This window comes from Felis catus, chromosome A1, assembly GCF_018350175.1.
Source record: "Felis catus isolate Fca126 chromosome A1, F.catus_Fca126_mat1.0, whole genome shotgun sequence".
Lineage (NCBI taxonomy): Eukaryota > Metazoa > Chordata > Mammalia > Carnivora > Felidae > Felis > Felis catus.
Window position 1 is genome coordinate 152,006,932 of NC_058368.1, and position 72,089 is coordinate 152,079,020.

At 36.2% G+C, this 72,089-nt stretch overlaps 1 long non-coding RNA gene across 2 annotated transcripts; it reads right to left on the bottom strand.

The window, feature by feature from the left end:
* Positions 1-16,202: 16,202 nt before the first annotated feature.
* LOC123379074 lies at positions 16,203-46,813 on the bottom strand. Of its 2 annotated transcripts, none has more exons than XR_006583067.1 (5): positions 42,611-46,813; positions 42,313-42,502; positions 34,117-34,236; positions 26,265-26,452; positions 16,203-19,962 (listed from the first exon to the last, which is right to left on the bottom strand). It is a non-coding gene; the product is annotated as an uncharacterized LOC123379074 (long non-coding RNA). The 2 variants fall into 2 exon arrangements; XR_006583066.1 differs by having other exon boundaries at positions 34,133-34,236; positions 42,611-46,803.
* Positions 46,814-72,089: the final 25,276 nt, after the last annotated feature.

Sequence of the window (72,089 nt, forward strand, 5' to 3'; positions counted from 1 at the left end):
TGGAACTCACAAACCAGGAGTTCCTGACCTGAGCAGAAGTCGGACACTTAACCGACTGAGCCACCCAGACGCCCCTAGGACATTGAGATTATCATTAAGAAACAATAAATATATTTCAGATTCAGAATATTTATGGTGAGAAAGGACTTTTTTTCTTGTTTTTTTTTCCTTTCTATAATTATATAATTATTTTAGGCTTACATACAATAAAGTGAAATCATAATTTTTCAAAACCCACTATGATTACTGTGCTTATTTCAAAGCATGCAGTACTTAATCAGTTCCAAGACTGAAAACATAATTGGTGCTCTCTTGATAACACAAGAACAAAAGTGAATTTTTTTAATCTCAGATTTTTTCACACTGACTCCTTACCAAGTGCTGCAGAACACACAAAACGTAAGCAACCTAGGCCTAAAATGGAAACTGTTATTTTAATTCCAGCTTCAATTTGGGAGTATGCTCTCACCTCAAACATTTCTTTCTGTTGAAGCTGACTTTGTCTACCTTATCTAAATTATCCTCCCCAGTTGTTCTCGGTCACATCAACCCAGGCTACCACCTTATAGTAGATAAAATTTGCAATCACCATTAGGGGAAAAAAAGAAAGTACGTGTTTATTATTTTGCCCTTTGTAGAATATAAGCAACAGAAGTCTGTCATGTTAACATCTGTACTTCAAGTATCCCATACCAGCTTGGTGTATAGTACATTTTAACAAATAGATGTTAAACGGGTAAGTTAATAAATTAGTGAGTAAGGGTTTGTGGCCCAGCTTTTGCAACCTGCCATTGTTCTCAAAGTAGCAACAGTTGAGTCTCTAATGAATACTCTGTGAAGATAAGGATCAGCTTTTGCCATGAGGCACGTCTGAGAACACCTGGGCAATAAGGGCAGTGTGCATCAGTCATTAAACACACAGCAGAGCTTGGCTCTTAAATACTGCAGCGTCACATCACAAAGCTTCTTACTGGTTGAAGCAGAAGTACATGTCATCACAGCATCTAAAATAGCAACCAGGGTTGCAAGCCAAAGGGACGTCTTTACATGCTCAGAATATAAAAGAACTGCTAATCGCGAATCTCTCTACTCTGTTTTATCCTTGTACAGAAAAGAAAGTATAAAGGTTAACAATAAGCCTGACTCATCTTGAGGAAACGCTCAAGGAAGAGCTGAAGGACTAATTAAAGTGAATTTAATATCATTTGATTCTCTATCCATGTGAACCAACTTTCCTATAATATTTCCATAGCCTAGGTGATAGAGAATTCATCATCTGAGATGAACAAAACAGGAAAGTGAAGGAAAACACAAGCTTGGAGAGAAGATCTAAGAAAGATTTGCGGAAAGCCAATAGTGCCAAATCATCAGGAGACATCCAAGAAAGCCATTATCCACGATGATCTCTTTTTGCTTGGATCCTCAACAGCTCCCTCCTTAATTACTTTAGGGTCTATGTCATATTAGGGACACTCGTTTGTCTTATTTTTGCCATGATTCTCTTGCCCCCAAAGGCAGTTCCGTGCCTTACCCCTGAAAGCGTGATCATCCTATGTTGCCTTGGGTGGGGTGCACACCACAAAGTTGCTGAGTTATGTTAAAACTCCTTTGCTATTTGATTTTACAGATAAATATAGAAATTACTGAATACAGAAAAATCATTGATTATAATAGCGCAAGCAATCCTTGAGGGCTTTCCCCTCTTGTCCATTTCCATAAGCAGCTAGGAACAACACATGATTAGGACACTTCAGAACTAGGCCTGCCTAGACTGGATGAGTGGACAAAGAGAACAAAAACTAATCCAAAATTTTATGTCCTATAGCACTTGTATGTTATGCGGCACTTGTAGTATAGAGAAAGCCAAGTGCTCACCAGTTGTAAGCATTTCACACTTGAAACCATTCTCAAACTATCACGTATGCTGTGTGAATTAGACTTAATGAAATGTACTTGTATGGGCCCATTGGAAATACTTATGTATTCAGCTAAAGAGTTAAAAGCTTCACAACAGAAATTTATTTGGCAAAGAAGGAATACATATATAATGGATATATATGTAGGTCTATTATATACACACATAATTCCTGTGGTACAGGAAAAACAATTAACAATTTTCCACTGCCACTTGCAAAACAGAATGAACTGAAGACAAGGAGAAAAGTGGTGGTTAAACATATTATGTGAAAGAATTACAAAAGCTAGACTGTAGTTTCCTTCATCAACTAGTCTACAGTAACTCACAGATTACTAACAACTTGTGCAAGTTTTACATGCTTAGTCCATCTGCTCTTCATTAAAAAAAAAAAAAACTTGTCACCATAGCAACTGCCACATGCCATGGTATTTATGCTGCATCTGATGTACAAAACATAGTTTGTGTAGGAAGGAGTGTGTGTATGTATATGATGTGGCAGCTGTCGTCTCTGCCATTTTGTTGCTGCTCTAGAATAAAACAAGTACTGGTTAGGAATACTCATTTTAGTAGTGATACTAGTGCTCATTTAACTAAATCCTCACACACAAAAAATCCTTATCTAATCATCACACTGGTCCGCTGACATGTTTTACTGAAAAGGGATTGTTTTGAATGGTTGTTTAAAGAGAAAACCCCATTTTTCGTCCTAAGTTTTTAAAACGGGCTTAACACAGCTTAAGTTCATTTTTTAAAAACAGCCAGTAACATTTTTTGTGTAAAATTACAATTTATATTAGCCCTACTAGATGATGCCATTTATTCTTAGTTATATACTCTCCAACAAATGTGCAAAAGATGTCTCAATCCCTTTATCGTCCCATAAATTTGTTTTGGAGTCAAATTACTAAAATTAGACATAAGACAGAGCTTGGAAATCATATTAGATGCTGCTGACATAATTCTCCACCCTTTTTTCCTCACTGACTTCTACCATAAAGATTGGACACACTAAATATTTGCTTATGTTTTGCAAAAGGTAAATGCTTAGAGTTCCAGCTTCCTTTGCAACAAGAGATGCACATGTGATAAAATTCCAGCCAGTAAGATCTAATTCCCTGGGGTGTATCTGGGCAAGCAGTGTTCTTGGGGGGAGGGGAGGGACTGAGACCCTGCTGGCACTACCCCCTCTTCTAACTACAATAGGAGTTTCGATGGCAATTTTGCAGCAAGCACACAGAATGAATGGGTAGCAGAAGCAGAAATCTATTTTGGCACGGTGGAAATGTTGTGCAAACTTCTCTGTCCCTACTTCCTCTTATTTACAATAATTAATACCATTGCTTAGGCCACTGTTAAGGATATTTTCTATTATTTACTGATGAATGCATTCTTACCTGGCACAGAATTTTTTATTCTGCAAAGAATGCTTTGTATAATTTTTTATTGATAAAACAGAACCTATTCTATTTTAGAGATTTTGTTTGCTGAAAAACCATATGGGTGAGAAAGACAGGACATACATTATGCCCTTGAGTCTTTCTTTGATAAAAAGCTAGGGTTTCAATAAAATGGATAAAATCTCAGGTTAAAAAACAGAAAGAACTGACTAAATCTAAACTTCTAACCAAATATCAACATTTTTAAATCAATTCTGACTAAAGAGGTTTCCTGAGATATTCATTTGGCATTTTAAACTCAAGGTCAATAAAAATTTTTAACATTTCAAGATAGCTCATTGGACGTCTGCAGCCTCACAAGGATCATTTCTTTTAAGAAACAGACTGATAGTATTTGCTTTTTAATGACTAGTTCAACCAGATCAAAGCTTCAGGCTCAATTTTCAAAATGTAACACACATGTTCTGAAAGAAGACTATAGACCATACACGCATTCAGGTGAAGCTTCAATGGCATACAAACCATCTTAGTGGAAAACAGCTTTTGGTTTTTTGCCTTTGATAAAGCTTAATATGCTGCGTTAAGCAATAAATTATAGTAGTAAGAGTTAAAATAGTCTTAATATGTTTATCAAGTATGAAAAAAAAAAACTTAATGAGCTAGCAGTAAGCTGGAAGCATCCAAAACAGGAAACTAAGCACCAACTATAGCTAATTCTCCTTGGAGATTCCTCTCTAATCTAGACTTAACCTCTGTTCCTCCGACCCTTCTCCTACACACACACACACACACACACACACACACACACACACACACACACACACACACACACACACACACACACACACCAGAAATCCTATGAGCTATAAGGAGATCCAGTTAAATCCAGAAATAATTTCTAATAAGGAAACTCCAAGTGAAAGAGCAACACAGAGAGCAGACAGAAAACAAATGGTTCACAGCCATAGCATACACATTGTTCATCTTTCATATATTCAAATTTCAAAGTATCTAGTTAATGACAAGATGTGTGGTCACATAGGGATTTCCAAGAGCCAAGAAATATTGCCCACTTGGAAAATTTGGTTTGTTCCTGGGATAGAATTGAAATAGAAATTGTATATATATAGAAATGAATAAATGTAATATAAATTTTAGTCTAAATGAGTTTACACATTTAGTTCATTTATCTATACATGAGTTATCTATTTATTCATTCAATAGTTACTGATCTCTCTAGGAAAAATACTTTAAGCCTTGCTTAGAATTATTTCTTTCCTAAAAAATCTGCCATCCATTTTTTTAAGATATAGTAAATAATTTTGAAAGCTAAGATCTTTAAACTCTGTCACACACTGTAGTGAAAATAGCTTTTTCCTTTTTTGAATCAATAGCTCCAAAAAGACTATAGCTAGTGAAGCATATTACTCTTCCCATTCAATACTTATACAATTTTATTGTAACCTAAATTTAAATGTTAAGGAATGGTATGAAACAGGACATAATTTGTCAAAGCATTCACCAACTTGTAATAGATTCACTGTTAAAACTTGCTGAAATGTTCTTTTGGATGTCCAAGCAAGAGCAAGCAGCATGTATACACAGAGTGTAAATACATTAGCCTAGTTTATAAAAAATCTCTATGTACACACAACTTACTACAGTATATACTGCCAGATGGAATTTCAGGTGCCTACATCATCATAGCTATTATTAAATTACGCTTTGTGATGATACCTCAGGTAGTCAGGACTGTTATGCAACAGGGAGTTAGGGAAACATCTTCAGTTTTTAAAGCTATTAAAATTTCTTGCAGGTGTGTTTGAGAGAAGCACAGCACAAATTCACTTGCACACTATGAGGATTAGAGACTATGCAGCCCACCCACAAGGGGCAATTAACACAAACAGTGTGAAGGAAGAAACAACCAGAGTTGCAAACTAAACAGAACTCACATTGTACGTGTATCCCCCAATCATACTGCAAAGCACAGATGTTTAATCTACAAAATAAATGATATTGGCAGTTTTGGGCTATGATATAATCCTACAGGGTCTACCTTTCTAAATACCTACTTTCTACTGATCTTGTTTTCCCCTTGTTCTCAAGATCGTGTTTTCTCTTTTCTCTGTGATGTGAGCCTATTAAAAATATAAAGTTTTACTCACCTACTTGTTGCAGCTAGCATAAGCCTCAATGCGCTACATCTGGAGTAGAATTTCCTTTGGCAGTCACTTCAGTTAAAGGCTTACAGGAGCATATTAATAAAAACCTTTCTAAGGCCCAAATCTAATGTTTATTAGAGGCTAGCTCTTACTTTAGATACTGTTAAGTTTAAAAACAACACTGTCAGTTACTTTACCAGCAGAAATGGGTTCACGTGTGGAAAATAAAAAATTATAACTCAGGACAAACTACAGCAAAACTACAGACAATTCTGCAGAACAAAGGAGAGGCACCGGTTCTTTTATAGAGGAAAAGGGGAAGTTGGGAAAACGATTATAAACAAAAAGGCCATTGGAGTAAACTAAGAGCTCTAAGTATAGCGGCTTCTCATTGGCTGAGTTGTGACTGTCTGTCATTGGCTGAGCTGTTGCCAGGAAAGCAGGAAAGCCCTGTTTTCTCCTGCTGGGATAATAAAGCAGTTTCCCCTGTAAGGTCCGTCTCTTTTTCTTGGATCCGCAATTAATGATAAGTGGTAGAGCATGAGAATTCCCCATCCTGAACCTCTCAATGTCATTTTAGTGAGGTTCTCTTTATTAATTTTTACATTGCAAATTAAAGTTAATCCCAATTAGCCCCAACACCAGTGCTCCAATGAAAAGCTGATTAGTAATGCTCAGTCTATCTGTTTTTATGAGAAAACTCAAAATCCTTATTCTTTCCTCACATTCTATAATGTCTCACGAGTCATTCCAGAAAAACAGCGTAGGGAATAGCGTTGACTGTCATACCACACCTGTCATTTAAGAAAGCTACGTTAATCAATAACACCTGAACAGTTCAATGACTAAGAGAGCAAAGAAATGGAAAAAAGATTAATAGGTCTTCCCCCAACATTAGACCCCTAAAATCAAAGAGGAGCTACAACCTATGATGATTTGAAAAGACTATTAATGCTTGAGTTAATATATAATTATCAAACCCTTTTATTTGTTTTTTCCCCCACATACAGCAGCCAGTTTCACTGACAATTTTCCTGCTCTGAGAATTTTTCACCTTTGATTAATGACACAATAAAAATTCCAGCTAGTTGCAATGAAAAGAAAAAGAGTCACTTGAACCAGTGGTGAGGTACCTTATAGAGCTAGGCTAAAAAAGGTTAATGTCATCATTACTTTGGTCTTTGGAGTACACGTATCCCTTGCTCACAGTATGTTAAGCAAGTTGGATAGTGAATTAACCCCTTCCAAACTCTAGGCACATTCAGAACTGTTCATTTGGAAAGAGAACTAATTAATATTTATAAATACAGCCCATTTTTTTTCTCAAAGGATTTCTAGACATTACAATGACACACAAATAGAATTAATCACATCCAATAGGATAATAGTAAAGAGAAACAACAACAACAACAAAACAAAACCCAAGCCCTGGGTCTACAAAACAAGTATAAACTAATTACCTAGGGGAAAAAAAAATTAGCTATTCTTTTTATAATCAGCCTGCCAGGAATGCCTCCTGAAAGTACTCATGCTTCATACAAAGAAAGGGACATTTTTACAGTGCCACAGATTTCATAGAGTTTTTTTTTTCTAAATCATCCATTGATATTGACCAATTGCACTGCATCATGGTGTTGCTCAGAAAAAAAAAATAATAATAATCTTTACAGCAGTGAAGAAAACTGGCTATTCATTTACGAAAGTTCACTGAGTCCCTACTTTGTGACATTCATTATTTTAGGTGCTTAGGATATATAAATACACAAAATGGAACCCCCCAAAAATGCCCTTGTGAAACATATATTATAGTGGGGGAAGTAAACAATTAAAAAGAAATATAACAAATAGGAAAAACTAGAGTGTTAGAACACACACTTAGAAAGTGTGAGGGGAGATAATATAAACTAGGTAACGGCAGTGGCGAATGGGTGGCTCAGTTGTTTAATCCCTGGACTCTTTTTCTTTTTGATGTTTATTTATTCTTGAGAGAGAGAAATAGGGGAGGAGCAGAGAGAGAGAGTAACACAGAATCCAAGGCAGGCTCCAGGCTCTGAGCTGTCAGCACAAAGTCCAACTCAGGATTGAAATCATGACTTGAGCCGAAGTTGGACACCCAACGGATTGAGCCACCCAGGTGTCCCTAAGCCTTGGATTCTTGACCTCAGGTAATGATTTCACGGTTTGTGAGGATGAGCCCTATGTCGGTCTCTACATTAACAGCATAGAACCTGCTTGGAATTCTCTCTCTTCCTCTCGCTCTACCCCTCTTCCACTGGTGCTGTCTCTCAAAATAAACTTAAAAGAATTTTTTTTTAAATAAAAGAACTAGGTAAGGGCAATTTTAATAGGAAAGCTATTTTAATAGGAAAAGTTAGGTTGCTATTTAAACGGGCTAGTTAAGAGGGCTTCCTCTTTGATGGTTAACATTAGCCTTTTACTCACCTACTCATAATCATTTTGATTAGTTAGGAAACTAATGTTAGTTGACTGCCTCTCCATTTGTTGACTGCCTCTCTATTTAGCCTGTAGGAATTCCATGGTCTATGAGCCACTGATTTGCAGACCAAAGTGATTCTAGCCTCATTGATCAGTAGATGAATTGTATCCATCTTGCCTTTGACAGTAAAGTGCAAGGTGAGGCTGTTCTCTAGCAAAGCAGAGGACTGCTTCTGCTGGCCTGAAGGATTCAGCGACATCTAGGGGTTCAAGGTTTCAAATATATCACTATCTTCTTTCCAATCAGATCGTTAAGTCCTGCCTCTCCTTCATCAGCATCCTGACTTTAGCATAAGATCCTCGCTGGAAGTGCATAAGGATGTACTTATAACTATTTGGGGGCCTGATTTACAGTATATTAAGCCCTCTAGATGCAGAAGAATTTCTTTAAATACTTCCACAGAAGTCTTCTGGGTTCATAGCTGACCTAAATCTAACTTTATCCTTTTTCAAGGCCTCTAAGTCAGTTGAAAAACTAGCTAACTCTACGTTGGTTATAATTGCCATGCCCCTTCATTGTTCAGGTGTTAGATCTGTTGCAAAAGCCAGCACTTTCTCCCTGCCAAACCTACCTGTGTGCCAGCTCACTGCAGTGATAATCTAGGGAATAGTGACAGTACAATACACAAAAAATTTTCCACAACCTACTTATTATCAATGATTGGGTTCTAATCACCTGCTGGCCAAGGGATGCAACACTAGAATCATGTCCTAAAAGTCTGTTTTCTAGAGCCAAGTCTGATGCAACTTCCTTAGTTAGGGCTTCCCTAAAATCAGACCCTGAGATAAGGGTTTATGTACCAAAAGTTGGAAGAAATCCCAGAAAGAAATGGAGGGGTGTGGAATGTGAGACACAGAAGGGAGAGAAGCCAATAAAAGAAACACAAATGAGTGGGGGCATTGCTGCAAGACAAATTGGGTCAACTTTATTGTGAATTCTCTAAGAACCCATGGGACATACTCCAGGATCATTGCCCCAGAGGATTGAGTGGTCAGGTCATTTTTCACCAAATTCTGTCCACATTGGTTGTGAGATACCCTTGGAGTATCTTTTCTCCAAGATACTTGGATACCTTTTCTGCACAAGGTATATTGTGGGTATTGTGGTGAAATAAGTTTCAGAGAGCTATAGAATCCCTTCAGGGAGAGAAGAGAGTTGTAAGCACTTATATTAAGTTATTAGCATGCACGCTGGACAGTCTACTATGCCAACAGATATCTTTAAGTGGGCCAGTGGATTATAGCTCAGGGCAACAAGAGCATCTGCAAAATGGTAGATACTCTAAAATTTAAACACGCACTCTTAACAAAATCGAGTGCTTTGCAGTCCTTTTCCTTTTCCCCAGGACAACACATTAAAGGACTTGGGAACATCTTAAATCCATTTATTCAACTGAAATTTATAATCAATCGCTGTTACTAATGATATTAAAACATAAATATATTAAAACCCATAAAAATTATTGTTGTTGTTGTTTTAACCAGCCAATATTCGTTAGGTTTATCTTCACATTTAGCATCTTTTTACCCACATCTCTGACTTCTCATCTGCGATTATGTTCCTTCTACTTAAAATATATTCTTTAGAATTTTCCTTAGCACAGCCTGATAGTAACTAATTCTTTTGTTGTGCCATTTTGCATTCATTTGCAACGGTGTGTGTACCACTGTGTATTAAATCCTAGTTTTAAAACTTGTTTTTTTCTAGTAGATTGTAAACATAACTCTTTTGTCTTCTGGTTTCCATTGTTGCACTCACGAAGTAAACTCTTTTTAACCACTGTTTATTTAAACACAGTCTCCTCTAACTGCTTTAAAATTTGTCTCTGGTTTTCTGGGGTGTCTCTATGTGTTTAAAAGAACATGTAAAAAAATTTTTTGCCCACTGGTGAGTCATAGGGCTTTTAAAATATGAAGATGTGTATCTTTCATCTATTCTAGAGTATTTTCTGATATTTTCTCATCAAATATCATCTATTCCAGTCTCTCTTTTCTCCCTTTCTGAGATTCAAATGAAAGTAATGTTAGATTTTCTCTCTGAATCTCCTAAGTTTATTTGTCCCTCATCTGTATTTTTCATCTTTATATTATTTATACTTCTTTCTGAAGACTTTCTTCTAATCTATTTCAAGTTAACTAATATCTCTTCCTCTGTGTCTAATTTTCTCTTATATCCATAAACTTAATTCTGAAATTATTTTATCAAAGTTTTTATTGTATAATTTTTCTTTTTTAATTACATATATGTTTTTATTAATATTTTGGTTTCTTTAGATTCACAGCAAAATTGAGGGGAATTCAGAGAGATTTCTGACATGCCCTACCTCTACTTGCATAGCTCCTACCATTATCAACATTTCCAACCCCAGTAGTGCATTTGTTACAAGAGTATACTTTAGGGTTCACTCTTGTTGTTGTACCTTCTATGGGTTCAAACAAATGTATAATGATATGTATCTATCATTATGATACCATATGGAGTATTGCCACAGCACTAAAAATCCTCTGTGCTCTGTTTATTCACCCTTCCTCTTGACCCACAGCCCATGGCAACTACTGATTTTTTATTGTCTCCATAGTTTTGCCTTTTCCAGAATGTCATATAGTTGGAATTATACAGTATGTAGTCTTATTAGGTTGGCTTCTTTCACTTACTACTATACCTTTAAGGTTCTTCTATGTCTTCTCATGCTTGATAGCTCATTTATTCTTAGTGCTAATACTTTTATCTTTTCTGTGTGTACCACAGTTTGCTATCCATTCACCTACCAAAGGGTATCTGGGTTACTTCCACATTTTGGCAATTACAAGTAAAGCTGATGTAAACAACTTTGTGTAGGTTTTTGTGTGGACATAAATTTTCAACTCCTTTGGGTAAATATCAAACATTGTGATTGTTAGATCATATGGTAAAAGTGTGGTTAGTCTTGTAAAAAAAAAAATTGTCGAACTCTCTTTCCAAAGTGGCTGTACCATTTTGCATTCCCACCAGCAGTGAAGTTCCTGTTGCTGCACTTCCTCACCAGCATTTAGTGTTTTCAATGTTTTAGATTTTGGCCATTTTACGTGTACACTGGTCTGTCCTATGTTATTTTTATAGTTTCTAGTTTCCTGCCAAATTATTCAATCTTACCTCTTATTATTTATTTATTTTAATGTTTATGTATTTTTGAGAGACACAGAGACAGAATGCGAGTGAGTTAGGGGCAGAGAGAGAGGAGACACAGAAGCCGAAGCATGCTCCAGGCTCCGAGCTGTCAGCACAGAGCCCGACGCGGGGCTCGAACTCACGAGCTGTGAGATCATGACCTGAGCCAAACTCAGACCTCAACCGACTGAGCCACCCGGGCGCCCCTTACCTCTTATTTTTTAAAACCCTAATTAGAGTAATTGTTTTATTGTCTGAGTCTGAGAGTTCCTAAATCCCATGTCTTTGTGCATCTGTTTCTACTGTATGTTGTTTCTGATGTTTGGTACTTGCTTTGATACTTTTAATTATATGATAGAAGCTTCATTTAGTAAATTATTTGGTAGATGATTTTGATATCTAAAATAATGGCATTGTCTTTCACACATTATCTGTGATAGCTTCTGGGAGTTGTTAGAGAGAACGGGGGTTTCTCTGATGCTAAATAATAAAATTCTGTCTGCAAGTCCCTATAACATCTGATTTCCTTCTGGTTCACACTTCCTTGGAAGCATAGTTCTTCATGAACCCAGTGCTAAACTGGAGGCTGGAGTCTCCATCCTCATCAGGATATGAGGATCATCCCAAATGAATGAGACCACGAAAATAACAAATTAGTTTTGCAGCTGCTCTTTCAGAATGGGAAAATAAGCTCAAAGCAAAAGAAATTTTGAGCAGCTTATTTCAGTTCCCCAAAATCTTGGCCTATTTCTCGTTGTTTTATTAGCTCTTTGCTACTTTCAAAAAGATGTCTTTTTAAAAACTTTGATCAGGTTCTTCAGTTTTTCTGACAGAGAGAACTGGTTTGAGTCAACTAGCTGTTACTGGAAGTAAAATTCTCAAAGTCATGTGTTTTTTATTTTGATTACAGAGCCTTTCATATGAATATTTTTACTAAGCCAATATCCCTTAATAAAAGAAAGATTAATACACTTCTAAAAATACCTTAAGAAAAACAAAGTGTTTCATGTATTTATGGCCACTATATGGCTGATGCTCAGACACAGCAGAAAAAAATAAACATCATACTACTTAAATAGAGAAAGAGTAATTTTTATGGAGAAATAATTGACAGGTAACACTGTATAAGTTTAAGATGTACAACATGCTGGTTTGAGACAGTTATATATTGCAATGTGACTACCACTACTATAGTATTAGCTAACATCTCCATCACATCACACAATTTCTTCTTTTCTATGCTGAGAACATTTAAAATATAGTCCTTTAGCAACTTTGGAGTATATAATACACAATTGTTGACTATAACCACAATGCTGTCCATTAGGTCTTCAGAACTTATTCATCTTCTAACTTCAAGTTTGTAGCTTTTGACCAACATCTCCCTAATTGTCCCAGCCCCCAGCCCCTGATAACCATAATTATACTTTCTCTTTCTGCAAGTTCAGCTTTTTTAGATTCCACATATAAGTAGCATCACATAGCATTTGTCTTTCTCTGTCTTACTTATCTCAGTTAATGTATTTCCCTCAAGTTCCATCTATGTTGTCACAAATGGCAGGATTTCCTCCTTTTTGTGGGTGGGTATATATGATATATTATTATATATCACACATATATGAGATACATATATCTCACATCTTCTTTTTTCATTTTTCCATCAACAGACACTTAGACTGTTTCTAGATCTTGGCTGTTGTGAATAATGCACAATGAAGATGGGGGTACAGATATATTTTTGATATCCTGTTTTCATTTCCTTTGCGTACGTACCCAGGAGTGAGATTGCTGGGTCATATGATAGTTCTATTTTTAATTTTCTTAGGAACCTCCACTACATTTCCATCATTAGTGCACAAAGTTTCCCTTTTCTCCACATCTTTGCCAACACTTGTTATCTCTTGTCTTCTTGATGATGGCCATTCTAACAGGTATGAGGTGATAACCACTGTCATTTTTATTTGCATTTACCTGATGATTAATGATGTTTATTTCATGTACCTCTTGACTATTGGGGAGTAATTACTAAATTTGTCTCCTGCCATTTCCCTCTGAAGTTGCGCTTTGTCAATTTTGGAACTAATCAAACACTCATTTGTAAATCCTAAATCTCTTGTTCAGCTGTGAAATGTATAATTATTCCACTGAATTGAATTCTGCTCCCTATAAAAGGCAGAATGAGCAGGGGCCTTAGGGAGAAGAAACCTAACAGATTATCCTTAGCTTTAAATATACAAAAACAGTCTTTGACTATTAGTAAATATGCAATGTCAGACTCATCTCAGAATATAGGGCTGTCTTCATTTTAAGCAGAAATTGTAGTCATTATTATTATTGCATTTATAGATCTCTGGATATTTGCAGCCAGGCAGAATGTGACTATCTGCATGGTAGGAATAGGGGATATATAAGGGCCAGCTCTGTGAGAAGTCATAATGAATTAAGACATGCCACAGAATTTGTCCTCAAATATTTTCTTTACTGATATTCCCTGGGTCATATTTTATTACTTCAAAGCAAGAGATTAGGGAGAAAAAGTCATAAGTATTATCTTCAAATTGTTAATGTGCTTTTGCCCCCATTAAGTATATTTACATAGACAACTTTATATGATTATCTAGAATGGTGCAAAGAACTGACCTGAAGCAAAAAGCTAAAGAAGTTTCACTTAGAGAGGACAACATGGCCAGGGCATGTTCAAAGATTAAAAAATAGGAGGTACAGTTGAACACAATAGACCAGAGAAAGAAAGCTCAGCATCACTCAGTCCCTCATTTCTTCATGACTTCTTCCACGTGAAAATGTATAAATGGGTAGAAAAGTAGCAATGATAAAGAAAATGTTCTGAACAAATACTAAAAGGCTAAGGTAGTAGAATCATTGGTGGTTTGCAAGGAATTAAAAGTGGACAGTAGAGAAGAAAGCAGGACAGTTTGATGGCAGAGGAAGAAAGCTTGATCAATGGTTTAATATATTTTGAGTCCTAATAATGAAGAATAACAATATCATTAACAACTATAGCAAAGTCAGTTTGGGGAAATAAAATAATGAGAAATGATTTGTTTTTGAAAATGTGAACTTTGTAGGACATGCATTGTGCAATGAATTAAGAAATAAAGATCTGTAGTTAAGACAAGAAGTCGGTGATATGTGTGTGGGAGACATACACATATACATAGAAAGTGAGAGTATATCACTTTAAGGGAACCATGTCAGGAGGACAGAAAACAGAGCTGAAGATGATGTAGTGGATGCTGACGAGACCCTGACCAAACCACATCTACTAGCTAGAGAACCCTTCTCCCTATTTCTGTAATTATTGCCTAAAGTCTTGGGTACAAAAGTCCAGCCCTTTGTCTCTAAAAGAAAACTCAAGGGGTGCAAATTGTGCTCTAGAGCATTCCATAGGATCAGACTGAAATTAGTCTCCAACTGAAGCCATATTAATGCTTAGCTTTTCTCCCCCTGCCTATCTTACTTTTCTCACTTCCCTTCTCCTGAGCGACCTTCCATTAAATCACTTGACCAATAAATTACATCTCAGATTTTGATGCCAGGGAACATGACCTAAGACAGATGCTTTGTGTGGGCAGACTAAAATCAACAAAAAGTGAAGCAAAAATTTTCAGAGAGATATGGCTATTTCTTGGAAATAGTGAGAGAGAGAGAGAGAGAGAGAGAGAGAGAGAGAGAGAGAGTCTTGATTGAGGGGAGAATGGTCATTGGTGTCAAAGGTGCTTATAAAGACAAAAACAAAAGTGAATTATAAATTTTAGGTGACACTTCTGACCTCTGAGGAGACAATATCAGTAGGGTAGTATAAATGCCTTTTCCCATGAAATTTTGATATAGAAAAGAATTTCTACATCAAATATAAAATTTGATATAGATAAGATTCTGGATTATCACTTGAGGAAATTGCAGGATCCAAATCTCTTTATTCAAATCCTATATGTAAAACAGAAAATCACATGAAAAACAAGAACAGAAAACACAACTTCTTTGGCTGGAGTGTGAGTAGAACAAATTCCATAACATGTATGCCTACTTCAGTAACCTCTCACTCTCCTTTCCTCCCCTGGCTTCGAGGAAGAGTAAGGAGTATTAGGGAGAAGTGTTAGGGAGGTAAGATTAATACAAAAAGTAAGAGGCATCAAAATTCTGAAAGGATTTATTTTGGACAATTATGCAGGGATCTGGGTGTCACTTAGCTTGGATGCTCTCAGAGATATAAGAGCTCAGTAAAGGCTCTGGGGATATCTGTAATTCTGCCTAAATTACCTCATCAAGCTAGGGTGTAAGGTTAACTTTAAGTTACCTTTGCTAAGGAGGAATATGAAAATCTAGGTAGAAATGGTGAATCCCATCTTTTGAAATAAAACCAAAGTAAAACAGTCAGATTATCTTTCAGTGAATATCTCAGATGGCAGTTGGAAACTATACTAAGTTCTTTATACCTTTCTTTTAAAAAAATTAATATTTATTTTTGAGAGAAAGGGACAGGGCATGAGCAGGAGAGGGGCAGAGAGAGAGGGAGACACAGAATCTGAAGCAGGCCCCAGGCTCTGAGCTGTCAGCACAGAGTTCAATGCAGGACTTGCACTCATGAGCTGTGAGATCATGACCTGAGCTGAAGTCGAACAGCCAATTGACTGAGCCACCTAGGTGCCCCTATACCTTTCTTACTTCTTGTTTCTTATAACCTATCTATGACCACACAGCCGAAATGAAAAGAACTGACATGCTTATGCTATAGGGACTTCAGAAAAGGGGCTGCTGACAGCAAGGTTTGGAGAAGAACCTCTATGATATATCACATATTGACAACTACCAAAGGAAAGGGATGTTGGGGCCAGGGACCCCAGATCCTGCCAAAAAGATGGTGTGCCACAAATCTAAACTGAAAGTGGAATACTGGGCTGACGCACTTGAAAGTCCCAACCTTTGCTAGAAGACTAATATAACAGGGCACACATGAGCTTATGAGGGCCTGGCTAGTCTCAATGACAGTAGGGAGATAAAAAACAGAGGGAGACAAAAAAAAAAAAAAAAAAAAAAAAAAAAAAAAAGCCAGAAGATTTGTTGGCCTTGATGAAAGGCAGATAGTGAGAAAGAAGATCAAGGGAGATTGAAAACCTTCATATCCTTGTGTAAGAAAATGTTTAATTTAAACACAGTTTGGTAATGAGCTTGTTTGTTTTGATACTATAGTTTTGACAATATCAATAACTATTTATAGCCAATATTCTTATGCGTCATATCTAGCTATTTTTCCTACATTCACATTTTTTGGAGGTTCTCATTGTATCTTTCTATAGAAAATGAAAAAAACATGAAGAAGGAAGTGCAAAGATGGAAAGCTTTTGAATCCTAAACTTATTTAAAGGAAATTCTATTAGTGAACATTTGGAACTATGGTGTTTGTTCCATGGTCACGCATTAAATCTGCTTAAACTCATGTGGAATTGGTTTAGAATGTATAGGGTCATTCCTCATGCTATAAAACTGGTAAGAATTTATCAACAAAACTGTAAATATTATCAACTGATTTGAATATAGAAGAGCACAGGCCTTAATAGTTCATGAGGAGTAGCATTTCCCTTGCACTGACTTCTTTCTTATAGAAAAAGAATTATTTTTGACTATAATAAAAACATCATCAGCTACATTTTATTTTTTATGCAACAGATGTTCTAAGGGCTCAGTGGATAGGAGTTACCCCTGTTCACCTCTTCACCACATCACCATTAGCCACTCCAAGACTTCCCTGGATAATGCAGTAGAGGGTCAAGGTCAGAGGCTTCTGAATTCATCATGAATTGATTCACTCTCCCAACTGAACACATCTCTCCTGCCTCTAGGACAGCATACTGGCAACAAGGAATCATTGCAACTGTGACTCCCCCTTTATGACCCAGGCTTGGGACTCAGCCCTGCCACAAAAGATGCAGGAGGGTGCCGTGAAGGTGAGATGAAGAAATCTTGATTTTTTTCCCCGAGAGCAAGAATGCAGATAAGGGGCAGGGATGAAATGCTTGAAATACAATTGGCGATACATCATCAGGAAGAAGACTAAAGTGAGTAAGCATAAGTTGATTAAAAAGGCTTTCATTAATAGACCCCACACATGATTTCTATTTGTAACTAATAAAAACATTATTTAATATTTAAAGTAAGTGACTGCATTCACATTTTATTTATCAGAAAAACTGCACTCTCTCCCTCCTGGATGCCTCTCAGTGATAAATTTTAAAATAACCAGTGTTCTTCCTCTGGTCTAAGGGGTCCATTATCCCTTAGTAGTATGGAATAATGTAGTATGATTATGATTGTATGATTCTGACCTATTTCCTAGGCTTCTTAAGTAAAGTCTTCACTGTATGCCAAAAGGATCAATAAAGTGACAGTGGTTGGTACTAAAAGAGTAGGCTTATGGCTATGAGAGCAAGAACTCCCTGATGAGATCATTGCTCTCCTACTCTCATAGATATATCCACTCCCCAGTGGATCATGGACTTGCTGGTTAAACCTAAGGGATATGAGAAAAGAGACTTGGAAATGTTATTTTTTAAGGGAACCTCATTTACACTTGATTTGTTTGTCAATTTGGGTGGAAATGAAGATAGTACACTCTTGTATTCCCTCCACTTCCTTATTCTGTATCCCAGATAAGAAATGAACAGGGCTGGCTTCATGAATTCACAGCCTGTATAGTTGCAAAGGGTTCGACACTTGGAAGGGCCTACATTTGACTTAATACTCTGTCACCATCTTGAAGTTCATAAAAAATTTTTGAACAAAGAGTTCTGCCTTTTCATTTTGTACTGGACCTCACAAACTATATGGTCAGCTATGGGAATGGAATTCTGGAAACTGTTAAATTTGGGAGGAGGAAACATGTGATGAGGAGCTCAAACCTTCCCCTCTCCTCCTCTCTTTGGGATCAGCCTACTTTCAGAGAGCATATGGTTAGATCAATTCTCCACTTGTAGGAAGCTAGTGGTAAAGAAAATATTCTTGTAGGCAAGATTGTGGTTTTCCAGGCTGTCTCTGACTGGGTGGATAGGTCTCTCTAATTCTGGGGCACATATTAGTCATATGCCTGAATCCTGTTTTCCATTAGTTCTATTACTATTGAAACAGATACTTTTATTTCTCTTTGACTGAACTCTTTGTGTAGCTTTCATTTGGTTTAGAACTCAGGTAGGTGACAGAATGGTAGAAACACCAATGAGAACTACATGCCTTTGGGAGAAAACATTTTCCATCTACTGAGAAGGTCGGCAGCCTTTCAGGAGTGAAGTATTTGGTAAGACTCTTATTCTTGATAGTTAAAAGATATAAGAGAATGGCAAATGTGGTTAGAAAAGAAATACACACAGATCCCTATGCTCAAAAATCTCTGCCCTACTGCTCAAATAGAGATTTGCTTAGATTAATGAATACCATCTTTTAAATATAAAATATACCTTGAAGGAGTAAGTTCATGAAATCCTCAGAATGTGGTCCTACTTAAATTTATATTCTTCTGAGATAAACCAACATGCTGAACTGGCAACTTTAAGTAGAAAAAAAACACATTTTTAAACAGTAAATGGGAAACACAGTGTTCCTGAGGATCAGGGAGAGGTTCTTCATAAGATTGGGAAGGAAAGATAATCAAAATGAGAAGACACCAAACCTTGGAGTTTTTCACAGTGTCCTAGTGATCTCAGCTCCCTACCCCAATCCCCCAAGTCCCTGAAAATCATCTTCTTTGAGAGCTTTTCTATCATTAAAACAGGTGGCCAACGCATGAACTACAGAAAAATCTATCAGCAAATTTCTAAACTAGCTGGCACCATCAATCACCATCCAGAGTAAGATGCACTAAAGACTTTAAGCATACCAAGTCTCTGTTTCCCTCCCTGGGCTGATGCATGTTCTTTGGTCAATTATAAGGGTAGGGTAAATAATCCAAAAAATAGACTACCAGGAAATCTTAGAATGACTAGAGGGTATGACAAGAGCCCACATTGTCCATACCCTAGCTTTGGCTGGGGCTTTCATCCAAGAAATGATGATCTGTGGCACTGATGAAACAATGTGGATAAGCAACCATATAATATTTGTTTATTTGTATTTATCTAATCAGTGGGAGAGGCAACAATTCAGCACTCCCCAGAAGTTCACATGTCACAGATTCAAACAATTTTACACATAAACCCTATTCGTTGACCCAATGTCATCAGTGTTTTCATCAAGAACCTTCACAAACTCTTTAGAGGAAGCCATAGCTTTAAATACTTTTGAATTCATTTACTCTAAATTTACTCCTCATAATGCTATTACCATAGAGTGGAGTCCTACTGATAAATTCACCTGGAGTAGGGCTCTTTGCAGCTCTGACCAAAGATTCAAGGCTACACGGTCACATGTCTTTTTGTTCTTGGTTAAAAGGATACAACCCATTAAGCACATCTAACAGTTCTCTTGCTTTCTCTTTCTCTACAAAACTCTTTTGTTCAAATTGGGTGAAACTGCCGTTTTTCCTGAGTAACAAGCTGATTCTCTTTATTCCTTTCCATTCTATGTATGTAACACATCCAAAAATCTTTGCTAATCGTATATACTACATTTTGTTTGCTTCTGTCATTTTATTAAAATAGGTTTACATAAAATGTAATAAGTCAAACCACTGACAAATATAAAGAAAAGTTATTTACCTCAAATTGTGCTTCTGTGAAACTGGTTGCTTGCTCTCTGGTTACCAACTTCAAAAATGTGGTGCCAAAATTAGCCAGACAAAACAAACAAAAGCCCCCTCTTTGCAACAAGGCTCATTTCCATCTGGTTGTGCTGCATATTATGAAAGTATACATTCTAATGTCAAAATTCACCTTAAAAGACCAAATGCTTTACAATCAGTTAAGTGGATGCTTCTGTATCAACACAATCCCTTTCCAGAATGTGGTCAAAAGTGGCCCATCATTCAGTTTTAGTGATACCCCACAGACTTCCTGGTATCCCCAAATCATCTTGGTGCTATCCCAGGTTCTTATATGACTATTAGTGAATGACACCAGTCGGAGGACAAGAGCACTCCCAGGGGAGAGAAGGTGGTCACTATGCATACAAAAGTGAGTAGAAACCACGAAGCTCTCTCAGGCTGCTTGCAATGGTTTGATGAGGGATACACTGAAGAGATCATGAGCCACATTTAACCGCTGTGAAAACCTCTTCCAACCTCATCGCTCCATATGGGAGTTAAAACTGATTTTAGGAAGTTAAGGAGATAGCAGGACATGCCTAAATGATTTATTAAAACAAAAGCCCTTATATTTCAGGGTCAAACAGGTCAAATTCCTCGTGTATTAGTTTTCCGTCACTGCATAACAAATTGCCACACAGGTAGTAGACTAAAACGTCAATAAATTTATTATCTAATAGTTTCTTTGGGTCAGAAGCCTGGCACATGTTAGCTGGATCCTTTACTCATGGTATCACAAGGCTTAAGGTAAAATTCTGGCCCCCTTTATTCTCATCTGGAGAATCAATTAGGGAAACTTCTGCATCCAAGCTCCCTTGGGTTGTTGGCAGAATTTGTTTCTGACTGAGGTCCCTATTTTCTTGTTAGATGACAGCCTGGAATTATCCTGAACAACTAGAAACCAAACTCAAGTCCTTGCCATGTGGCTTCCTTCACTGGGTACTCTGACTGGCTTATATCTGTGACCTATAAACTCTCTTTAAAAATATCACCTATTTAGGAGCACCTAGGTGGCTCAGTCTGTTAAGAATCCGACTTCAGCTCAGGTCATGATCTCCTGGTCAGTGAGTTCAAGCCCTGTATCAGGCTGTGTGCTGACAGCTCAGAGCCTGGAGCCTGCTTTGGATTCTGTATCCCTCTCTCTCTGCCCCTCCCCAGCTCATGCTCTGTTCTCTCTGTCTCTCAAAACTGAATAGACATTAAATTTTTTTTTTAATCTCACCTGTTATGATATTAGACTTAACCAAGACAATCCCCCCTTTGATTAACTCAAACGCAACTGGTTAGGGACCTTAATTACATTGGAAAATTATCTTCAACCTTTGCCATATAATGTAAACTAACCATGAGAGTGATACTTTTATGCGTAAAAGATATTTTCATTTATACATCAAAGGGAAGGGGATTCAGGACATGTACACCAGGGGCTTAGAAACTTAGGGCCATGTTACAATCTTGCCTACAGCATCTATACACCATTAGTCTGCTAGCATTTCAGGGTTTTTAACAACAAAAATAGTAAGCCTACCTCTGTTATCTGCAAACATGACTAAGTGGTGTGCTGTATAAATACCTAAGGTCTTTAAGTGTTGGATGTTTGAGAAAACAGCGATCATTATTTTTCCTTCTTATGGCTTCCTAGCCAATGTGAAAAGAAATAGACAAGAACTAAGCAGGATCAAAATCTAGTAAAACTACTAAAGGTGAAACTGATTGGAGAACATAGCAGTTTCTCCTTATCGCCTTTCTTGATTTAGACTTTGGTATTCCTAGTCTGTTATGGGGGAAACGTTAGAAAATGATGGACATGCTAAAGCAGACTCTGTTTGTCTCTTTTCCACACGAAAGAAACTGACCTGTCTTACTGATACCTAAAAGAGAAGAGACAAGAAAGAGATGGACCTGCCTAGGCACTGCCTGCACTTCAATGCAATGGGTCTACTCTCCAGTTAACAAGGCTCATCAGTCAGCATAGACTACATTATGATGCAGTAACGAGAAATCCCCCCAAATCTCAGTGGTTAACATACCAACAGATACTTCTTGTTCATGCTACAAGTCTAACACTGGTGAACAGGGGTTTTCTATTTATCAGTTGCTCATGGATTCAGGCTAATAGAAGCCTTTTCTTGACCTGTGCTTCTTCAAATCCCTGCAGCAACAATAGGAGGCAAGTGGTAAATCACCCACTGGCTCTTAACATTTACAGTGCAGAATAACACATGTAACTTCTGCTCAATTTTTATTGACCTAAGCAGGTTACATGGCCACAGAGGGAGGCAGGAAATGCAACCCTACCGTGTGCCTTAAAGGTGAGCGAACCAAAAATATTCGTGGACAGCATTAACAGCTACCACACACGGCTTAGTGAATGCCTCTCTTCTCCCACAGAAGACATTGGAACCAAAGAAGTCCCCAAAGGTATTGACTCCAATATGGTCCCCAGCAAGGGAGTAGAGTATGTGATCTCTGTTGGCAATGTGAAAAAAGAAATGTGACCATTTCCTCTTAATAGTAAGTACAGGCAACAGAAAACATTTGTGAAACAGCCCTGTAGTGCCACACCTCCCCTTCATGAAGATTGCTTCAGTGAGAAGCTAGCAAATGCAACTCTCTCCAGGCTGCCTTACAGGGAGCGGAGAGTGGTCGTAGCCCCACACGATGGGCTCCAAATAGGAAGAGGGAGAACTGTGCCTGCCACATTTTAGGAGGCTGCCTTCAAATTCAGGCTGCGTGTCTGGAGTCGCTGTGCCGAGCAGGATCTGTGAGCTGGCTCTGTGCTGGGTGAGAAGTGTAAAGCCTGGTGCCAGAATGCGAGTGCACATCAAAATCCTGGCACGGGTGCTCTTTAGAAACGGACAGAAGACCAACTAACATACGGCTCATTCTTCTCACGTCATAAATGGAAGGCATTAATCACTGGGAGGCCTCCCAGAAATGAAAGTTCATCTATTGGTTATGGGGTGTCAAAAGGCAAATGTGGAGTGTTTTAAATTTGCTTAGTTTTCCTGCAATATAAAATACAGGTTTCAAATGCTGGCTTTATCATCAAAACAGGCTCCTGGCCCTGCCAAAGCTAACATAAAGAACCCAGAACTCCACACAGGTTTCTCATTTATAGCATAATTTCCTCCAAAGACAGCTATTTTAAAATGTAGATTAACCCTTGATGTCTAAATTTTCCAAACTGAAACTTTGAAACAATGAAGTCCCATCTGCCAGCGCAGAAAAACCAAGTAGCAAAAGAGTTGTCTACAGTTCTCTGCAGTGAGGGACTGAGCCCACTGTCTGGCCAGCTGACTCTCCACATACCATCAGGTGCCACGGCCCACCCTTGGGAGGTCCTCCCCTGGAGAGGTAACTGTTGTGCTCCCAAGCTGTGACTTGTACTCCTCTAATAAAAGAAAGGAATGCATAATCTGTTTCTCTTCTCTGAGAAGATATTAAAGTGAATGTGTATCATTACCACCTAGGTGAAACAATTCCACCAAAGCAGCAACTCCTTAAAAGTGATCATCATCCATTCATCAGACGAGTCTTAAAGATGTAAATATGAACACATGCAAAACAATTACTTCATATTCTTCTCCAAAATGAAACTATGCATTTCTTGCCCCTATCTATTCTAATAACTTTGCTTAAGAAAGAAGTACAGTTTGGGGCGCCTGGGTGGCTCAGCCGGTTAAGCATCCGACTTCAGCTCAGGTCACGATCTCGCGATCTCACAGTCCGTGAGTTCGAGCCCCTTGTCGGGCTCCGGGCTCTGGGCTGATGGCTCAGAGCCTGGAGCCTGCTTCCAATTCTGTGTCTCCCTCTCTCTCTGCCCCTCCCCCGTTCATTCTCTGTATCTCTCTCTCTGTCTCAAAAATAAATAAACGTTAAAAAAAATTTAAAAAAAAAGAAAGAAGTACAGTTCAAAGGGCCACAAACTGGGGTGTATGGCTGATTCAGTTGGGAGAGCATGTGACTCTTGTCTGGGGTTGTGAGTTCAAGCTCCACAATGGGCATAGAGCCTCCAAAAAATGAATAAATAATAAAAAACAATTACAAAATACAGCAGCGCCTGGCTGGTTCAGTCGATTAAGTATCCAACTCTTGATTTTGGCTCAGGTCATGATCTCATGTTTCATGGGTTCGAGCCCCACATCAAGCTCCATCAAGCTCTGTGTTGAAGCCTTGAGCCTACTTCAGATTCTGTGCCTCCCTCTCTCTCTCTGTCCCTCCCCTGCTTGCGCTCTGTCTCAAAAATAAATAAACATTAAAAGATTTCTTAATACAAAATACAAAATGAATAAAGAGCTGCAAACTGGTGACCTGTGTGTGTTCATGTGTGTGTGTGTGTGTGTGTGTGTGTGTGTGTGTGCATGAACGGGTACACTTCCCTGCATAACGTCATTACAAATTAAATCTGAATGACTCCATGTGGGGTGTAAACTCTCAATTTTCCACACACCTCACCAGTTCTTATCATCTTAAGCTCTGATTTACTCTGATTTACCAGCTCTAATAATAACAGATATTTGAGTATGGGTGTTGTACTTGGTTTTTTTTAATTAGTCAAACATTTTATTTATTTAGTATGTTAATAAATTTTATTCTGTGAATCATACACGTTACATAAATGTAATTACAACATAAAATAATCTTATTAAATTAGTTGGTTTATTTCACCCTCATAATTTTAACAAATGGTATAATGATTTTTTTTATCATGATAAGTGTACTCTTAATCTCCATCGCTTTTTCACCCATCTCCCCACCTAACTCCCCTCTGATAACCATCTGTTTGTTCTCTGTAGTTAAAAGTCTGTTTCTTGAGGCACCTGGGTGACTCAGTTAAGTGTCCGACTTCAGCTCAGATCATGATCTCGCAGTTCATGAGTTTGAGCCCGGCATCGGGCTCGGTGCTGACAGCTCAGAGCCTGGAGCCTGCTTCGGATTCTGTGTCTCCCTCTCTCTGCCCCTCAACTCTCTTTCTCTTTTTCTCTCTCTCAAAAATAAACATTAACATTTTTTTAAAAAAGAGTCTGTGTCTTGGTTTGTCTCTCTCTTAGCATGCATGTGTGTATTCTACTCTAAAGGAACTTAAATAGAAGACAGCCATACATAAACATGTCCCAGAATTGCGTCTACCTTTGAGATCTTACTGAACTAAAGACAGAGTAAACACAACACTCCTAATGTAAAATTGCATGTAACTAGTCCTTACGTTCTTATTTGGACCATTCCCACAGCTTGAAATTTTGTCTATGAAATGGAATAACACTGTCTCAAAGTTTAGCACAACAGATATGAAGGATCTAAACCCAATGTCTGGCACATAATAGGCACTTTCGAAGCATCAGCAATGAGGGTGATGACACTTTGGCTGCAGAGTTAGTTTTAAGCAAAGTGCTGACAAAGACCTTAGGCTTTAGTGTCTGCAGACCTGGGCTCAAATCCCAGTTTCACCATTTATCAGTGTGTGGCCTCTTAGGGGCACACACTAGGATCAGGAGTGTGTGAGATGCCCCAAAGAAGAGGGGTAATTAGAAGAGATTTCACAGGTACAGGAAGAAATAGGAACACTGAGGAGGAACAGTCTCTAAGGTTTAAGATTTAAAGGAATGACATTATCAGAAATCTAGGTAATATAAAATGTTGAAAAAGAAATTTTGTTAAAACTGCCAGATTCTATTGCATAATAAATAAGATTATTGTCAACAGACCCGTGGAAGACGGAGGGCTTTAAACCTAGACTGTTTGTTGGTGTCACTCTCTGAATCTCTACCCTGATGGGTTACTGAAGTAACAATGGAGTAGTACAGGAACTTACGAATTCTAACCAAGGCTTGGGGCTCAGAGAGTTCGGTCTTAGGGTCCAAACACATAACTAAAGGACCTCACACAGGAGCCCCAAAGACTTCCCTTCCCTGAACCATGTCTGCAGAATCAGGTTTTCTCTGGAGAAATCATTTTCAACAGGCACAGAACATAATGAAAAGCTTCAAACTGATTAATAGCTAACAGAGTAATTGCTAGAAAACATCTTCTCTCCCTCAGCACTGAGTACTTGCTGGATAAAAAAATATTTTTAAAACAGAACATTTAAATGTGATCATTAATGAAATGTAAATATTAAATAAGATAAACATCTGTCATGGAATCGTCATTATTTATTCTCCATGCTACGAATTTATCCCTGCCCTTTATTTCTCTTCCAATTACTCATTTTACATTTTTTTTAAATGACTGTCTATCACTGGATTAAATGTAAGCCTTTAGAGAATAGAAGCTGCTGCCACATACCTTTCTTTACACACGCCTCTGTGAATACAATTTTTTGACCTTATTTGGCTTTCCAATCCAGTGAGAAGTAACTTATTTTAAATAAAGGAGGAAGTCAACTTACCCTTAAACCCAGAGGTTAATCTCCATGTAAGCCATCTGTGGCATATTTAATTGGTATGGGAAATTTTGCTGGGACAACTTTTGTTGGGGCTTCATACAATGCTCTTCAGAAAGCCCTCCTGGGTTTCATGAAATCTCTGTACTTCTTGCTCATAATAACATCTCTAGACAAGGGGTTGTGTTCATGTGCTGTGAATACAGGGTTTTCAGAGGTTAATACAGAAACACTGTATAAATTTCAGGGGAGGATTTCAGTTCCTAGAATAGGTCCACTTTTTGCCAAATTAAATAGGTTCCAAATAGTAATTTCATCTAAGTCCTTATTTGGCAAATGTTTACTGAGCACTTACCATGAGCAGTACAAGTAATATGTAGATACTAGATATTAACAACATAGGTCTTCAGGCAGAAGGAAATTAACATTTTTTTAAAGTTTATTTATTCATTTTGAGAAAGACAGAACAATCAGGGGAGGGGTAGAGAGGGAGAGAGAGAATCCCAGGCAGGCTCTGCACTGTCAGCATGAAGCTTGATGCGGGGCTCGAACTTAGGAAACATGAGATCATAACCTGAGCCCAAACCAAGAGTCGGAAGCTTTACAGACTGAGCCACTCAGGTGCCCTGGAAATTAACATTATCGAGTGTCAACTATACACTTTACCATTGGATTAAGCAGGTTTATACCAGCACAATAACATAGACAATACAAGGCTAAATATACATTTCACCTAGACTCTGTAGCAAGCTAATACATGGGATGAGTTCAAGGATTGGAAGTCATTTGTGGCTGACCACAGAGGGCTTCATGGAGCAGCTGCTGTTTCTACTTGGAAATCCTAAGATTATTTAGTTGATGTAATGGGAACCTACCCAAGGAGATAGAGATGGTATGAGCAGTCACTAGAATCTGAAAATCTAAATATGTTAGGGAAGGTGGATAGACTAAGCTCCCTAGAAAAAAAATAATCCACTGTTGGGGGAGGGGAGGTCATAGAGGTGAGGCTGGGAGCACACGGTGAGATCTTTAATACCAGGGTGAGGCTATTTATTAATTTAGGGGAGAGGTGGATGCTATAAAGGTTTGATAACTACATGTTTTAGGAAGATCAGTCTTTCAGAGATGCCTATGAGAGACGGCCTTAAGAAAAATTGAGGAACAGTGGGTCCTACTGGAAGACTAATACATAAAGGCACAAACGGTTAAAGGTTTCAGTAAGATACCACTTTTAAGTTTCAGTATCTGGGAGTATAGAGGCAAAATTAAAAGAATCAAAGCATCCGAAAAAAAAAAAAAAAAAAAAAAAAAAAACACGTTGAAAGGGCAGGGTGAATGCAGCTCTAGTAAGCTGAGCCGGAGATGACTTCAGTGTACCTAGCGAGAGAAGTGGTGCTTAACCAGGGCGTGTCCTACACACCCTTGAAATGAGGCAAGCTCCAGCCGATCATCTACAACATCGAGCGGTTTTACAAAATTCCACAACTACCACACACAGCAGCACTGATGGGTGATCTTCGGGCATGTTCCTTTGTCCAAGTTCAACTGTAAAAAGGAAATAAGTTGAACTTCAGTAATTCTTTTCATAAAATTATGAATATTGGCTACCGCCAGAGGAGAGCAGCAGTTAGTTTCATACTTTTCAGAAATGCATAAAAGAAATAAATAGAAAAACACAAGTCTTTCAGGTCTGCTTGATTTGTTATTGTTCAGGGAGAAAAAAAGCTGTAATTATTTCATCTAGTTAAAAGGGAGGAAATAGTCTAGGGCTATACTGAATAAACCAAATTTAAATGAACTGTCCAAATAAAAGGAAACACAATATTGTAAGTTAAATTTTTTTTTTTACTTCCCAGCCAAATATATATATATATATATATATATATATATATATATATATATACATATATATTTTTTTTTTAATTTCCCTATCCTTGCAGTTTACAAATACCCAGATGCCAAGCACAGAGGTGCCTTTCCCTCACTGGCTCCTCATCCTTCCCACACCCCATATCACCTTCATTCTGCCTCCTGCTTCCTCCTCCATGGGGAGCATAATCTGAACAGTGTTTAGGCTTATTGGTTGCAGTATAAATATTTAACATATCAGGTACAATTGTAGCCACATGTCTGTCACTAACTTCACGTGCAGTAAATGATTAAGTTACCGTTTGTTTAACCTCTGGATCTGGCTCATCATAAGGATTTCATAGTTTGAGCACTTTTAGACAACAAAAACAGGGAATAAACCTAATGATATGCATAGAAATCACTTGAATGCATTTATTTGTACAGTTTTCCATACAAATAGACAAATATGACAAATCCACAGAGATTAAACAAGAGAGAAAGATACTTTATTTGCAAGCACCTACCAACTGAAAAATTGGTTATGCCTATTTAGCTAAACAGACCTACAAAGTAAAGTCATTTTCTGAGCAACTAGAGTTTAGAAACTGCTATAACAACTTGAATATTTCAGTAGCCAATTTTGTGGTAGTAGGTATGAATTTTCTGCATAATAATGACAGTTCTCCAACTTTACCTTGTTGTAGATCTTCATTTTTACATGAAAACCGTGTGTAACACCCCAGACTGTCTGTTGCATTCTTTCCACTAAACATGCTCAAAAAGTAATTGATCAGATATCTTTAGCACTCCAAAGGAATGGAGAATGAAAAGTAATTTTACAAATATATTGATATTAGCAGGCTACAGGTGTTACAATTTTTTTCAGATGCCTTCCACCGAAATCTCTATCTGAAATTATCCACATTAGTTAATGATACCATCTTTTTTCTCTCACCCTATTTCATAAATATAAAATATAAATAATATCACAAATTCTCAGATATGTTTCATTACACCCATCTCCCCAGTTCTACTTTAATAAAGACTTTAATCAACTCATACATACAGTCTTCAACAGATCTTACTGTCATCAGACTCTTCCCCCTCTGGTTTTTCTTAAACCTATTTGCCAAACTAGTCATCTCAAAAATCCGTTTTATCACACATTTCCAGAACTTGAAATACTTTCCAGTACTGATTATAAGTAAATTCATAATCTCTGACAATCTTGTCCTATCTCTACAATTTTATCCTCCTGTATCATTTTACTTTCCATGACCTGCCAGCATGTGCCTTCAACTCAAGTTTGATGAGTCTCATTCATATTTTCTGCCTCTTCCCAACCAGTAATTCCTCCCATGCTTAAGCCCCATCTCAAATACAGTTTTCCCTGAAATGTTCACTGGCCTGACAAAATGCACAAAGTTTCCTCCCACTGTCCTTTACACTTATCCTACAATTTTGGATTCGGTCTTGTGTTATTTTGTGATTCTTAAATGGAATAGATTCTTTCATACACAAATTCACTTGCCTTAATAAATAATAGCATTTATACAATACATTGTATAAATAACTATTATACAATAGTTATATTGTATCTGGCACAACTCAAAACAGAGCTGTGATCATGCAGTGGTCGTTCAAACTATGAATTCAATAGCTTCACATCATATGTTATTAAATTTGATAATGATTTTCCCCATTTCCATTTCCCAATTCCCTATTTGAGTTGTTGGTACTGGTCATCTCATTTCCGTCCATTTGTTTTCTATATGTTAGTTTTTAATTCTTTTTTTTTAATGTCAGTATTACTTATTTATGCCATTCTTGTTTCCAGAAATTTCAAGGTGGCTTACAAGAACATATGTCAGTCCTTGTTGCACACATTAGAAGTAAACAAGAAAAAAAATTAAAGGAATATAAAATGCTAATTAAATTCAAATATAAATAAATAAGTTATTACAAAGTGCTTTAGTAAGCAGAGAAGCACCATATCAAATTTTTCAACTGGTTGAGATCTACATGTGTCTCCACATGTAAAGCTTACTTTATAAGCTTTAAAAATATCTTCCAATGTATGTGGTTCAGTAGTTAGTGTTTTGTCTTGTTTAGTTTTAATATTTTAATTTTTCTTGTTTTAATTTTAATAAAATCTATAACACAAAGAGTTTAAAAGAGTCATATAGTTCTACAGAGTTCATGATGAAAATAGCAGACCTACCCATCCCTCCTTGTGGCAACAATTCTAATCTCTTTATCTCTTTAACCGATCACATTGTTATTTATCACCAGGTCTCTAATATGCTTTTATTGGTACTTTTTAGGTGATTATTTTGCTATAACTCACTATATTTAAAAGTAACATGGTTTTTATTTTTGCTAATTTTTGAGTGAGTTTTAGGTATCATTTGTTTACTTACGTACTACATAAGGTGGGCATTTAGAGCTCTGTCCTCCTGCTCCCTTATCCCCTTCCCCAACTCAGAATCATTCCATCTATGTTCCATATTACCTTAGTTGTAACTTGGTGATTTTTCTGGAGTTTTCCCCAGGTTATCCTGTATTTCTTGTTTTATTGATTTGCTTGGTTGCTTTCAGCTCCAAACTCTTTATCAATTGCTAATTCTCCACTCTAGATATTCAGGTGCATCAGGTATTCTATCAATTTCATCCACTTAAACAGGAACTTTTCTTGGAGCCTCTGACCTTATTATTGTGAGCAGATTTCCCCATACAGGTATTGTACAGTTCTGACTCTGGGGCTTCCCTTCACTCCCCATCTGTATCAGTGGATCTGCTGCTCTGCAAATCTCATTCCGTCACATTTCTTGTGCTTCTCCTTTGATTAATGGCACACACTTTCCCCTATCTTATTAGATACAGAAATACATTATGTGAGAAAGTGAAGAGTTGAAAATATCCTTGATTTTCCCATCATGTATAGGTCGGCTAAATGTACACTTCTAATTGGAAATTACTTTTCTTCAGAATTTTGTTGAAGACAGATTTCTATTGCCTTTTATCTTTCAATGTTACTCTTGAAAAGTTTAGTTATTTTGATGATTTATAGTAGACCTAATTTTTTTTTCTCTTCTCCCTGGATTTATATACTTTTTTTTTTGTTTGTCCCCACAGCCATAAAATTTAGTGATGGCATGCTTTGGTATAACTTTGTTTTCTACCTTTCAATAGAAACTCAGGAGACGACTGCAATCTGGAAAAAAAAAATTCTTGGCTTATACCAAGAAAATAATTAATGTTTTACTTCTTTTTTAAAATTTTCTATGGAATTCTTATTTTTCAGATATTTGACCTATTGGACAGGTCCTCTAACTTTCTTATCTTTTCTCTCTTGTTTTTAGTCTTGTTGACGTTTTTTCTACTTTCTGAGATTTTCCTAAATTTATCTTCCCATGCTTTATTATTTTTTCTCTCAAATTTTCAATTTCAACTGCTCCTGTTTCTCTCTGTCCATTTTTGTTAATACCTTGTTCTTGTTTCATGGTTAAAATATTTCTTCTTTTTAAAACAGTTTTATTCTTCCTCATTTGTTTCCTCTCTCTCTTTTTCTGATGGTTTTGATGTAATTCCTGTACTACATATGAGAGACTAACATTGTAATCTTTGGTTGTCTGTCAATATTTTTTAGCTAATTACAGTATACCATTTCTGTTTCTCAGTTTCTAAATCCACTTCAAGAAAGGATGTACAAGGCTTCTGATATTTAAACTTCATTTTAAATATGCAGCAGAAAAGACAAAAATAACAATGTATATTACATAACTTTGTGATGATAAATTTGAGAGTCTAGTTGAAAAAAATTAAAGAGAAGTCAATAAAAGTAAGTCTTTTTAATAGTCAAAAGAAAACTTTCATTCGCTGCATTATTCTGGAAAACTTTTTACTGTAAAGGAGAAAAGACTTAAAGAGAAATCAGTTTTCTAGTCACCAAATAGTTTGCCAGATAAAATAGAAATTTTTGGCCCATAGAGTGCATGCAGAGCAAATGAGATTTGTACTTCTCTCCAAACGTTTCTGTAGGATTTTAGATTAAAGTTAGAAAAATGCAAACTTCATTTACAACTGAGTAATTATAAGAGTCTGTTAATATCTAGAATCTGCATATTTTAGGAGATAGGTAGACAGATAATAGGTAAATACATAGATAGGTAGATAAGTAAATACACAATTTTATTCCTAAAGGCAATTCACCACATCTCTAGCTATTAACCAACTAAGAAAGAAAAATAAGCAGATTAGTCATAGAAGCACTGTAGATAATTATTTTCAAATGACCTTCACATAAAGAGTGAGTTCTAGAATATAAAAAAGCTTAAACTCCTAAAAATTAATAATTATTTTAATAAAATAATTTAAGTAAAATTTATGCAAGTAAAATTACCAGATACTATATTTATAAGAAAATTTGAGAACAACTATTTTTTTTAATTTTTACTTGAGACTTAGATTTAAAAATCATCCTCAGGGTGCCTGGGTGGCTCATTAAAAATAAAAATATGGAGCACCTGGGTGGTTCAGTCGGTTAAGTGACCAACTTTGGCTCTGGTCATGATGTCACAGTTCGTGGGTTTGAGCCCCGGGTCGGGCTCTGTGCTGAACTCTTGCTTGGAGCCTGAAGCCTGCTTCAGATTCTGTGTCTCCTTCTCTCTCTGCCCCTCCCCCACTGTCTCACTCTGTTTCTCGAAAATAAATAAATGTAAAATAAATAAGTAAATAAATAGATATTAAAAGGTAAAAATCATTTTCAAGCATATAAAGAACCATAACAACACAACTCAAAACTGAACAAACTGAGTTATCAAAAAAAAAAATCACTAAACAATACCAAAAAAGAAAAGAAAAGAAAAGAAAAGAAAAGAAAAGAAAAGAAAAGAAAAGGAAAAACCAAAACAGCAATCCATGCAAAAGAAACAAAAGTAGAATGGTATGTCTTATCCACTAACACAAAGTTATTCTTGGAGCTTGTTCCTTATTTGATTTCTCTTTGAGTTGTAGGCACGGTAAATATGAAAAGACTGACAAATACGTTTTACTAAATCCCAAATATTTTACAGGTTTGAGCTGAAGAATTTTTAAACACTAAAGTGATGTTTATAAGAGGAAATAAGTAATATGTCTTGGATTCATTCAGTTGAATGTGGATTTATCTCCAAATGTTCAAAAAAAAACTGATGAAAATGAAAATAAGCTAAAGCCATTTAATGCCTCTGATTTGGATAAATAAAAAAGTTTTACTAAACACCTACACTTTGAATGTTATAACAAGACGTAACATGTACATAATTCTGAGATATGCATTCTTATATCAATGCATATGTCAATATATAACACTATGTTTTAAAATATACAAACTTCCAGCTCTCTCCTCTTTAGTTTTTCAAGCAATTTTAACTCAGAACTTGGTGACTCAGAAGAAAGGCATTGCTAAAATGGCAAAAGATCCCAGAAAAGTCTAAGCCTGTGATGAGGAGGTTTTCTCAGGTCTGAAAGGAGCAGCTTCAAATTCAGTCATCAGGCTGTGTCTTCAATGCCACAATCAATGTTGTTTTGTCTAAAAGAGTAGTAGGAATGCCATGAAAAGCATGGCCATGCTTCAGCAGATAAAGCTGAAGATAAGACACTTCTCTGAAATGAACTGTTTCCAACAAAACATATTTGGCTCATTTGATTGAAGGCTGGACATTATCATGGAAAGGGAGTCACATTAGAAAGTGAGAGAACTGAATTCTGGTCATATCTTGGTCACTAATTCTGGGACTAAAACATTGACCCTGTCTGTGCCAGTTTTCTAATTGTAATGAATTATGGTATATAGTGAAAACATATAATTGAATTATAGAAGAAACTCCTATCAAACAAGAATAAATTTCAATAGCATACTTCATGGTCCAAAGTATCATTACCAGAGGTAGTCATAGTAAGAGACATGGCAATGAGGAAAACTAGATAAAGGGAGAGGAATAAAGAGGAGGTACAGGAGACCCACCTGACAGTCAACTGACCTCATGGAGTGTGCAAAGGATGGAGACCATTTCTCAGTCCAACCGTCTGTACCATCAGCCATCTGACACTAGTAGGCACAATGTAATGGTTTTCTCCTCCAAGACTATAAAGGTGAAACTATCACTTAATCAACCATCTTCAATTTAGATATCTACTTAGACATAATTTATTTATTAAAAGATCTCTTTCTCAAGCTATTTGTTTGTAATAATGTTCCTCAAGGAGAAACATTTAGTTGAAACATTTCAAGATAAATCATGAAGGAAAGAAATGTTTTTACTTTGATTTTTCAAGTCTCTTTGCAGACACTGTTCATCTTCAACTTTACACAAAATTCAAAGTCATGACTTTTTATCATTTAAATCAAGGGTGCCCACTGTATTTTAATTGATCAGGAAGAAGACTAGAAGCTGTTAAAAATGAACCTTTGAAAGAGACATAAATAGCTTTACCAAAGGATATTCAATAAGCTCTTTCACAGATTGTTCACAATACCACACTAAACAAGAAGGTATTGTCATTGCAATATCTGCATGAGAATGCGTGGAATAATTCCACCAGATTTTACACCAGAATTCTAACAATTCTAGTCATGAGAGGTATTGTAAGTCATGGTTTCTGTACATGATACAATTTTATTTTTTGTTGCCTCTTTGTTTTGCAATGGAATTGGCTATGTGCCTGGTGCCTTTTATAAGAATACATTTCGAAGTAATATTTAAATAATTTAGCTTTATTATATGGTATTTACAGGAACAATAACAGATATTCATTTAAAACACCATTTAATGCCATATGCAGTTTCTAGTTCCTTCCCCTTTCCTTTAACGGTCAATGGAAAAATCACTGTAAAATTTGAGGCATTAATAAATTTACTAGATGCTTCTTTTCTCTTTCTCTAAGGTTAACTAACTTGTTTTTGAATTCAGCATTTGTTAGGTTCTTCAATTCCAAGATTAATTTTTTTGTTGCTCTAATGTAATGTTGCATATTCATTTGCAAAACAAAGACACATGGGCAAAAACTTCTGCAATATTGTCTGTCTAGGGACAGCTCTGAGGATTACAATATGCTCAGCTCTCATTTTTTTGAAACAACTTCGGGATGCAATCTTTAGTTGAATTTCAAAATGGATTCTAATTTTTACATGGATCCTTCTGGCAAGGAAATTCTGGGTACCTTAAGGAACTGAAATAAAAAATATAAGACATAGATTCTTGAAATCCCCCCTCCATCTAGATGAAAATGAGCATAGGAAAACATACTGTGATAATCCAAAACATTCATTATGAAAATCATGTAAGATTTGAAACTCTCTCTGCAAGCTGCATTTGATTACAAACTTCTCTTGGGACTATGCCTAGGTATTCTTGGGCTTGTGACCAGACTACATTGCTTAGCCTACCAACCATCACTGAACATACTTTAATATCACTTAACTCCACAAGACCTACACTGTGGAAAAGTCCACATTGGACACACTTTCTACACAGCCCTGATTTTTTCCCCAAAATTTCATGTTAAACTTAGTAGCAATGGTAAAATGCTCACCACCCATATCTTCTGTAACATTGCTGTTCTTTTTAGATTTCTGAAACCAAACTTCTTTTTCCATTGGTACTCCATTAATATTCAATCTCTTCTTGCTCTGTACCTATAGTTATCTGATGGCAACGCTAGCTTTATTCACACTGCAAAAGGAAACACCCTGCATCTCATCCGGTAAGAACAGTAAAGAAGTGGCCTGGGATGAAAGGGAGGCTGCTGAAGGAAAGATGCAGGCAAAGGGAGGAAGGAGTAGGGTCATACAGAATATAGTTATTTGAATTACACTATATTGAGTCTTATGACTATGTATATTCATCAGTAATATATATTCAAAAAAATATCTATATCAAAGTACTTTTTCTTGGTCTGGAGCATGCAACTAGTCCTAAAGGAAAGTTGTAAAGAGGCCTTTCTATGGCAAGGATCAAGGAAGGAGAAATTTTAGATTAATATTCCTATAAAACAATACTTGCATATAACTTAATGCCTTTGTTTCAAACTTTAGTTCCTCTTTAATTCTTAGGGAGTGATGATAAATTCTTAACTTTAACATGTGGAATCTTCCCTAGTTTGACTCTAAACTACCTTTCCAGTTAACTCTACCTGTCATGACAGCTAGACAATTCTACAACTTTGTTTTAATATCTTTTGTCTCTTCATCCTCCTTCTAAAAATCCTTCCCTGGCTTCTTTACTTAAGCAAACCCCACTAATATTTTAAGATATAGTTAAATTTCTTCTTTGATGCTTTTCTGACTTCCTCAACTGTATTTATGAACTTTCTTCAGTGACCTCACCTTCTTCTGACATTATACTTCTTCTTTATACTACTTATTTATTCATTCAATAGATGCTTATTCAGTTCCTACTGATATAAAGGTACAAACTTGTACAAAAGGCAAAGGTATAGACCTCCAAGATTATAAGCTAGAAGCATAAGACAAAGTCATACACAACTATAATTCAGAACATAAATGGCATAGGTAAACTGTATACAGGGCGCTATGGAATGTCAGAGAAGGAAAACTACATTTAGATGGAGGCCATACATATAATTTTAGCAGACATACTTAAAGTATTTCCTGAGTTCATTGTTCCTTGATGTACTTTTAATGTAGCGTACTATGGAATTGTATTTTCACCTTGCTTGCACTCCATCTCTGGTTTATAAGTTATTTTCAGATATGGAGACTTTTTCAGTTAGTTTACTTCTGGCTATAAGTAATAAGAAATCCTTATTCAATCAGCTTGAACAATAAAAAGTTTATTTAATACTTTAGGAAACCCAGACATAACATCTTTTCAGCATTAGTTAAGAGATCATTAAGATCAGGTACAAGGCAATAATATCCTTTCTCACTATTCCTTTTCAACATTCTACTGGGAGTTCTAGCTAAGGCAATAACACAAAAAAGGAAATGAAAGGATTGAGACAGAAGACACAGAACTCTTTGTTTGTAGGAGAAATGATCATCTATGTAAAAAGTCTAAGAGAATCAATAAGAAAACTCCTGAAGTAATAAGAGATTATGACAAAATTGCAGGAAAAAAGGTTAATATGAAAAAGTCAATCATTTGTCTATAAACTAGCAATGAACAAGTGAAAATTGAAGGCAAAAAGAAAAAAAACAGTATCATTTGCATTAGCACCCAAACAATGAAACACTTGGTTATAAATCTTACAGAACATGCACAAGATCTATAGAAGGAAAACTACAAAACTGTGATGAAGGCAATCAAAGAAAAACTAAATAAATGGAGAGATACTCCATGTTCATGGATGGGAGGACTAAACATTGTCAAAATGCTAGTCCTTGCCAATTAGATCTATAGATTCAATGCATTCCCAATCAAAATACCAACAAGTTATTTTGTGGGTATCAAGAAACTAATTCTAAAGTTTATAAGGAGAGGCAAAAGACCCAGAATAGCCAATACATTATTGAAGGAGAAGAAAAAAATTGGGAGACCAGACACTGTCTGACTTCAGAACTTACTATAAAACTACAGTAATCAAGACAGTGTGGTATCAGTGAGAGAACAGACAAATAGATCAATATACCAAAAACAGACCTACATAAATATAGTCAACTGACCTTTAACAAAGGAGTAAAAGGCAATACAATAGAAAAAAACAGATAATGCTTTCAACATATAATGCTAAGTAGACATCCTCTTGCAAATAAAAAAAAAAAATGAATCTGGACACAGACCTTATACCTTTCACACAATTAACTCAAAATGGATCACAAACCTAAATCCATCAATACAAAACTATCAAACTCCTAGAAAATAACATGGAAAATTCAGATGATCTTGGGTTTGATGATGACTTTTTTAGAATAAACATCAAAGGCACAATGCATGAAAGAAAGAATTGATAATGTGGACCATATTAAAATTTAAAACTTCTGCTCTGAGGAAGATAGCATCAAGAGAATAAGAGGACCCATAGAATATGATAAAATGTTAGAAAAAGATACATCTCATAAAAGACTATCATCCAAAATATGCAAAGAACTCCTAAAACTCAACAATAAGAAAACTAACAACCTGATTTAAAAAACTGCCCAAAGACCTTAGAAGTCACCTCACCAAAGAATAAAAATAACCAGAGAACACATACAAACAGCCAACAGATACATAAAAAGATTCTCAACATCACTAATCATCACAGAAATGCAAATTAAAACTACAATGCAATGTCACCTCACAGCTGTTAGAATGGCTATTGTTAAAAAGACAAGAAAAAACAAATGTTGGTGAGGTTGTAGAGAAAAGGGGAACCCTTGTGCACCATTGATGGGAATGTAAATTGGAACAGCTATTATGCAAAACAGTATGGAGTTTCCTCCAAAAATTAAAAATAAAACTATCATATAATCCAGCAATTTCACTTCAGTATTTATCCAAAGAAAGCAAAAACACTAATTTGAAAAGATATATGCACCCCCATGTTCATTGCAGCATTATTTACAGTAGCCAAGCTATGGAAAAACCTTAAGTGTCCATCAATGGATGAACAGATAAAGAATACATATATATATATATATATATATATATATATATATATATATATATAACACACACACACACAACGAGAGAGAGAGAAAGAGACAGAGACAGAGAGACAGAGATAGAGAAAGATGGACCTTGTGGGCATTAAGCTAAGTGGAATAAGTCAAGATACAAAAAGACGAATACAATAGGATTTCACTTATATGTGGTATCTGAAAAATAAAACAAAGAACAAACAAAAAAGCACAAACAGACCCATAAATACAGAGAGCAAACTGATGGTTGCCAGAGAGAAGGAGGGGTGAAGTGATGGAAAAATGGGTGAAAGGGAGCAAGAGGTATAGGTTGCCAATTATGGAATGAATAAGTCATAGGGATGAGAGATACAGCATAGGGAATATAGTCAATGATATTGTAATAGCGTAGTATGGTGACAGATGGTAACTATACTTGTGGTGAACATAGCATAATATATAGAGTTGTTGAATCCACTATGTTATATGCCTGAAACTAATGTAATATTGTGTGTCAACTGTACTTCAATAAAAAAAGATATATGAATTACAGCTATGAATATGAAAAGATGCTCTACATCATATGTCATCAGGGAAATGCAAGTTAAAAAAATACGAAATACCACTACACACCTACTTGAATGTCCAAAATCCAAAGCACTGACAACACCGAAAGCTGGTGAGGTTGTGAGCATTAGGAACTCTCATTCATTGCTGGGGAGCAGGAGAGGGATGCAACTTAGTACAGCCACTTTGGAAGACAGCTTGGTGGTTTCTTAAAAAAAAAACTAAACCTAACCTTAACATAGGATCCACCAGTCATGCTCCTTAGTATTTACCCAAAGAGGCTGAAACATGTTTGCACAAAAACGTGTACGAGGATATTTACAGCTACTTTATTCATAATTGCCAAAACTTGGCAGCAACCAAGATGTCCTAAATTAGACGAATGGATAAATAAACTATTATACCTTTAGATAATTGAATATTATTCAGCGCTAAAAAGAAATGAACTATCAAGCCAGGAATAAACATGAGGGAACCTTCCATGAATACTACTAAGTGAAAGAAGCCATTCTAAAGAATTTTTATCTGCTTGATTTCAACCATATGACCTAGAAAAGGCAAAACTATGGAGACAATAAAAAGCTCAGTGGTTGTTAGAGGGTAAGGGCCAGGAAAGGATAAATAGGGCACAAAGTATTCTTAGGAGAGTGAAAATATTCTCTATGATACTATAATAATAAATACACATTATTATACATTTCTGCAAACACATAGAATGTAACACACCAAGATGAAGCTCAATGTAAACTGTGGCTTTAGGATTATTATGATGTACCAACGTACATTCATCAATTGTGACAAATGAACCACCTTGGTAGGGAGTTGTTGACAATGGAAGAGGCTATGTTCGTGTGCGCCGACAGCTGTGTAGGAAATCTCTGTACCTTCCCCTCAATCGTGAACCCAGAACTGCTCTAAAAAAATAAAGTCATTTTAAAAAGGCATTCACAAATTTTTTTAAGTTAGGAATTCGAATTTTGCGAGAGTTCTATGAAATGGATTATATATTTTAACGTTCTTAAAACTCTTCAATGAATTTCCACTACATTTAGAATATACTCAAACTCATTAATGCAGCCTATAATGAAATGCTGGTCATTTCTAACGTCTCCTATCTTGTTTCATACCACTATAGCTCTTGGCTCTGCCCTCAAGCCACACTAGCCACTTTCTTTTCTCGATCCATACTAACTCACACTCCATAGTGAGTCTTTGCAATTGATTCTCTTTTGCTTTGGAAGTCTGAAGCCTATTTTGCAAACCCAGCTTCTAGGAAAGTTTGTGTTCACATCGTTTCCACAGAGAGGCCTCTCCCGACTACCTAATCTAAAGCAGAGTCCCTCAATCTTTATATACCATATCATTCTGTCTATTATCTTCACCACGCTACCAACTTCAAAATTTATCTTGTTATTTTTTCTATGCACTCTTTTATCTTTGTCAATGTCATTCCTCTCTAGCACAAGCTTTACGAAAGCAAGGATCTGGCTTATTTACTGCCGAATTTCCAGCACCTAAAGCAGCACCTAGCACAAACTAGACACTCAACAAGTATTTGTTGAATATATGAATATCTACATTCCTGTTTTCTCTAAAAATATGTTTAGATGAGGATGGCAAATGTGAAGCAGAAACTGTTGTGTAGAGACAAAGATATGAAATTTCTTCTAACATTAATTTTATAACACTTTTCATAAACAACATTGTATTTCCAAAATCTTTCCCTACTACCCATCTCTGTCAAAATAACAAGCAGCATTTTCAAGTGAGCATGTATTTTAAAATAAGTCAGGAAAACAGCTTTGGTTTCAATAGCATTTTTGCCCTTGTCATTTGGGGAAAAGATTCTCATCTACAAAATAGAATACAGAAAATCCTTGTGAACTTACATGTGCTGCCTTTTCCATTCCACTGCACTTCTACCCAACCATGGAGCATTAAATGCAAGAAAGTCACGGAGGACCCACAGGATGTATAGGTAACTAGTTAATGCACATTACCTCCATAATCTCCCACTATCCTGTATTCCACTTTATTGCAATTCATCAGACCATGAATGATTCTATTCATTCACAAATATTGTCTAAATTGACCAGTCTTAGTCCCCCAGAAAGCATAGGATGAAACAAATACTCATGTGTTACTATTTTACTAAAGATGCAAACTCAGGAAAGCATAAGTGAGAGGGAGGAAGATGAGGCTAGGAAGAATAGACAAACTAAGAATTGAGTATTTTACAGTATCAAGTACAACGGGTTGTTGAATCTTAGAAGACCCTACATGTTCACTATCAACATGGAAAGTGCCTCTCGGTCAAGGAAAGGGGGAGATTTTTATCTACTAGATCCACTGTCCATTGGTCAAAGGTTTGTCCTGCAGAGTAAAGAGTTCTGGCCTCTCTATTCCTCTGATCCTTCCCTCTTCTCATCTGCACTTCCGGATTGTATTTGTATAAATGCCAAACCTCCATATTGGGGTCTTATTTTTTTAATGTTTATTCACTTTTGAGAGACAGAGAGAGAGAGAGAGAGAGAGAGAGAGAGAGAGCAAGCGGGGGTGGGGCAGAGAGAGAGGGAGACACAGAATCTGAAGCAGGCTCCAGACTCCAAGCCCTCAGCACAGAGCCTAATGTGGGGCTCAAACTCACGAACTGTGAGATCATGACCTGAACAGAAGTCAGATGCTAAACTGACTGAGCCACCCCAATCCTCTTATTGGGATTTTATGCCTCAGTATCAACAAGGAAGCCAGAAGGCAAGAGGACAATTTCTCAACGCGATTGTAACAGGATGTATGGTCAAATGATGCCTGCACGTAGTCGGAGCCCAAGCAGCACTGGTCTCCTCAGCAGTGCCCGAGACGAGACAAGTCACCAAAACAACGGAGACAGATCAGTACTACAGATCTCAAGTGTGCCTGGTACAACTACCCACTCCAGTTTTCAGTCCTAACTAAATCATTTTATTGTAAATCTAGGAAAAAGCCATAATTGTTGAAATTGAAACTGAAAACAACAGCATAAGAAACATCTACCTTTAGGGGAAAAGAATCTCCACTGATTGGCCAGTTTTGTGATCCAGTAAAGGGCTAAGCATTCACTTAAGCACTTTCCATATGTTCATTTCATGGCAGGTAATAGCACAGCTCTGCTCCAGAGTACTGGTTTTGTTGTTGAGCAGTTCTCTCAAAACTTCCAGGAATCAGAAAAGCTTTGGACTTCGGGCTGCAGAGGAAAACAGGGGGAAAATGAGGAAACAGTAAAGCAGAAAGAGGAGTGAGCAGGAGAAAGAAATAAGTAGTTCAAGTAGTTGTAGAGACTGTCCCCAATTACCTTAGGAGCTATTGAGAGACATTTTGTGCTGCTGATGTTCAAGCTTTGACCCTGAAAGAACATCAAGACAAAAGAGGAAAGTGAACAATCATTTAGAAGACACGGACAATTCAAATCAGCTACTGAATTCTGGCAAGAAAACACGGAAACCTTATGCCTTGTATAACCAACTCAGGATGATGAAAGACAGGATTATTATCTTAATGTTTTTTACACTGAATTATAGAGCCGAAAGGAACTTTGGTGATCATGGGATCCCAAATCTTCAAATACAGACAAGGAACTATAAACTTGAGAAAGTGACTTGTCCAAAGTCAAATAGTAAGCTAAGGGCCACAACAAGACCAGAACACAAGACTCCCATTCTTATTGTCAATGCCTTTCGATAACTTCAGGTGATTTAACTTTCCCAGAGAAAACACAAAGCAAACATTTCCCCCCTACTCAAGAAAAAATTAAATTAAATTAATGAACAGAGTGAAAATAGGGCTTTCAATTATATATTTATATATACACAGATTTATTCATTTACATTTATATATAATATACATTTATATATAATTAATAGTGTTTTAAGCAAAAGTACACGTGAAAAGAAAAGTGTATTACTTTTTGATATTTGAGCACAAATTGTTGTTAGTGCTAACAAAAGATTTACTGACCTGATAGGAAATTACTAGCTAAAATCAAACCCACATAGAACCGTTGGCTACTCCTTGCTTTGTTTCATCCTATTCAAAGGCTCCCATAAATACTAAATCTATATCTATTCATAGAACAATGAACTGCCAGCTTCTGCTCTAATGTACCACATTATCTACATTGACCAGATCGCTGCAGAATCTTGGCAAGGATTCCTTCTGTTAGAAAACTAATTCATTGCAGTGAGACACATATTTATGCTTTATTTATGTCTATTGGACAAAAGATTATTAAAAAGAATGGATGTTAAGATTACATTAAAAGGTCTGACAGAAGGCAGAACTTCAGAGCGAAGACTCTGTCCTCCTTTAACTCAACCCAGTGCAACTCCTTGCGAACACAGCCTGCTCGTTCAGAGATCACACTGGTTGGGCAGGAGCAGAGGGTTAAAGACTGAGAGAAAAATATTGCCCTCCTTTTAAACAGGGTAATAAACAACCTTATTTTGTTTTGTTTCAACACATTGGTCGTGCTTCTGCTGTTCTAAAATCTGCCTGTGCCGCAAGGGTCCTGGAGGTAACCTGCTGCCGAAGAGGCAACAGGCTTGATTTGCATTGACTCCAGGTGACCTCCCTGCAGGCAAAGCCCTGAGGACACCCTTCTGGAAGTACAGGTAGAGTTTAAAACACAGGTCCTGCCTGTACGATATTTTTAAATTGGCAGAGTTAAGAGAAAGAGAAGCAAAAATTATTACCAACATGATTCATTTTCTCCCAAAGCGCCTCAAGAGTCTCCAGAAATATTTAGCAACACTCCCACTGCATTTGTATTATTTAGATTTATTTTACTTGGAATAAAGTCATTTCTTTCCAACCCACATGTCCGAGGTTTCTCATTATCCTCAGAGCAGTCACATGACAGATGGTAATGGCTTCTTCTGTGCTGAAAAATGTCAATTGTCACACTGTAGAGAGATTTTACATTGTGTTCAAAATCTGCTGAAGAGAATGGTGTCAGTCTTTCAAATATGGCAAAAGGCTTGACCCTACTATTTCATCTAAAGAGACAATACTCACAACTGAAAGTGATGTAGAAGGGATGGGACTGTATCTGAGATATTAGGGAAAATACGTTATTTTTCTTCTGATATTTGTGTGATTCATAAAAGAGCAGTGTGTATGGGGGAGGCCTTATTTTGTAGCTGTTGTTATTGTTTTTATATGTTTGATTGGGTAGTTGCTTGGGTTTTTATTTTCCTGAATTGTGTGCAAAATTATGCCTATAAACAGGAGGTATTTTAGATGAGGGTTATTCTAACAAAGCACACACAGCAACTTTTTTTTCCCTGCAAATAACAAATCTCTAACAAGGACCCTAGCAAATGTCTTTGGGAGTGTACCTCTATAGACTTGTCACTTTTATTTAGTGGATAGTAGAATCACAATACATCTTAACCACTAAAGGAATGCTTGTAGAAATTAACTGAGACAAATCTAAAGTGTGAGATTCACTTGACATCAATAGGAACATAGAAATAAACCCTACGGCTTTGGGTAAATATATCACCTGAGCTAGCCCTTAGTCTAAAGAGATAACTGATTTCACCATTCACTCACCTATTTCTAAAACTCAGATAATTCTGAAAGAATATTCCATTTAATCACATTCTTCCTGATTTAAGTTGAATAATTTAGTTCAATAAAAATTGCTTGAGCATATATTGAGCTCCAATGATACAAAAAAGAATAAGATAAAGATAGGTATGCAAGTCACTTTAATATAAATCAAGTACTATTTAAAGGTACAAGCAAAATGTTTTAGGATCAGAGGTGACAGGATGATTAGGAAAGCTTTCATATAAAAATAAGATTTTTACCTGAATCTTAAAATATAAGTGTGGTTTCACCAGATGGAGTTAGTAGATACGGAAGATCATTTTAAGTAGTGGTAAGAGTGTGAAGGTGTCAAAGTGTATGGAATATTTGGAAATATTTGGAAAATGTAAGTGATTTCTAATATGACATAAGAGATATGATGTGGATGAGAAGCCAGAAAAATTGACTCAACAATTGTGAAGAGATCTGATTTCATTTTATAAGCAAGGAAAATCTATCAAAGGTGTTTGTTGGGTACTCATGGGTTTGTTTGTTTGTTTGTTTTAAGCAAAATCATCTTGGTATTGGGGGAAATAACCAAAAGAAAATATCAATTTGAGGGGAGAGACACTGGGTTGAATGGCCAGTTAAAGGGATTTTTATCATTTTCTATAACAGATAAGGGCCTGGATTAGAGGAATTATTATGTAAATAGAAAGACAAGATTAGAGGTAAAAAAAAGAGAATATAAAACTAATTGGATATGACATTTGAGAAAGAATGAATCGGAATTTTTTTTAAAAAAGGTTTATAGGTAGCAAGAAATATAACAAAAAGCACTAATGTAGAAGCAGTATTCAGAGCAGTGAATGTGTTTGGGGATATTTTGGAGTTGAGAGACCCAAGGCAGAAAATGTTGACAATGTTAAAACTACATACTGCTTTTGTCTCTATGAGTGAGTTGGGGATTTAGAGTTGGGGGTTGTGAACCTAACTGACAGTGAAGGCATGGGGGCAGATGAGGTCCTTAGAAAGGAGATGAAATAAGTCAACACTTGCAGGAGCTGGGCTGGGCTGAGGAGTGGCTGGCTCCTCACCAGTGCATAGGGTCAGTACTCCCCACAGGCCTACCTACACAGGGCATACCCTGTGTCCTCAGGCCATTGCTGGCTTCTCAGTCCATTTCGCAGGCAAATCCCTGCAGATTATATGGCACGCAGTCTTTGGTAAAAACCTCAGGTCCAAATGAAGTTTATATCAATAAACTGAGACTATAAATAGAAGGTAGATCATTCCCCCTTAGCAATTGGGTTCAATTTTATCCCTGAAAATTATATTTATATATGCTCTGAGTTTTATCATTGAATTTAGCATGTAAAATCTTTGCAATTTATGTACTTTGCTCATCAAATTATATATGGTATTGTTTCTATTGAAAATAAATAAAAGCATTTCATATTTTTTAACAAATAATGATACCTTAAGACTAATATTTACTTAAGTCATTCTTACTTCCACATACACTATAGATAGCTCTAAAAGCTGGTGAGAAATCTGTCTATATGCTTTACTCTTTGGCACCATTTTCCAGTGTTCGCTGTTGATAACTTCTTCAGAATTAGATTACCACTTTGGTTTAGCACATTACCTACTTAAGAAGCTCAACTGTGTTTCACTATATTTCTTCTTGGCTTGGGGAATATTCAGTATAGACATTAAATTCAAGATTTTCTTTCCCAGACATCCAGATGAAAAAATGGGGGAAAAATCAGTATAAAATTTTAAGCAATGTTTAAGTCAATTTTTTATAATTTAATATACAATCATTAACATATAATACCATGTCTAGCTGTTCCTTGCAGTAATTCTAAACATTATATTTAGAATGCTAAATACTATCAGGAGAGCCTGGGTGGCTCAGTCAGTTGAGCGTCCGACTTCAGCTCAGGTCATGATCTCAGAGTCCGTGAGTTTGAGCCCCACGTCAGGCTCTGTGCTGACGCTCAGAGCCTGGAGCCTGCTTCGGATTCTGTGTGTGTGTCTCTCTCTCTGCCTCTAACCCAGTCATGCTCTGTCTCTCTCTGTCTCAAAAATAAATAAAAACATTAAAAATTTTTTTAGAAGGCAAAATACTATCTTTCTTACTTTTGTGGGTGATATGGGGAGTAGGAAAGCAAGGAGTGATGCATGAATAGATAAAACAAACAGACACAGAGAAACCTCTGTGGTTTGTGATATGTGTTGTAAGAGAGATTTTTAAAAAGCTTCCTACGATATTTCTTCTAATGAAAAAATTATATTCCAAAGGGGCAAGCATAAATTGTAAGAAAGGTAAGATAGTTTGTTGTGGAAACAAAGAATAAATACTAAAAACCAGGAGGGGCCTTTTTAGAGCATTTAGTGTGCTACTGTGTAGCCAAATCTCTGAGACAGAGAAGGGACTCAGCCCCTCTCACACTGGCATAAGGGAAAGTACTAGGGATAGTAGGCACTGTTGGTAATCTACTCAGATTCCACAGTTATTGGAGCTGCTTTGCCAGCAAGGAAAAGAAGTTTCTGGGAATTTATATCGCCATTTCTTCCCTACCGCACCCCCGCCCCCATGACTGATTGGTGCCAGGGTATGAGAACCCAGCTCCTTTGCTGTTAGTATCCCGATGGTTCTGTGCAGTTTAGACTCGAGCTCCCCTGGGAGAATCAGGCTGAGCTTTGCCTGCTGGACATTACTTATAAATTCTCACTTCGATTCTTACTCTTCTCTGTCTTGCTCCCCTCTCTCCCTTACTGGATTTCCCTGGGAACTCTGCCTTAATACATCCCATTGCACACAAATCCTTGTCTGAGGATCAGTTCTGGGAATAAGGCTGAAAAGATATCCAGAATCATACCATGGAGTACCTTGAATGCCAGCCTATGGTTAACTGAAATTGGTTATCTTCCAGGTATTTGGCATAGTTTAGACATTGTCCTTTTTCGGCAGGTTAATCCTAAATAGAAACAGGCTGCCTCTACCACGGGGAAGTTGGGGGTAGGGGGGAGACAAGAGGATTAATAAGGCCCACATACCAGAAATTAACCTAAAATCTGTTAAATATGGAATATCTACTCTCCTGTCTTTTCAAAGGTTGTTTAATATTGTAAAGTTGTCTACATTTGCTAGTTTAGAATTACAAATTGAAGTACAAAGAGAAGCAAGAAAATGGATGCTTGAAGCAACTGGGAAACAATACATTATTATGTAAGAATCTTTTCTTACCTTAGGTAACACCCAGTCAAACCCTTTCACATTCTAACTCTTGGGCAGTGATACCAGAACAACCCTTTGTATCATTTGGACACAGTTACCTTTTATTTAAAAGGGGGGAGGGGGGCAAAAAATGTGGAAAAGCATTTTCTCAGGCCCTAAACTATGCTCGTCATGAATAAATGTTTAGGGATATCTAAACATCAGTACCACCACTAAATGCCCAATCCCAGGACCCACGTTCCTTAATAAATTGTGTGTGTGTGTGTGTGTGTGTGTGTGTGTGTGTGTGTGAGAGAGAGAGAGAGAGAGAGAGAGAGAGAGAGAGAGAGGGTTTACAATCAGTGGGGCATTCTAAAACATAGGGCCAGGGCCTCACTTGCTGAGGTCTAGGGTTATACTAAACAGCAAAATGCTGTTTCAACTTTAATTTATGAGCACCATGTCCATGGGAAAATATGCTGAAACAGTTCTTTTTGAAGGTTGAAAAAGTGAAAACTATATACACAAAGGAATAAAGGTTAGATAATGTTTCAATATAAGATACAAACTGATATGCATGGTTTTGTAAGTTAAAATGCATTTTACCAGCTCCACTCTTTCATAAGAAAAAAACTTACATTGAAATACATCCCAGAATATGTAAGTCACATACAATTTCAATAAACCTCTATTTATACATTGCAAACAACAAAAAATACATTATACATTGCAAACAACAAAAAAGACATATTTTCCTTTTTTTCTTCTAAGAATTCCTCACAATAGACATCATCTAATGCCAGTAGACCATTGTTTACTTAGTGGTATTGAAGAACAGAATTTCAAAAATATTCTTCAAGAGGTATTTATAATAAAAAGTACTTTGATTCAGTAATGCACAGTAAGGTTAAGCTAGTGCCCCTTAAAGGATGTTTTATCCTAGAAAAGGACATCATTTCAAATAACATAGAATATAACTTATGTGTTGTAATCCAAAAATGTAAGCTACGTGACAGAGTGGAAAAGAATAAAACACAGAGTTTGGAGTCACCAGCTATTGCCCCAAGAAGGTCAGTAAAGCATTTAACTCTGACGTGAACCCACACACTTAATCTCACCTCTTTGGCAAGTCCACCACGTAAAAAAAGCATATGTTGCTATTACTGAATCACGAGAGCAAACACTTAACACTCACTTGTTGAATAAATGAATAAATAAATGATCAATCTATTTTGACCTCTGTTTCCAGACTTGCAGAATGAGGAAGCTTACATTACTATTGGATGATTGGTTGCGTCTGTATACATTTGATCCAGGTTTGGGAATAATTCAATGAAAATAGGAACTCATTACACTAGCCAACATCACAGTTTGAGATGGTTTGTATCTCTTATAGTTTTCTAACCAGCAGTATCCAGACTCAAAATAAACTACCTGCAGTGCTATGGTTAATGGTAACTTTGAGTGGGATGTGACAATAGAATTCTAGGTAATTAATCTGTATTCCCTTTACTATTTCTCAAATATTTGTTACACTGCAATGCATTTACACTCCTGATTCAGAACTTCCAGTTCTACTTCTACTGTGGGGGGGGTGGTGGAGTGCATAAGCTATCTTGGGATTTGCAAAACGCCGTGCATCTTGTGCCTGTACAAATCATAAGACTCTTTGTCTGAACCTCGTGTTACTTGCATGGGAAAGCATGAGTAAGTTCTTCTCTGAAGTTTCAAAGAAACGTTAACGTGCATATGTTTGAGAGGAAATGAGCCATGAATTACAGAACTTCCCAGCATGCAGTCTTGTCCAGTCTTGGCTCTCAATTCCTTCTAAAATTCTTTGCTTCCCTGAAATACATGTCATGTGCAGGTTTTGTTCATGGCCAAGCAAAGGTTTTCCACCGCTTTACAATGGTTTGCACTGGCTTCAAACAAAATTGCCTGTGTCAGGGTAGAGATTCAAAAAAATGTTTATGCTGATATGACTCAAGCTCAGGCAGAATTTCTTATTTCCTTTCAAATGTGTTTTTCAAAACCCAGGGCATATGTTCTGCCTGAAAGTTATTTGTGACAATAACTTAGAATTTCCTCTAACCTAATATACCAGCTTCAAAATTAATTATGGAACCATTTTAAGTGCAGGTAGAGAGCTCCAAAGCTATTGCCTATATATGGACAGTCTTACAGCACAAAAGAGCAATACCTATGATTGGCAGAAAAATTGGTAACAATGGTTTTTAAGGAAATGCATTCTTGCCATTTGGTCAAAAGATAGACATTTAGAATAGTAAGGTTTGACAATCATATAAGAAGAAGAAATAGAATAATAAAATTTAAGATTTGGCAAATGTGAAATGTTTTTAAAGTCTGCACTTTCTTCATGGGGAAAAAAGTGTTTCTTCTTGCTTACATATTTTTTTAGGTTTAAACATGTTATCTCAAATACTTCAATAAGTTTGCAACTTTGAAATCAGTTCAAACTTAATAAATGCCTATCAGTGTGGAATGTATTGGAAAGACAAGGCAATATTCTTTACGTTTCTTTCAATATCTCAAAATGTAACTGGAAAGACAAGATAGATCCGTATGTATTAGTTTATACTTGAGATAATTACAAACAGAATTGGAGGAGTGTTCTAGGCTCCCCACTTACATATCAGAGTTCTGTTAAGGCACCAGAGCTAAATTTCCTTGTCAATTCATAATGAGCATCCAGCCATGACATCCTATATATTAACTTAGAAAGCTTTTTGCCTTTCCCTAGTTGTTAGCCAGGCAAGATATAATTTGAAATTCATCTGACCATATCAGAAGAAACCAAGAATTCGAGGTTAGTCTAGAAACCTAGATCTGTCAGTATTTATAGATGGATCGTTACCAGATGGCAAGATTCACTAGAAGAAAATATAAACTACTCCCAGGATAAGGTAGTTGAATGTAGTGGCAAGGTGTTATCTGGCTCTCCCCACTTCTCCTACTTTTTGGTCATGGGATGTGGGCATTTATACTGTCCAACTGTGAAAGGGATGAGATCTAGGAAAGGACATGTGATGGTAGTCTATAGGAAAGATCTCAGATCTCAGAATATGAGACTTTAAATGATGATATCCTTAATGAACAATGTATTTCTAAAGACGAAAAGGAAATAGGGTATTCTCATTCAGTTAGTCATTCAAAAGACAGGACTTCATCGTGTAACACTTGGAACAAAAATCTGAAGTATCTAGTTTAGCTAAGAAGAAATATGACAGTAAGCTTTCATCAGTTCTGATGCTTGAATGCCAAAATTTATTTGACTCAAAGAGGTTTGGTTTTATTCAAATTCTTTTTTTTTTTTAATTTTTTTTTTCAACGTTTATTTATTTTTGGGACAGAGAGAGACAGAGCATGAACGGGGGAGGGGCAGAGAGAGAGGGAGACACAGAATCGGAAACAGGCTCCAGGCTCTGAGCCATCAGCCCAGAGCCCGACGCGGGGCTCGAACTCACGGACCTCACGGACCGCGAGATCGTGACCTGGCTGAAGTCGGACGCTTAACCGACTGCGCCACCCAGGCGCCCCTGTTTTATTCAAATTCTTATTAAAACCTCTAATAAAGTTGTCTTTCACTTTTTCCTCTATTTTTCATAAAATGACATAATAAATAAATAAACTAAGAGGGTCAATTGGACACACATGGTAAATTATAATGACAGGTGAAGGACAATTATATTACTGATACATACAATTCTTCAAAGTTTTAACAAGGCTGGCATTTCTTTCAAAGTGACTGCCAGGTTTTGGTTTGTTGGGAAAATAAGGAGAGCAAACTGCAACTTTAATAACCTTACATCTCACATAGCCACGAATACTGCAATGGAGACAAAAATGATGCTATTTAACATATATGGGAAAGAATGAAAAGGAGAACTAGTATGGGATGGGCAGGGGAATGAAGAAATGTGGAAGCAGTGAACCTGATCTTATTTTTGACACATCGTCCACTGTAATGGAAGTATAATAAATTACATAAGATTTTGATATTTCAAGCAGATATTTGAAAGACACTGGAGATTTATGTGCTGAGCCAGGCCATCCGTATATACAAGGATCTCATCATAAAAGGAATGCTTGAAATTGAGAGAAGCAACTTCAGCAAGACGGGCAGTAGTGTCCTAGACCTGGCTTGGACAAGCTTGTGAGGACAACTGTTGAATTTTCAGAAATTTTCCAGTTGATTGTCGAGACAGCCAGTATTAAAAATTAAATAATAGAAACATAGTTAAATGAATTATATTATAAACAAAGGTATTAAATATTCAAAATTCATCACTTCCTAATTATTTTCCTTTTTTATTATCTATTCTCTTGAGGTTATTTACATCTATTATACATTGTATGTTTGCAATATCCAGTACAAATGACAGTGTGCGCTCTTTGCAATTCCTCACTTACTGACATCAAGTTGGTAGCTTAAAGCTCATTTTTATGAGAGACTATTTGTAAGATTTCCGAATTATTTGAAAAAGTAATCCTGAGTTAGAATGAGATCTTTATAGTGAAAGAGGATCCATGTTACAATTAAACTGCTTTGCAATAGTTTCTGGCTAGACTTAATGGTAAAAAGTGAGGCCTCCTACCAATGGTGATTGAAAATCAAAGCCTAGAAGTAGCTGCATTTCACTTGATTACTATTAAAGGGCCAATAGACTGTTTTCCTTTCATTAAGGGAGGTAATGTTCCTGAGGAATTAATGAGTTTCTTCATCAGTTCTTGGGGTGCTCATAAAGTTCCCTTGAAACAACTCATCAAATGGTCATTTATACCCACTCTAGAACAAGTATGGCAGGAACCTACAGAAATTATCCTTTCTTTTTTTTCCCACTTTCCCTAAGTCAACAACAGAGCAGGCCCAGTTTAGCTCCAAAAGGATCAGATTTTCAACCAAGCCGCAAAATTAAAACTTCTTCAAAATAATTAGAAAGGGTCCCATTTGCAAAAGTTATAAATGAAGTTCAACATTGTATGTTAGAAACCTTGTTAGAAAGGATGTCTCTTAACATGACAAGTACATGAATGAGAGAATCCTCACATTGTTTCCAAACCCTCAAAGGAACCCAGTGCCATTTCAGACCTGCATGACGCAAACAGGCTAACGGGTGGCAGGAAGGTGCTACAACGACCAGCCCCAGCACATTCTAGCACATTCCATTCTGTTTGCTTAAACTCCATTCGTGAAAGGCAAGAGAATCTCTCTCCAATCCTGCTGGCATGGACTTTTAGAGACATACAGTTGAGAGTTAATCCAAGAATAAGAACAGCTAAAACATGAGGCAATCCTTCAGAAAAGATCTGAAAACAATAAATATATATAAATATATTTTTTCTCACCTCAGGAAAAGCTTCAAGTATTTTGAATAGGAAATCATAAAATTTAAGTTAAAGAGAAAACCCAGAACTTATTAGATTATCCAGGTTCTCTTGAAAGGACAACATGTACCAATAGGAAAAATAAAGATGAGAAAGCCTTCCAAACTCCAGAAGCCTTATTAGTTTGCAGCTGACTTTTCAAATGTTGTGGTTAAATTCCATGTATATGCACTCTTAGCCCGAAAAAGTAAAAAAAAAAAAAAAAAAAAAAAAAATAGACGTCAGGACTTAAACAATGCCTTATGGGCCCTGGTTTTTTAAATAATGGAAAAAGTTAGGTGCAACCTAGTTTTCTTGTACCTCACAATGCTAACTAACTTGGTTGAGTTAGATAGTGTTATAGCAATAATTTATTTCTGGTGAACTCCTAACACCTATCAGATTCTTCTTTAACCAAAGCAACATAATCTTCCTCTTTAACCAAACTAAATCAAGCAAATCATAGAAAAAAGACAGTGCTTCCCCACCCCCCACCTCCCCCTTCACTCCTGCACTTCACTGCCTTTTTCAAGAATCTCTTCTAAGACTGAAAGTAAAGTTTATAATAATAATAATAATAATGAAAAAAAAACTTCCTTCATCTCAATCAGCAAGGCAGGTGCCAGGACTGTTGGGACTGTGACTTCAATATTGCCCTCCCTCCGCCCCACATCTCCCCACTCTCTTTACCTCCCCCTGCCTCCAACACCCACCACACCAAAAAAAAAAAAAAAGGTAAAAATTAAAGAAGAATGTGTCTCACCTGAGTGACTGCGAATTCCTGTGCTAGAATTGTTAGTATTTTACAAAAAAAGAAAGTTGGTCATTTTGAAATATAGAAAATGCAATCCTATTTAGAGCAACGGTGAAATCAGACATTGTGTGCTCACTGTGAAGTTTGCAACATTTGACAAATTGTAATTCTGTTCTTCGCAAACTTCTAAACACTTCCTGCTAAGTGACAACAAGCTTCAGCAAGTTTCTACAAACCTTCTGCAGCTTCTTCATCTCACTATAAAGAACAGATGCCGTTTAGGGGCTGCTGTGAGCTCTTCTGTTCTCTGTACAATATGTACACGTACAAAAAGGAATTCACATTCGATGAAAATGTGATAGCCAAGGCCTCCAGAAAGCTTTAGCAGTAAGTGCACAGCACTCCAACAGCTGGCCTAAATCAAGGGCCCTCTGTCAATCACTGGGAAATGTGACAGACTTGTAACTTTGTGGCAAAAGCGGCAAAATTTACAGTTTTAGAGAATCACATCAATAACAAAATAATTTGTGTTGTTAAAATATACAGAGATGCTCCAAATTGTTTTCTAACAAGTTTAATGAAAGTGAATGTATATTTTCATATTTAATATTAGAAAAACTAAAAAAGTAGGTAAATAAATATAGTTCTAGTCATTTTCATTTAAATCATTAGAGAAAAACATACATGACGCTATTTCTTACCCTGAGAATTAATGCCAATAAATTCAAGTTATCAAAAAAAGAACTAATGCATTTTGGGAAATTCAAGGAGTTTACTGTGTACTTGACCTTCAAGTTTATTTTTTAGTAAATTCATTCCCCCTAAATATAAATCTACTAACAGAGTTCAAAAACAGATATTTGCCAGTACAAAAATTTGTTTTACAAAATTTTTTATAAATGCTATTGTGCAATTTCAAATTTTATCCAATGTCCTTGTAAACAAGGTTTCTGTCAGACTTTGTGTTCAATTCAATAAAACAAAAATCATTCCTAGTCTATAACAGTGCTTCCCAGACATTCGTGTTCTTAAGACCTTGATCTTAAGATTCATCTGTGATTCTTGTCAAAAGTAGCAATTACTAGGCATTTCCCCTAGAAACTCAAAGCAGTAGATTTGGATTGGGGATCCCTAGACAATACTTAGAATCAGACAAGTTTGTCACACAGTAATCTTTAAAAAAAAGATTGAGAAAACAGTTTTCTAAGACATTTATCTATATACAATTCTAATAATTTTTAGCAGTTTAACTTAAGGACAACTAAGAGAAAACAAATACATAAATAAAAAAGGCAAAAAATTAAAATAAAATTGCAATGTTATAGTAACTGAAATATTTCCATACCTATTTCTTTAAGCAAGAAATAAAAAAGAATGAGGAATTTGCAAATCAAGTCAAAAACAGGGGGAAAATATAGTCTTTATTAAACATACATATCACTTATGTTTATCAGGTAACTGTTGACACAAGATGTTCCATATATGTATTATATATATACATTCACATATATATGCACATAGACATATACACAATATATAATACATATATTAGTATATATATATATATACACATAATACATATATATGGCACATCTTATACCAGAACTACTATTTTATATACATACATGTATATATGTATACACACACTATATGATTGTGTGTATATATATTATCACATATTATCATACACTATCATATGGTGTACATATATATATACTAGTTTATCATTAAACTATATATACTATATATATACTATATATATATACTATATATATAGATAGATTAGTATATACTATATATACATATATACATTATATATATGTATATACATATATATATATAATCACATATGATATATCTTAAGGATATATATATATATATATATATATATATACTAAAAGATCTAATTTATCACTAAAACTATGTATTTGGGGTGAGAGAGCCAATATGATTTTTTTTTTACCCGAGGAAATACATTACATGTGTGATATCATAAATTTCCCTGTACTATTCTTTGTAGGATTTTGCCTACACTAGCTTGTCATAATTGGCATCCTCTAGATTGCAATTTTGGTTATCATTGGTGATGATAGATATTATTTGGGTTCTAAAGCTTTGATAAATATTTTGACTTAGTGTTTCCATTCATGTTATTTTTGTTAATTTAAATTAAGTTAATAAATGTATTAAATGTGTGAAGCAAGAGAAAACAGCATTCCATCATTTATTTGCTCAGTGATCTTCAGCAAGTTTCTTAATGTCTCTGAAGTTCATTCCTCTCATCTATAAAATGCTGTTGATAATAGTGCCTGGCTGTTAGGGTTGTTGTGAGGAGTAAGTAAATTAAAGATATAAAGTACTCACAACAGAATCTAGCATATGGTAATTGCTTGATAAATACTATTAGTAGTGAAAGCAAGATGGCAACATGTCTTCTCAAACAACACTGTCTCTATAGGGACCATATAATTTGTCACAAAACTGGACATTTCTAAGAATAACCATGACACAATTAATAATTTCATGAGGACAAAGGTGAAAACCTGAATAATAGGAAAACTTCTTGTCGTTCAAATTTCATTAGATATGATTTAATTATTAGAAAAAAAGACAAAGTAGAATGAAGTCAGAATAAATTTATAGAACTTTACAACTGGAAGAGACTTTAGGATCATAGAGCATCATTTTGCTATTTTACAGATAGGCAACTTGAGGCCTAGAAAGCTGAAAAGGATTTAACCAAAATCTTAACGAGAAATTGGTTTCTAAATCTGGTAGACAGATGGGTCAGAGTGAAGTGGGTTTGTTGTTATGTGTGTCACAAATTACCTTCAGAAGATAATTTAAAACATTGTTTTCTTTGTTTTGTTTCCCCTAAGAGCTGACAACAATTAAAGAAAGAACTAAGTTTTTAGCTAAGTAAGGTGGATTTTATTGTTGTGGGTCAGTCCCAGAAACAAGATGGATAATGGACAGGAAACAAAAGGAGACGGTGCTATTCAAGGCTAGGTGAACACCTAGAGCTCAATCAGAATCTCTTGGTGCGAGTGCTGGGTATATTTTTAAAAGTTTTCAGGTAAATATAATATGCAAACTAAAGACAGGCTTGAAAGGATTCTTTTCCTTTATTAAGGCAATTTGTATGTTAATCTTTTTGTTTTGTTTTGTTAGAACTTCTCCCTATCCCCAACTCCCTACTGAGTTTAAAGCTGATTCTCCCTTCTGTTTGTAGAAACATTACCGGTGGCCTAGGATAAGCCAACTCCCATGCGGAGAATACCTTATCTACAGAGCATGCTGCAGGAACAGACACAGGACTCTCCTCTGAGTCCAATCAGGACTCTCATGAGGCCAATCAGAGCCTAACAGGCTGAATTCTAGGGATTGCATTTCCGCTACTGGGCCCATCTCTTTTATTGAAGTAGGGCATTGATAATAATCCTAAAAATGTGCCACTCTGGAGGAAGTGAAATGCAGAGATGAGTCCACGTCACATTGTACAAACCCCAAACTGAAGCTGCATTTCATACCAGAAAGCTTTCAAGAGCCAATAAATAGTATTTTGCCTAAATTAGTAAGACCCAGATTTTTGTATCACTTTTAACTCACCTGTAAATGTACCTAAGTCACCTCATTGGACACTAAGGTTGAGGTCCTTGCCTATACCGTGGTTGGCATTGGAACCAGAACAGGCCTGGGCCTGAAGACAGAACTCACCAACTAATGGCAAAGAAGAAGGAAAATGAGACAGGACTTAATTACAACCAAAGCAATGGTTCTCAGCCTGGATGCACATTATTATAGGCCCTGTTGACTTTCAAAAATAGACTCAGCTCCTCCCCTAAAATACTCTAATTTAATTGATCTGGTGTGGAGCCCACACCTCAGATGATTCTAGTGTGAGGCCCAGCTGAGAACCATTGCCTAGAATCCCAAATCCATTCAGAGAACTTCTCACTTCCTGATGACTAATGAGGAGTCCTCTAGCACAGTGAGAAAGAACCCGGTTGTGACCTCATATGGGCCCAAGTCTGAATCTTGAAGTGCTTCTTGCCAGTAAGTTTGTACTTACTGTCTCTTAAGCCCTTGAAACATGAAGTTGGTTTGAGTTTTGCCTCATTATAAATGTATATAATGGGAATTACACGTTCACATAGCTGTGAAGATTGCATAAAATAAAGTAGCTCTTAACACAGGGCTTGACACATAGTAAGCATTCAAATAATCAGCTGCTGGTGCTGGCGAAGGAAGGAATAGTTCAAAAGCAGGCTGGCATCAGAACTCTGTACTAAACAACTACTCAATGTGTGGCTTTGGACAAATAATTTTCCATTTCTGAGCTTCAGTTTTCTAAGTTATTCAATGATACAGTAAAATGATGCATTGAAATATGTAAATATATATCTTTAGTCAGTTACGTATATCAAATATCATGAGAGTGCCTAGAACACAGTAGTCATTTAAATCTTAGTTTGTGGTCTTAGGCTTTTCATAATCATAAATATAAGGAAATCACCACTTTTCCAATTATAGGAATAAAAATTTAAAGTTAAATGAATTTGTGAGAGGTTTCACATAAACATGGGAAGCACATGCTAGAAAATTGAAGCCTACCCCCCATTATGGATGAATTCACACTTCTGAGATAAATAATAGGAATCACAGATTGCCAGTGACAGAAGGTACAAAACAACAGCATTATCAAAGAAATATAGTGCATGAGAAGTTCCACTGACCTTTCCAAAAGAGCAAGATCAGGATGAAGAGTAAAAAGGAGGTAACAAGGACACTTCTTGCAAATGAATGAGAAAAAAAAACACAGGGTGATTTCTCAGCCAAGCTTTGGTAATGGGTCCAATTGAGCTCATTCAGATATAACTATCCCTTACCTCCAAGGTGCTGGACACAGGGAATGGCTGAATGAGTTGATTGCTTCATGAGCAATAAAATACATAAATAGAAACATCAGTTCATGACATTTTCCCCTAAGTCCATACTTGTAGGACTGAAACATTGAGTTGCAGCAGTTCTGGGTTCTTGAAGAAAAACATTTTTGAAGAGTTCACCTTAACTGGGAGCAGACCTGTCACTGCCTGCCTTGTTAGAGCATCTGATAACCTACATAATTAGTAGAGTACTATGAAAATAAATCCAAGCTTAGGAAGTAGAAGTAGAAAATTGAAAATGGGATAAAAAATAGTGGCAAATAATTATTCATTAAATACTCTGACTCTCCAGAGTGAAATAAAACCAATATTGAGCAACACAGACATAATCATGACAGGCAAGTTTTCTGAGATATGGTTAGAAGGTGAGCTTGCTCTCCGGAAGTGGGGTGTCAGCTCCGGATGAAGGTTAGTGACTTCTCCAGCAGCATTCACAGGAACTCTGGATGTGTCAGCCAGGCCTACATACTCTTTGCACTCACCCTCAAGTCTCAGTTTTGAAATGTGTGAAAGTCACCAAATTAGACAGTGTCATGTGAGACTGAACATTTTTCTTCTTGTTTTTAATTATTAAAAATTGTAATTGACCTGTATAAGTGATGTCTGTTGTATTGCTTAAATAGCTGAGCTCTGTTGCTAACTCCTTTCATTGTTATGTTAACTCCCTTCATTGGATGTTTGCTTCAGTAACCTGAGTGCGACAGAGATGTCAACTATGAAAAACATAACATTTTTATCCCTGAAACAAAGAATAATTTTTCTGCTGTGTATTTTTTTTCACTGTAGCACCATATGATCTACAAATCTGGTTTACTTCACTCCTCTGAAAATCTCAGGGATTAGAAATATTCTTGTTCTTTTTTAATTACCTTCCTCATTTCCACATTAAGTTTATCTTTTTTTTAATTTTTTAATGTTTATTCATTTTTGAGAGAGAGAGAGATAGAGCATGAACGGGGGAAGGGCAGAGAGAGAGGGAGACAGAGAATCTGAAACAGGCTCCAGGCTCTGAGCTGTCAGCACAGAGCCCAACGCAGGGCTCGAACTTACAAACCACAAGATCATGACCTGAGCTCAAGTCAGACGCTTAACCAACTGAGCCACCCAGGCGCCCTAAGTTTATCTTTTTAATAATCAATTTGCTTTCAAATTCTGAATTTCTTCATGGCAGTAAGAAAATATTGTTGGTGAAGAAGGCTCTATGTGAAGCTATGGAAGCTTGATTTATTTTTGTCCATTGAATGAAAGAAAATATTGTTGGTGAAGAAGGCTCTATGTGAAGCTATGGAAGCTTGATTTATTTTTGTCCATTCCTCCTCATTTGTACTTCAAGAGGGTTTTTTCTTAATTTCTCCTCAGTCGGTTCATCTTTCTTCCTTCCTATAAACTTTAGGTAAGACAGCTGGATATCTTGGGATTCTGCATATTCTACATCAGCAAAATTCGAAGTCTGTGCTATGAAAGGGGTGTGATTCTGTTTAATCACAGTGTTACATAACTCTGCAGATTCTCTAAGGTGTAATGATATTTAGAGGTGACAGTAAAAGCATTACAATTCCACCAAGTGTTATACAGAGAAACTATGCACAGGGAAGGCTGAACTCTTTTAAACAGCTAGGAGGAACATAATGAACTTTTTTTTTTCTCTACCCTTTGATTAAACAAAAATAGCTAGTTGAGACTTTGGTCACAAACTTGAGATGCTGTTAAAATATACCTATTACACTGACAAATAAATCCTACATACTATTTATGGATGTTCAGTACTTTCATAGAATATACATTAAGTAGGAATGAAAAACACTTAGAGGGACTCATGTGAAGTAGATATTTTTAGCTCTTATTTGAATAAAAAATAGATGGACACATTTAGGAATGTGGCTAAATTCCTTGCATTATTTTTCCTTGAAAGAGTTCATAAAGCCCTTTTTCACCATGACATTAGCAACAGAGGTAGTAGTACAAGTAATAGCAGCAGCAGCAGCAGTGTTTAGGTAGTGTTACATTTAGGTAGTGTTTTTAAAAATAAACATTACTCAACTCATGAAATAGGTTATATCTGAGAAATATTCTGTTACACAGGTAAGAAAAATTATGTCATGGTGAAATTTAAAGATGAATATAGCATTTTATAAAGCTCTGACTTTATATAAAGTTTCACCAGGAACTCTGAAATTATATGATACTCAAATATACCAGCATGGCTTACTGGCAGATCTCAAGACATATTACAATACAGTAATTAAGACAGTTGATAGTAGTTAAGTTGTGTTGATGGAAGGGGAGACAATCAGAGCATTAGAACACATTAAAGAGTCTATAAGTAGACTCACAAATATAAGCACATGACTCATGATGAAGCCACGATACAGAGTAGTAGAGAAAGAATAACATTATCAATGAATAGTACTGATCTGATTGCGTATCTATATCAGAAAAAAGTAATTCTTGATCCCTTCTTATTCCATGAATGACTACTTCCAAATCATGGATCCAAATGTGAAAGGCAATAAACAGTCAAGAATCTAGAAAATACATAGACTAACTTCATCACTTTGAATAGATAAAGATTTCTTGAAAAGGGTTTAGAAAGCCCTTAATCATAATAAAAAGAGATATAGTCATGGATCTACAGTAAAATTAAAAACTTTTTAAAATCGAAGCACCTGGGTGGCTCAGTTGGTTAAGCGTCCGACTTCAGCTCAGCTCATAATCTTGCGGTTCATGAGTTCGAGCCACACGTTGGGCTCTGTGCTGGCAGCTCAGAGCCCGAAGCCTGCTTCAGATTCTGTGTCTCCCTCTCTCTCTGCCCCACCACTGCTCACACTCTGCCTCTGTCTTTCTCAAAAATTAATAAACATTAAACAAATTTTTTTAACTTTTCTAAATCAAAATACACCACTGAGAGTATGAAAGCAAGCCAGGCAGAAACATTTGTAATATATAAAAATGGCAAAGGACTTGAATACAGAAGAAATGAAGTCTTCTACAAATTAATATAAAAATACAAACAACTTGGGGCACCTGGGTAGCTCATTCAGTTAAGCTTCAGACTTTTGGTCAGCTCGGGTCATGATCTTATGATCTGTGGTATTGAGCACCATGTGGGGCTCTGGGCTGATAGCGCATGTGGAACCTGCTTGGGATTCTCTCTCCTCTCTGCCCATCACCCACATTCTCTCTCTCTCTCTCTCTCTCTCCCTCTCTCTGTCTCTCAAAATAAATAGACATTAAAACAAATACAAACAACTGAATTTAAAAATGGGAAATATACACTTCACAAAATATGATACCCAAATAAGAAAGGGTGCTCATTCTCATCAATCATCAGGGAAATTCAAATTTACCACAACTGATGCCATTTCACACCAACAGAAAGCTAAAGTTGAAAGAATTGACAATAACCACTGTTGCTAAGGATATGGAACAACTAGAACTCACATATTTCTTTTGGAAATGTAACTTGGTTCAACTATTTTGGAGAACTACTTAGCACTTTCTACTAAAACTAAACATACACATACTTGATAACAAACCAATTCCATTCCTATGTACATTTTTTTTCCTTTTAGTTTTTCTTACGTACGTTCTAACTGAATTCATACATTGGTGTGCTGAAAGACACATTTAAGAATATGTATAGCCCCATTAACAATAGCTCAAAGTAGAAACACACCAAATATACACTACAGCATGGGTGAATTTTGCAAACATAATATTGTTCAAAAATGGTGTACATGTAAGTTCAAGACAGGAAAATCTTATAATACTTGAAGTTAGACACTTGGTTACTTCTGAGAGAAGAGAAGAGTAAGATACTGGTAATATTTTATTTCTTGGCCTGTGTGGCAGTTCCATGGTGTGTCCACTTAGTCGTAATTCATAAATTTGTATATTTTTGATATCTGCACTATGTGGCAAGTTACGCTTCAATAAAATAGCTTATTAAATCAAATGTGCATATGAGAAGTAAATTATCTTAAAACTGGAATATAGAATATATATATATACCTTAAAACTGGAATATAGAATATAGAATAAATTATACCTAGCATAATTCAACCTCCCTTCAAGAAAAGTGGGAAATTAAAAAGTAGCAAAAAAAATGCAGTGAAAATGAAATACCAATAGAAATATCAGTACTTGGGATCCTTCTATCAAGAGTGGATTACCAGAGTCCCAGAGTAATGTTATACAAATGTGCTTACATATTTTGTTAACCCTTATTGACTTCATGAAGCATGTTGGTATTGGTGGGGTAGGAAAATAGTATCTCCATATCTTACTCATGAGTAAGTTTTCACGTAAATTTATATAATCCAAAATTCTTTCAACTTTAACATATCATTTATAATCTCTTTTCATTTCAAACTTTCCCAACTCCCATCACTATTACAACTCACATCCATAATAAGTACTGAGCGATATTGTTAAGGAATGAGTTTTAGTATTTTTTTTTCTTCAAGATTTCTTTCAAACATATCCTTAGATCTTGGTAAAGTCTTATATACCTCCTGAGTAAACCACCACTTGAACTTCTCCCAAGATGGAGATACACCAACATCTTGGAACATAAATGAGATTTTAGCAATATTAAATAAAACTGTAGTAAGCAATCAAGGAAGAAATCACCTTGTAATCATACCTGGAGAACATGAGGAAGGAAAAAATCTACTTTTACATAATGATTCCCCAATTATGGGACAAAGACGTCAAATTCATGGTACTTATGATACTCCCTCAATATGGCACAGCCACAGGGCACCTATGTGGCTCAGCCAGTTAAGGGCCTAGCTTCGGCTCACGTCATGATCTCACAGCTCATGGGTTTGAGCCCTATGTGGGGCTCTGTGCTGACAGCTCAGAGCCTGGAGCCCACTTCAGATTCTGTGTCTTCCTCTCTCTCCATCCCTCCCCGGCTCATGTTCTGTCTCTCTGTCCCTCAAAAATAAAGAAACATCAAAACTTTTTTGAAAAAATATGGCACAACCACACCCCCCTTCCCAAACATAGCAAATATCATTCACTTGTCAGGACCTTTTTTTTCTTTCTGAGTCTATATATGGCATTTGAGTTCTTCTCCACACTACAATGCAGACAGCCTTTAGCAATTGTTGGCACATAAATTTAAGTCTGACATCCTAATCTACAGGAGAATTTAAGATTTACTAAATAGGATAGCCATTCTTATAAAATTAGTTTGTTATGGGAGAAAATTCATAATATTGTAAATTGACACTTCTAGCAAATCCAAGGGAGAGATATGCAGACCAAACAGCTCATGTCTCCTCAATTTGAGAATCTCCCTCTTAAAACATTATCCAAAACCTTATTTTAGTTTCTCTTGTTGATACTGCTGCTACTTTAGCATTTTGTTTGCTCACAGTTTCCATATCCAAAAACCAGTGCAGCTGACTTTAGTTTAGTAATTTAGATTAATAATACCTTTATGCACCCAAATTTTTCTGGTCTGCTTAACACAAAATAGATGATTTAGTGTTTGTTTGTTTGTTTGTTTGTTTGTTTGTTTGTTTGTTTCACAGTTATTTCGTTATCATTCCATGTTAAAACAAACTTTTCAAACTGAAAAAACTTTCAAGAGATTTTATCACAAATGACAAAAACAGAAAAAGCTGTTCTTTCACTATGGTGACACACAATATTCATGGCATCTGATACCAGATTAGTCCGAGTCTAATCTACATTTCTGAATGCATAAACAGTAAAAGACAAATCTTCAATAATATATCCAGTTAGGATAGTATTCATCAATATCTGCCAAATGACCATGCAATATATCCATTTGTCCAGGTACCTTCTCATAAAAATCTAACATAAAAAATATCTGAGTATTCTCAAGTTCATCCACACTTAATGATACAGAGAAATATTTAAGATGTATTGGTGCCTAGAGAAACCCCTTGCTGTAGGAAAAGAAATGGACAAAAAGTGGTCTACTCCACTGTGTTGAAAGGTTAGTGAAATTCTGTGAAATTTTGAATATTTTTATGACACTTGCTCTACAAGTAACAAAAGCAGCTCATTTAACAAGCTGATAAATATTTCTTAATGAGCCTGTTTGTATCAAACTGATATTTCTAATTACAATAGAACAGGGGCATCCTGTTTATAAGAATGTGGGCTCAGAATCCATTTAGACTGTCTTTAAATTCTCAGAAGAATTCTACTGCCATAGCCCAAATGGCTTAGGGTAAATGCTATGACTCACTGAGGGAAGAATTCAGAAAATGCTAAAATTATAAAAATGTTTTTCCCTCAAATGAGCATCTGAACCTGGCACTGTTGGTAGAATTATATAGGATGATTTCTCCTGGGCTCTAGGAACAATAGGCCTCCCCAAAAACTTTTGGGCCTCTAAATTAGGTACAACTTTCTCATTCCTGTTCATATTGACTTCCAGCAGTATCCATTTACCATTGGTATACTGACCCACCAAAGCTTGCTTTACATTCAAATGTAAAATATATCTACTCAACACTACAGTTATATTTGCAGAAGTTGCTTGGCACATACTGTATATGTGGAGATTACAAAGGAGCATATATTCCTCAAACAGTTTATAATATCTTAGAGCTGGCTATGACAGGGTGTCAAGAGAGAAGCCAGACAAGACTTGAAAGGCTAAAGGGACTCCTATGACCTGCTTCAATGGCTGGGGAGAGCCTAAGATGTAAGGTAGCACTTCAAATAGGCTCTGATCAAGTATTCCTTGCTATTTATCCCTCACAAAATTCCTTGTGGGGATTATTTATGCTACATAAAAGGACCACAAAATCTCTGTGGTTTCCAACAACAAGTATTTATTTCTCATTCATGACTTGTATTCACTGTGGGTCAGCTTTATCTCTGCTCTAGGTTCAGAGAGTGTTCTCCCTGGACTCAGGCTGATGAAGCAGTTGTGAATGAAGCATTGCCTGTCCTTGAGGCAAAGGGAAGAAATAACACTGTGAGTCATGCGCTGGCTCTGAAACCTCCGCTAGGAAGTGGCTCATCACTTGTACTGGGATTTCATTTGCTACTGCTAGTTACAGGGCAATGCTTAAGTTGAACAGGGCAGGGTTGTGTAAACCTCCTCTAGGAGGGGGTCTGCGGGGAGAAACATTGAATACAGACAGAAGTGTTCCAATCTTCCACATTCAGTCAAAGTAGTCTGTACTGTAAATTTGCACAAGGTAGAGGAAAGCCAGGAATTATTTTAGTCAATTCTATTACATAAGCAAGCAAAGACAGGAATGATAGTTATTGGGCACCTCCCAGGCTAAGTGCTTTACATAATTATTACATAGAATCATCTCAACACAGTCAGATGGCATCGGCATCAGCTTTTTGATTTTACAGAGGAAAAAATAACTGTGCTAAGAAATGATAATGTTATAAAGGCCATAAATATCCTACTGCAAGTGAATTTGATTCTTTTAACGAGGTATACAGAGAACCATCCTCATCATCAAAAAATATTTATTAAGAACTCATTTATATGTGACAGGAATTATGTAGACATAACCCCTTTAAGGTTGACAATCATAGGCATATTTAGTACATGCATACTAGATTATAGAATAGGGGTGCCTGGGTAGCTCAGGTGGTTACGCATCCAACTCTTGATTTTGGTTCAGGTCATGATTTTATACAGTTCCTGAGTTTGAGCCCTGCATCTGGCTCTGCACTGACAGAGTGAAGCCTGCTTGAGATTCTCACTCTCCCTCTCTCTCTGCACCTCCCCACCAAATAAATAAGCTTAAAAAAAAAAAGATTACAGAATAAAACATGAGTACAATACCCAGGTCAATGGGAAAAAAATTACAGTCCATAAAACAAAGTAAATATTTATGAAATTTATGCATATATAATAATAATAATAGGAAAAATGAAAAAAAAAACAACCTTTAAAGTTACCATTACCTTAAAGTTCTGTACTACTGGAGGACAAATGTAGGTGGAATCTCTAAGAAAATGAATATGGTTTCTTAATATTTTTAACTAACTCAACAAAAGGGAAAAGGGTAGCATTTGTGTCCTCAACTTTCCTTGTTCTGAGAATCCTAAAACAACAAGGTATTTTTACAACCATGTGCAGGCAAATCCCCAAAATCAATCTGGTAATTAATTATTAGGCATGTAAATCTCTATTTTCACAAAATAAATACATTTATTTTTTTAAACTATAATTCTCCATTGGGAATGTTAATCATCGACAAATAAGTATTTTCACTTTATTCTCTATGTTTTCTCCCATCTCCATCCTTTTTGTCTACATAATTCAGTCAGTGTCCTCAGCCTCACTTATCCCCACATAGCCACATTTCTGGTTACACTTTTGACTATCACATCCACAAGATGTTTAACCTCAGCCTGAGTAGTCTGACTCTTTCATCTTCTAGAACCCTGGTTTTTAAACTTTAGTTTCACAAGTATTACCTAAGGTACTTGTAAGAAGAAAAAAATGAAAAAAGAAGATGCCCTCAGTTCCTTCCCCATTCTGATTCAAGCTATTCAACATTGAGAGGAGTCTAGGAATCAACTGTTTAAATCAAGCCTCAGGGTGGGGGAATTTGATGAAACTCCCAGGCCACAGAAGGAAAGCTAACTCTCCACTGCCCCTCTATTCTAATACCATGTTTTGGTGGGTATTTCCAAAGACATTTTATAGCAAATTTTATTATCTCAGGATAGAATTTCTTTTCATTCTACACTGTAGGAGTGAATCACTGAAACCTCTTCGAAATTATGCATTTTGGGTTATTGTGACCCAATAAGCTGTGAGAATGTGCATATTCAAGGTGAATTTTCAGGCTCAAAAAAAAAATAAAGTTTGTGCTTACTGACTATGACAAATATCAGCTGGTGGAAAAGCAAGAAAAATACCATGGAAAGAAACTCAGCACAATGCAAACAAGCTTAGCTTATAATGAAAAATTCTGATTTGTTCAATATATAATACGAAAATTTGACATAATTTTTGCTCAGAAAAGTTAAAAGGCTATAATGATCCTGATATGCATATTTTCAAAAGAAACAACAATTTGGCCTGCACCATTAACATCTGGGTAAGAAGCAGAAAACTTCCTAACCACATCCTTTTATGTGCTCAACCTCAAACCAAGCTGGCCACCGCTGATGGTCCCCTGATCTACCTTGGTTCCATGTGCTTTCTCCCTTTATTACTTCCCAACTGTTCCTCACTTCAGCATGTATGAATCAAGACTATTCCTTAAAACCCAGTTCCAACACTACCACCCATTATATCATCTATATCCCTCCAGCCAGCAATAACCAATTCTTCCAACTTCCTCTGGAATTTTCTGTCTGTTCTGACATAATTAATCAGTCTTACTTTCATTATAATTATCTTAACTCACAGATACTGATTTTCACTAGAAAACCAGACACAAGGATTTATTGATCTTTATATTACTTAGAATGCCTAGTACAGGCAAATAAATATTCCAGTGTTTAGAGAAAAATAGATTAGTGAAGAAAGAAAGCATATTAAAATATTTCCATTTCCAGTAGCTTCTCTAACTAGATGTAAAAGGAGATGTAGCAGAAATCCTTAAGAAAACATCTTAATAAAAATGAATAACTATTTGAATTGTTTTAAATCCAATTATCTCAAGCTCAACAATGTTGACATTTTAGAACAAATAATTATTTGCCGTAAGGTGATACCTTGTGCATTGTAAGATTATCAGCAAGCGTGTTTGGCCTCTATTCATGGGATGCCAGTCACAGCTTCTCTTTCAGCTGTGACAATCAAATATGTCTTCAAGATATTGTCAAATGACCCCTGGGGGGACAAAATCACTCCTGGTTAAGAAGGGTATTTTAGGTATTATCTGTTTTCTAGGACTGAATAAGAAAAAGCCATGGATTTACCTGTTACTCAAAGAGAATGGAGAAAAAGTCCAAGATATAGTAGAAAGCCTCTAATGGGAAAGACATCGGTGACATAGAAAAGATTATTTAATGTGCGGTCTCATAGTTACAGAGAGAGTGAGGAAAATGACAGAAAACTTGAGATGAGCAACTGTATTATTTTCAATAGGAGAAAAAGATAGATACTGAAAATCTGTGACTGAAAATCTTGTCCCTGAATAAAACAAGTTGTTGAAATATTCCCTTAAATTGTCAGAATTTAGGAAGAAATAGGTAATCACTCAGATTAAACATGGGTCCTTTGAGGTCAGACTGTGCTATACTGACTTCATTTCCTTTTATGGCCATATGAATAAATTGTAAAATACTGAATTTATATTGCAAGAAATTTTATAAAAACTGGAATTATACCCTTTTAAAAGGTTTTGGAGCAGAAACTAAATGGTCATCCATTAGGAGTCTTTTTCAAGGAAAGGGATGCAGATAAACTGATAAACTAGGAGATCTTCTATCTCTAAAATTGTTTCACTAAAAACAGCACACCATACTCAGGTCATAGTTTTTTGTTTTTTGTTTTTTTTGGCTGGTGAAACTCATGAGGAAGAGTTCTTGGTAGAGCAGTCTGAGGATGACAGAGGAGGGGAAACTCACTCAACAAAATCACACAACACGGAAGGCTGAAAGCAAGGTTGCAGATCCACCACTTGACTGTAAGTTACAAGGGAACAAAAATAGCACTGCTTTGGCTCTTGATTTATATGGCACATAGTAGGTGGTCAATAATTATTAATGAAGGAAGGAATGTCACAGATCTAATTTAACTCTACTTATTCACGAAGGTAAGATGGTGGACTTCACTCGTAGGAGCCAGGAGGCTAAACTACACTTATACTTTCACTGCACATTTCAAACCTATTAGACAAGGTGAGACAGGGTTCCTGGCTGCTGCTTTTTCTGAAATTACTTGTATATGAGCAAAACTATCATCCTCTAAAGATGCTAGCCTCGTGATTTCCTAGCAGATGAGTATATATTACACACAATTTATCCCTTCCATGCATACTACCACCTTAGTCTGGAAAATACACCTGATTGTCTTTCCTTCTTTTACACAGAAGAGAGGAAGACTCTAGAACAGACATCCATAACTAACCATGCATTCTGTTAGCACTTTCTGAGGGTCATGTCCTCACATTTCCATGGCAGAGGAAGGAGGTGGGGAGCCTAGTATGACAATCAATATCAAAATTACAGCTCCATGATAAGAAATGCTGTCGACGTGGTAATGACTTGTTTAAACATTTATTAAATCACTTCACAACAAATAGTAACACATGAAGTGTTATCTTCACATTTCACAGTGACACCACTTCTAAGCAGAAAAAAAAATGCTAGCCAAACTGTTTTAAAATCCTCATCGAGATATTATTTAGTTAATACTGAGGGGCTTAATTATTCTTGTTTGTTCACAACCTCTTTACAAACAAATTTGGCAACCAATGCAAGCATGGATATACTATTATTGCTGAGAAAATAAATGTCTACTATCAGGAAAGTCAATATCGGAATATCCACAACAAAATAATTTTCACATTCTCTATGAACTTCTCAGGCCCTCTGTATTTCAGTTTGACTTTCTGTGATCATGGATTATAACAAAGTTATTATTGATGACAGAATAATAATTTAAAATTTATAAAAATCAGGTGAATTTAATATTCAATCAGATATTGCTCTTTTCATCATTTTTAAAATTTGTACTCCAAAGAAAAGGAATGAATTTTTTAAAAAACACACTTTTATTGGTCATCACCCAAACACCCCCCATTCTATATATATGTGTGTGTTTGCATGTGTATATTTATATATGTATATATATGTATATACATATATATACATATATATACATACACACACTTTTTTAGAATATGTCAAAGAAAGTTAATGATAATGTAACATTTTTATGTCTATCTACTACCTGTGTCACTTATCTTTGTATTGACTGGCATATAGGTTAAGCTGTCAAAACAAAGAGGCCATATAGTTCAAAGGTTTAAGGACATCAAGCTCTGAAGAAGTAGTTCAAGGCTAGTGTGGCAGCTCCACAAAGCTAGAGACCCTAAATCCTTTTTTAAAGTCACTTTACCATGCACTAGAGTGTTGCCTGCCTGCAGTTGAAGGTGGCTCACCACCAGGTCTACTGTGTCCTCATTCCAGCATGGAGAAGTTGTGTTGGGCTGGGGAGGAGTATAAAACAGAACATGCCCTTCCTTTAAAGGCACTATTTAGAAGCTGTTCACATCACATCCCTTTGGCCAGACCTTGGTCACTTAGTCACTCTAAGATGCAAGAGAGATTCGAAAATGTTGCCTTGCTTTTTAGTAGTCATGTGCCCAGCTATAATTTGCAGGTTCTATTACAAAGGAAGGAGCAGAAATAGATACTGGGGACATCTGGGTTCTGACAGACTTTGAACTATTTTTACGTATATGATCCAAGTTCAGTCTATTTTGCAGTTTACACAATGATATTGTACATATATTTAAACTGATGCTCAGTATTATTAAGTGGGTTGTTCAATATTATATAACTGATACAACTTGGAACATAGAACCAGATTAAAGCCTTTTGAGTCTAAATGTTATGTTCAATACATTATGCTACTTTTTAAAAGATTAACATAAATTCTGAAACTGAAATCATTAAAAAAAAGTCTTACATCTTCTGGGAAGTGAGTGGATCCAATGACTATAACAAGAGTTTTTAAACCATGGTATTATAGTCTAGTAATTTATCTTGGTCCCTTGAGATGTTCTGTTACAAGTAATTTATTAATAACAATAAGGTGCTATAGTTTCGGAGTGACTGATTTTTCTACAACTTAGAGTAAAAATACCAATCACACATACTCACTCAATACAATCCACTTTTTTGGGGTGGACACGAAATCTGTGCAGTAATAACTACCACTACCAGGACAGCATCTGCACAAAACTCTACCTCCAGCAATGACAGTGTACTTCAAAGGGGGGAC